We start from the raw sequence: 70,144 nt of genomic DNA, 5'->3' as shown, positions 1-70,144 counted from the left end.
ATTTTGAGCTACTTATTTTGTCATGTGCACGCCTATGTTGAAACTGATGAAAGTACTTGCGATAAGGTGTCATAGGACACAGGGGATATTAAGGTTGGAAATGTACAAGTACCAAGAGAATTTTGTTTCTGTTTTTTGCCACGCATCTCCGTAACTGTGGCAAAAGTGAATTTGCTTTTAGATTTTAGAATCAGTTCTATTGCATGTGTATGTTTAGTAATCTGATTATTGATAAGAGCCTTCTCTTCCTACCTCATGGATTGCAGTCAAAGCGTCTCCCTTATAGAGATTATACAAAGTCAACGTCTTTAAATCTTTCTGGGTTCTCTCATAGCTCTTGGATTGGTGAAATGCAGCAAGCTTCTGACAAATCAATAATCATTGGTGAAATCCTGGATTCTTGGACTGGAAACCTGGTCTCAGTGGCCAGAATCAATGATTGTGTTACCAAATGAACTGGTGAGTATGGCACTGGCAATGTTGGCTGAAGACGAGCAAAAAAATCGTGTTCTAGATAATTCGTTGCTGTGGAGGTACTGTTCATTCCTAGACTTGTTTTTCTTGCTCCTCCTGTCCACCTTTTTTCTCCCTGTTTTATGCCCCTTTCAGATCTCACACAACTAGGCATAAAATTAAATTTTACATGTATACGTTATTGGTTTTTCATTTGCAGGGGAATGAGATGTGTATTAAACCTGCAGAATTCGATCTATTTGACTAGGAAGAGCTTTCTTTTTACAAAACAATAATCAGGGGACGTCAAAGAAACGAAATTGTGATTTGGTATCGCCTTTCAAATGCAGATCATGTGATAATTAACCCTCCAGAGAAGTCAAAACCAAGAAAATGGCCCCTTGATGATGTTTTTGTTGTCATCTGCTTGGGTGAATGACTGTAAACAATTGATGGTTTCTGGTATCATAGCATCTATTAGGTCTTTTCTTTATATTCTATCCAACTCTACAAAAATTCTCTCCCAACCTCCCTTGTACGTACATGGCCAGTTGTAATTGAAAAAAAATATTCTGAAAATATTTTGACCAAAAGAGATGGTTACTTGTAGATCACAAACTTTCAAATTTGACTCTGTGAAGCATGTTTTGTACAATTGTAATATAGTACTGTGAACTGAAAAATGAGTTGATCATGTTCAAATGACAGGCCTTTGGCAGTATTCCTCATTAGTTCCCCAATTGTTAATTTCCCAAATAGAATTATGTTGCCATACTGCATTACAACTCTTCATCAATTCCATAATTTTATGTTTTCTTTTTCTTGTAACTTGTATTCTCAAGTTCATTGTTCACAACACCGCAAAAGGGGATGAAAAAAATAAGAACAAAAAGGGTGGAAGAGATAGTGAGAGAGAAAAAGAGAGATAGAGAGAGATGGAGTAGACACAGATCAAACAAATTTAAGAAGCATACTGTTTCAATGGAACTTGAGAAACTCCTTAACAAACAAAACCAAAAGCTAACCCCACCACTTCAATTTTTCTCACATTATTTCTTTACACAAATGTATACAAAACAATTTTTTCAGAGTACTGAATCAAAACTTGCATTGGTCACCCTTCCAATCCCTTAGATCGAAATGTCCATCATGTCCACCACCAAGTTATCCATCATCAGAGACGCAACACCTACGGAACAAGCCATCTCCCAGCTTCTCTTCCCTGCATTTTCATTCAAAAATGTTATAATCCAGTTTTTGACAGTTTTAATTTAGACAAAATCTAGAATGAATTTAATACATACCATAATATGTTGGTGATGATGTAAGGCTTCCATTGGCTTTAGGTAGCTTGAAAGGGCATGAAGAAAGGGGAAGAACCGGGAGATTTTGACAATTACAGATCTCAACCATGTAGCCATCTGGGTCATGGAAGAAGAGCTGATCAACTGTAATGCCACCTTCTTCCACAACTGCTGTCACATACTCAATGTTCTTCTCCTCTAGTTTTTTAACAACAAGATCCATGTCTGAGCATTGGAAGGAAATGTGGTTATCTTTTGGATTTATTTTACCTTTCTTTGATAGGACTCTATCTGATTCAAGCAAATGGATCCCAACACCATAGTTGAACAACCTGCAAAGCACCCATTTCAGTTGTTAACTTCTAATAGGCCATGAGGAGGACTGATATGAGGAATTGTACATTAGGGTAAATGGGGTTGAAGTTGAGTTGCGTATGCAAAATTCATCAGAGACCGCATGTGACAAAGATCAAGTAGGTGAGGTCTCCTTTTCAAGTGACAACTACATTGCTAACTTTTCCAATGAACCAATCCATAGAGAAGAAAATGATTGAGCTGACATTTTGTCCTATCATGAAAATTCTAATTTTTCAGAATTTTCACAATCACATGTGTCACCATTATGTGAATTACAACACATAAAACACATAAATCCTTATCAATGATAATCCAAATTGTACCATTATAAAAACTGCATTTTCTTGGTGAAACCTCAGGGTAAAAAACTTTTTTCTTTTTTTTTTTTTTTTAAATTCGACTCACTGTAAATTTAATAAACAACAATATATGTTTAGACTCATTTAATAGAGAAATCTCATCATACATATTATGTTTTAAATTCATGATAAATCGACTCTAAATAATAATTTCCTAAATAAAAAAGACTATAACTATGTTGAATTCATATATTTAATAGATAGACTCCACTGTATATCTTGTATCATTCATGATAAACCCGATGCAGCTAAGAAAAATCCCATAAAGCAAGCCACCCAACCAATAATCGTTTCTGGATGGGTGGTGGATGGTCAAACAGGGCAAGAGATAGCATAGTAATTATAAACCCCAGTCGGGTGATGGCATGGTCTGAGAAAAGGAAATAGTGAAATATTGTTCTATTCTGCCTGTGCATTTTTAATCATTAAAATCTTTGTCCATTATCTTATAAAAATGAGCTCTATTATTGTAATAGATAAATACAAATGGTCTTTTTTTTCCCCAAAATGTTAAAGAAATCAATTTAAAAAAAAAAAAAAAAGGAAACATGTTTTTGAAAACTTATAAAATTTTATTTTTTAAAAAATGACAGATTCTCTCAAATATATATTTAAAATTTTAAAAATCTCTCATTATTTTATAAAATTTTTTTCAGAGGTTAAATATTTTTTTCATTTTTATTAAATGCATAAGAAATAAAGATGAATCTCATCTAAAGGCACGCCTTAGCAATAATTGAAATTGTCTATTTTTATTTATCACATTTAGATTTTGCATGGTAATTAAAAAAAAATAATTAAATAATCTTATTTTTTTTATAAAATATATTAATAATTAACTAAATTATTTTTTATCTCACTTACAAATTTATAAAATTTTTTATTGTATTTAATAAAAATAAAGAGTAAAATTAAAAAAATAGTTAATATTTTTTAATTTTCTAAATACGACATATAATTTTAAATAAAAGAAAAATCTAAATGCAATAAACATAAATAAATGGAAAGTTTAGTTTCTTAATTACAATTATGTGAATTTGTGGGGACCAATAAAAAAATCATAACTAATGAGATGGGTCAATAGCATAGCATGCATAATTGCTATAAATTCCTTAACATAAGTTCTAATTTCCAAATTTGCCCTCGAAATGGATTGAGCAAAATATTAAAGAATTTAAATATTCCCTGAAAAATTAATGATGGAGATGGAAAAGAGAGAATCTTAAGTAAACTTCATAATATATATTCAATGTCCTTATATTTTAAATATTTATTTATCTAGTCTAAATTTTACGTTATAACATATTTTAATATTTATAATTTTAATATATAAAATAATTTAATTATTCTCGATGATAAAATTATTATAAATATTAAAATTATGAAAATTAAATTATTCTATTTACTAAAATTAAAGAAACTAAATACTTCATTCCCAAAATTCAAAAGTAAAGTGTAATATAATATAAAACACATATACTAAATAATTAATTTTTTAAAATTTAAAAATTAAAATATAATATAAGATAAAATTTAGGGACTAAATTATAAATTTCACTCTAAAAAAAAAAGAAGATTCAATTGTTATTTTTATGCTACTAGCCTAGAAAATTTTATGAAGACCAACGTTTTGAGATGGTTTGATTATAGCTAAGGACACTGTGAAATAGCATTATAAATCTTGAAATTTGAAAATCTAATCTTGGAGTGAAGCTTTCTTCAGCGTGAAAACATGGATAAATTTCATGATTTTCCCATGTTCATAAATGGGGTTTGAAGGGAAACAAAAAATTCCGAAGGAAAACCCAAAAAGAAACATGATGACAAAACATATTGGATACCCAACTATCCTTAAACCACAACAATGAAAAATAGAGAGAGAGAGAAGAGAGAGAAAGAGAGCAAAAGGAAGAAATGGGCATACCAAGCTCCTTCAAAATTGAAAGAAGAAGGTCTTTTGATGAGAACAAATCCCAAAACATCTTGGTAGAACCTGACAGACTCAGGAACAGACTTGCAAACAAATGAGACGTGGTTTAATGACAGAATAGGCATTGTTCTTTTGGTTGCAGCTGGTGAAACCCACTTCTCTATTTCCTCAATTTCTCCTAAACTTCCCATCTCTCTCTCTCTCTCTCTCTCTAAAAGTCTCCTCCTTTCACCAAATATTGTTGTAAGTATGCACTCAAAGGTGAGGTTTTTATATAGACAAGCTATAGCGTGATGATCTTATCTAGCCACATAGACTACACGACAGGCTGATTCTTATATGTGCACATGATTTTCGTTTTCTTTTTTTTTTTTATTTATATTCTCCCTTTTTTGTTTTATTTACGATCTGAATACATGAATGTGGATCAATAATTATTACGGCTGATTATGTGATTCAAATCAAATTAGTTTGAATTAATGGGTTTGAGTTTTTAGTATTCTTGATTTAGGCTTGATTTTCATTTAATTTGATTCGATTTTATTATAATTTTCTATAAAATCAAATCAAGATAAAATAATCAAAAATTTTAAAAATTAAAACTGAATTGAATCACTTTATAAATTAAATTAATTTAATTAATTTATTCAACTCAAATCAAATAATACTCACCTATTACTAATGAATATCCTTTATATTTTTTTTGTATTTACACTTCCTATTTGGTATTACATTTCAAAGGAAAAAATTTTACTTTTCAAAAAAATATCATTTTAAATATTATTGCAAAAACAGTTTTAAAAAATTTTTAAATTTTTTTTATGTCCTTTAATTACTTAAATATTTTTTTTGAAAAAAATATTTTTCTTAAGAATAGTTTATAGAACAAACCCTAATTAGTATATATTTTTCTGTGCCCTTCAGTCTTTTTCTTTTATGTAAATAAGGTGTTTGGTTTGTAAGAAACTATGGTAAAATTGAAAGGGGAAATTTTTGTTCACTGTTCATGGTGTCCACATCACAAATTTAAATGTTGAATGGTTTTCCATTTGTTTAAACTATTAAGTTAAAGGCTACACCTTCTAAATATAATAAACAATTAGGTTTAACAAGAAAATGGAAAACCCTATTGAAGTTGCCCCAAATATTAAACAACATTACTCTCAAGTAATTAATAAGGTTCATAGAAGAAAGTAGAAAATCATGGATGAAGTCTATTTTGGAATTGGAGATGAGTAAAATATTTGATTTAAAGCAAAATGTGATTAAAAATAATTTAAAATAAATTTTAAATTTTTTATTTTAATTATAAAAGCTCTAGAACAAATTATATAACTTTGCTCATTATATGTGAAGATTGTGATGCTCATTTTATTTAAATAATTTTATTTGATATTTAAATTAAGATATAAATTATATAACTTTCAAGCAAGGAATCGAAGCTATGACTCATTTAAAGATTAAATCCCAACAAATAGTTTACATTTTATTTTATTAATTAGAGTAAACTTCAAAAATAAACTTTTATAAAATAATTAAAAAAACACATAAATTAAATTTAGCACTCGCTCTTAAATTTATTTAAAGAAAAATACTATCTTTATTGACCCGTGAATATTGATTGAAAATATTCTTAAATATAAAATTATTATTATTATTATTATTATTAGCATTTACCATGAGAAAAAAAAATACTTTCAATAATGAAAAATAATATATATATATATATATATATAATTAATATTAAATATGCTTGATTTTATTTATTTATAATCTAAATTTATGAAGTTTGAAGAGTGTTGGGTATATTAAAATTTAATTTATTTTTAATATGAGCTTGTATAAATAATTAATTATTTAATATTATAACTCAATTATTTATATTTTACCCTTTTATTTTATATTTTTTCATGTCTGATAAGTATTTCTCGTTAAATTTAACCATATAGTTATAAGTTGACAATTAGATAGTAAACCAGACTCTGATACTATATATGTTAAATTAAGAAATTATCTGTGCTAACGCACGTAGTTATTACTAATTTTAATTATATATTTTCTTTTAATTTTAATATATAAAAATAATATAATGTTTAAAATTTTTTATTAATATTTTATATTTTATTTTTATTACTTTTTAACCCTCAAACTTTTTAATAAAAATTTCATCATTGAAATAATTAAAATTTATCTATATATAATAAGATGTAAATATATGTAATACGTATAAATATTTTACCCTTCCATTTTATATATTTTTTTATGTGGAACAAGAATTCTCAACAAAATTTCAATCACATATAAATAACTATTTTGTAATTCTTGATTATAATTTTTAAACATTTATTTTAAAATTTGGCATGTTGTGAATTAAATAAATGTAATAATAAAAAATAATAAATAAATAAATAAATTGTGAAACCGTGTAAAAATGATAACTTACACGATTCTAATTTGATCGCACAATGTATATATTTAATAAAAACAATCTATCTCCGACTTGGCTTCAATCTTAGAAATGAAAATGGTAAATTTCATCATGTTAAGGAAACATTTTTATATTATTTTCATGATTTCTTCTTATATACATATGCCATTTTTTAATAATAAATTATTTGAATATTAAGGTTGACTTTGACCCCAACTAATCACAAATTGGCATTAGCAGAAGCAACCCCCTTATTGCATCTTTCATCAAGATTCTATCATTTGTTGCAACCTTCATTCAATGGAATCCAATGCCTTTGTGCTATGATTTTTCAATCCAAATATATTATTTCTAAATTAAATTTTAATTTCATCTAAAAATTATTATATATAACATGCACAACATGCCCAAATAACATTAGGGTATTATTAATTTTTATTTAATATAAAAAATTATTTTTGAATTAATATTAAAAATATATATTTATATTAATTCATATGCATCAATATTAAATACCCTCTCTAATCAATTTTAATAGGACACTTTCTCACATAAATTTGGTTTGACAAATTCTGAATTTTAACCCTTTATTCACTTTTCTTTTAAAATTTACCTTATTTTAGTTTTGGATTAAGGAGGATTTAATGATAATTATTTCCACTCTTTTCTAATTTTACTTTTATTATCATTATTATATGCTTGTAATTTTCTTTCTTCATGGACTCAATTTTTAAATTAATAATATATATATATATATATATATATATATTTTTTTTTTTTTCTCATCTAAATTTCAAATGAGACTTGTTTATCTCTCTCCAACTTGATTAAAAGCAGACTATTTATATTGGCATTAGAAGATTTGTTAACCAATAATAGTTTGAATTTGATATTTGGTGAATAATATTTAAAAATTATAAATCATGGTGTTCGATTTGATATAATCCCCAAAAATCAAGGGGTTAGGTGTAATTATTTTATAGAGTCAATTTCGGTTGTAGTTTTAATGTTAAAAAATTACAAATTGAAACCTAAAAAATTTAAAGATTTTAATCTAAGCCCATGATAGAGTGAAATTAATTAAATTAACACCTACAATACTCAATTCTTTGATGCACATTATGTGTGAAATTAAATTTATTTTATAAGTAATTAAAATTTCATGCCAATTATATAAAAAAAGTAAAAAAAAAATATTGTAAAATTTTAAATCATTAAATTGATTAAATTGAAATAGAATATTTTAAAATCTAAATATGATTTATAGGGCAGGTGAAATGAAATCCTACAGAATATCTGACATAAATTTATAACAAGACTTTTATATCTGTTCAAAACTCAATTATATTCCCATATTTAATAGAAAAGAACAATTTAATTCATTTTATACCTTTTTTTCAATTTAGTTTTAAAATTTCCAATAAGTTAAATTTAATCAAAATTTAAAAAAATAATAATAAATTAAATTTATTAATTTTTAAATTTAAATCTATAAATCAAAAAATTTAATCTTAAAATCAACAGATTAAACTTTTTAATTTTTAATTTAAATTAAAAAAATTAAATTTATAAATTATTTAAAAAAAATAAAAATAAATTAAATTAAATTAAATGGTTGCATTAAAATTTTACTCTCGTATATCGCTATCAACTATAAATTTTAACATAAAGAAATTTTTAATTAACAATTATTATTTGAAAAAAAAAAGGTTCATTTATTGATTAGAAAGAAATGTGTGGTTGAGGATCTAACACGTCATGTCTAGGAAAGAAGATTTTTCATTTTTTTAATATTATTTTTATATTTACTTCTGATTCAAGAAAAAAGCCACTTCATCACATTAATTATGACAAGAAATAAAAAAGGAAGAAGTACGGACAGTTACAGCCTCCACATCATCCATGCTCATTAGACAGCTGGAAAAATCTGTAAGAATTTATTTCACATGGATGGTTCCCACATCAAGTGGATCCCACAGCCACGTGAAACAATGTGACAGGACTTTATCAGGTGTGGAGATTCACACCTACCAAACAAAGATATCGTACATTATTGTTTTGACTTATCAGAAAAGGACATTTGGCATTTTCCTTTTGTTTTGTGATAAGATATCACTTTCGCTTCACATTGGCTTATCAAATTGAAATTCCAACACTGCTAACAATAATAATATACCAGGCTTTAATTTTATTTTTATAATTTTATTTTAATTTTAAATAATTATAATTTTGATATTTTCATTGAATATTGTAATTAACTTTTAATTAATTATTTTATACAAATATATATTTCTTTTTATTATAAACTTTGAAATTTAAATATTCTTAATTTTTTACTATTTTATAGACATTACTATTTATAATTAAGGATTGTGCCCATTCAACTTACTTACAAAAGTAGTTAATCTAATACCTAAGGGTGTATAAATAAATCGATAAATCAATTAATTTGATTAATTTAAATAAATTTAAATCATAATTTTTTATATTTAAATATTAATTACAATTTGAAAATAATTACAAACGAAACTTTTTATTTAGGTTTCGAATTGACACAATAAAATTAAACTCAAATCAAATATATATATAAAATAATTTTATTTTATTTTATTTTTTTATTCTTATTTATTTTTATTAAATAATATCTCTTAAATTAATATTTATTTTTAATTAATATATATATAATATGTATATAAAAAAATTTAATAATAGTTGAATTATAAAAATTAAAAAAATATTAAATAAGTAAAAACTGCCTAAATAACTCACTTAATCGCTTAATGTGAAAATTAAATATATGTGATTTTATAATTTAATTTATTAATTTTAATTTAAATATTATTAAAATTAATTTTTTTTAATTTAATTTGATAAAATATACCGAACGACCCATGTATACCCCTACCGATACTCATGATGTAGCTTTGGAAAATTGGCCCCAAGAAATTTATTTTAAAATCTCACGAAGATCGAACCCTCCAAGCTTCCATAGAGCCAACCACTTAATAAATTGGCAATGCACTTATGGTGAAAACATATATTGCTAAATAGAATAGCCGACACTTTAAATACACTAAAATTATTAATATCATATATTTAATATATATATTTCATCCTTGCTATTATTTTTTTCCTATAATGAGAAATATAAATAAAAAAATTTAATAACTTTCAAATCGAATACGTAAAAAAATTATAAAATCAAATAATAATAAATTTTTTTTTTATCGATAGATACATAGGGAGGAGAATTGAATCGGGAATGTAGTCCCAGGTTCATTTTATCTTTGCTATTAAACTAAAATCAGGCGGACCGAATAATAATAAATTAATATAAAATAAAATATATTTTTTATTAAATAATTAATTTAAATATTCTGTTAAGATCAATTTTTTTAAATTAATATAAATATTATTATATTTTATGTGAGTGATTTATGTTAAATTTTTTTATATACACCGTATTACAAAACCAATGACCGGTAAAGGTCAACCAAATCTATCTGCATTGAATGCGTTGCAATTAATTGCTCTCTGCATAAGTCTCTCCAGCAAATACTTGAATCTGCTAGCAACTGGGGGTTATGATCTATAAACTTGCCTAGGGTCGTACTCCCCCATCTGTCTAGTGTTTATATTATTTTTTATTATACATGTTTATAAAAATTAAAGAATAATTAATTAAATATTTTAGGACCCCAGTATTTTAATAATATTAAAATTATTTTTGAAATCATGAGATCATAACTATACTAAAATTGACGAGCTTTTGGCGAAGGTGGTAACTGGTGTATAAATTCTTTCCAAGACTTGTGCCGACGTTAGACTAGAAACTTAAACCATTCAAGATTAAGAAATAGGGATTAAGTTTTTAATTAATTTAATTATTGAATACAATTAATAGCTAATACTTAATAATTGATAGTTAACTGTAGTTAACTATTGTTCTTAATCTTATTATTATTATTATTATTATTAATATTAGCACGTGGGATTTCCTAAATGAAGGCTCCAACATTGGCATGTTCCCATGTGATGGTTTCAAGTCAAATTGAGGGATGCTTCGGTTAAGGAAGTAGCCATCTCTTTTTAATAACTCTCATTAATTAAAAGCCCACGAATTAAAATGAATTATTTTATTTTATTAAATTTAAATTAAATAAACTAAATCAATGAAATACTCAAATTTGTTTATAAATGAACAACTTAAAATTGAATTTATTTTAAGATAGCGTTTGATATAAATAAATTTTATAAAATTTTATGAAATTCACTTATAAATCTAATATTTAAATAAAAATTTATTTAAAATTTTTAATAATCAATTCCATGAAATTTATTATAATTACATCAAATTCTATCAAAATTGATAGAATTTATATATGAATTTTAAATTTAAAATCATATATAATTATCTTATTATTATATATTATTTTGTTTATTTTAAATATAAAATTTATTTCATTGAAAATAAATTCTATATTTAATATAAAATATACCAAATAAAAAAATTCATTTATAAATAAATTCTATTATAAAATTCATTTATAAATAAAATAAAATTTACCATAAAATTGATCTAAACAAGTTATAACTTACTTTGCTCAAATTTTGAAAGTCTTTCATTTAGAATATCAATATGAAAGTGTCACAAGCTGAACTTGCAAGTAGATTATTAGTTTAAAATTTATATTTCTCATTATTTAAATAAATTTTTCAACGGTTTGAAATAAAATACGAATCATTGATTTTTTTTAATTATAAAATTTTGAATTTTTAAGTACAGGTAATAATATTTTATAAATGAAATTTGATAGTGTAGCTTATTTTTCATTGAAATTTGCTGATTTAATCTCATTTATAGATAACGGAAAAACAAATTTCTGAAAATGAAAAATTTACCCAGAAGATTATTTTGCTTTATTTAGATAAGTACAGAATAATTTCATAAGTATAAAATAAAATAAGTATAAATTTTATACATAAAAAATTATTACCTGTATTTAAAAATTCAAAGTCTATAATTAAAAAAAATCAATGATTCGTATTTTATTTTAAACCGTTGAAAATTTTATTTAAATAATGAGAAATATAAATTTTAAACTAATAAATTTATTTATTTTATGATTTTTATTAAAGAATTATGAAATTTTATTAGAAAAGGAAGAATAAAAAAATAAGGATTACAAAAAATTATTTAAATTTAATGATCTAATAAATATTATAGATTAGTCTGTAATACTTTAGATTTAAAATAATTTTCGTTATAAATGTTATATATTATTTTTTAAATAAATTTCTCATAAAAAAAAATTGCAACTATATTAGAACATTTTTTTATTATTGCAAAACGGATTCAATTGGTGGAACATGTAACTGGGGTTACTATTTTGTGTGTACTAAGATCTAATTTTGTCTGGATATTTTTATGTTCGACCAAGAAAACATGGAAAATAGGCGTTTAATATTCCAAGACACAGAGAATGATGAACTCTAGTGGTGGATCCACAAATATAGACTTACTATATTGTGCTTTAATCAGTATCAATCCAATAATTTAATCACTTATTAATTAATTTACTTTTATTTTATTGGATACAATATCTGATGTTCAACAATCATTCTATAGAATATGATTTTGATCTCTATCTCACATGAATTATAATATGCCTCTTATGAATCCTACATGCTAGACCTCACCACGGCCTATTTCTGAATCGGGTCTGGCCATTTCGAGGTATGGTTAGGATAAATTTGAATCGGATAATTAAATTTTAGTTCTCAACAATTATGATTCTAACTTTAAAAAATGATTTCAGTTTAATAATAGTTGAAATAATTTTTAAAATTTTTCCTTTTAGAGAAATTAACGAATTGAATTAAGATCTATTTAGTGTTGCTGTTTAATTCTGCTATTTTTATTTGAAATTACTGTTCTTAAAAAGTAATTTACATGTTCACTAGTAAAATAAAAATTTATTGTTAATAAATAAAAGTTGTTTATTATGTATTTAGTTAAAATTCCTATTTAAAATATTGTTAAAGAAAAATAATAAAGAGAACTAAACTATAAATATATTATTTTAATTTTATTAATAATTAACCATTAATTTTATTTTTATTAATTTTTTATCATTATATTTAATCTATTTAACTAAATAAATTATTTAGTTATTTAGTACTTATTATTTAACTAAATTATTTAATAAGATTCTAAACTCAAAGAAAATGCCTTATAAATGGAGGATGAGTATTTTAGTACCTATTTTTAAAAATAAGGGAGACATACAGAGTTGCTCAAACTATAGGGGAATTAAATTCATGAGCCATACTATGAAGTTGTGGGAGAGAGTTGTGGAGCATCGACTATGTCATGATACTTCTATCTCTCTCAATCAATTTGGCTTCATGCCCGGTCGTTCAATTATGGAAGCGATCTTTCTCATTAGAAGTTTGATGGAGAAATATAGAGATGTGAAGAAAGATATACACATGGTTTTTATTAATTTGAAGAAGACTTATGATAGTGTTCCAAGAGATGTCTTATGGAGTGTGTTAGAACAAAAGAGGGTATCTATTAAGTACATACAAGTGTTTAAAGATATATATGAAAGAGCAAGTACTATTATGCGCACAGTGGGAGGGGACACAAGAAATTTTTCGATCTCAATTGGATTACACCAAGGATCAGCTATAAGCCCTTACCTTTTTACATTAGTTTAAGATGAATTGACGAAACATATATAAGAGAGTATTCCTTAGTGTATGATGTTTGCGGATGATATTGTTCTGATAGATGAGACGCGAGAAGGAGTCAATAGAAAGCTAGAGCTTTGGAGAAGTACTATAGAGTCAAAGGGCTTTAAGTTAAGTAGAATAAAGACAGAATACATGCATTGCAGGTTCAGTTAAGGCCAAACTGGTGATAGGGAATGAGTTAGTTTGGATGAAGTGGTATTGTCCCAAAGTAATCACTTTAAATATCTCGGCTCAGTCCTTCATGTAGATGTGGGGGATGTGAGGAGGATGTTAGTCATAGGATTAAAGCCGGATGGTTGAAGTAGAGACGTGCCATGAGAGTTTTATATGATCGCAAGATTCCCAATAAGTTGAAAGGAAAATTTTACTGTACAGTCATACGATTGGCTATGTTATATGGTAGTGAGTGTTAGGCACTGAAGAAGTCGTATGCGTCTAAGATAAGAGTTGCAGAGAAGAGAATGTTAAGGTGAATGAGTGGCCATACTAGACTAGATAAGTCCGTAATGAGAGTATTACAGAAAAGGTAGGAGTGGTGTCAATTAAGGATAAGTTGAGAGAAGGGAGATTGAAGAGGTTTGGTTATGTGAAGCGTAGACATATGGAGGCTCCAGTTAGATAAATAGAGCACATTAAGTTAGAGGATAGAAAGAAAAAAAGGGGTAGACCTGTAACACCCCAAAAATTTTAAATTTTATTATTTTATGAGTAATATTGATATTTTAATTTTATTTAAATTTTAAGAATTTATTTGAGATTTTTTGGATTTTAGAAATCGGGTTTGATTTTTTAAAAATATAAACTTTGATGATTTTTAAAATTTTATTTAAAGATCACGTGACAAAACTAAAAATATATTTGAAGTCTACGAATTTTTCTGAATTTTCTGGAATTTTTTTCGAAATTTTTGGACCTCGTTTTCGGTCCCGAGGCAGAGTAAAAAATTCAAAATTTTCTATTCTGAATCGAACCGGCCGAATCGAACCGGACCGGATTGGACCCGTCGAATCGGACCGGTCTTCTTCTTTTTCTTCCTCCTTCCGCGCGCGTCTCCTCCTCCTTCTCTCTTTCTCCCGTTTTCTCTCTCCTTCGGCCCCAGCCTGCTGCTAGCCACCTCCCCGCCACCCCAGCTCACCGGCGCGCCGCCCCACCCCTCCCCCACGGCCGGCGCGCCGCCCCAAACGGCTGGAAAACGCCCGCGAACGCCCCTCCCTTACGCGCGCGACTCTTGGACTTCCCGGCCAAAATCCGGCAGATCCGGCCACCAATCGAACCGGGTCTTGTGTCTAAACTCATCTACTCGTCGAGAGCTTTCCATAGACACCAAGAACACCGAAATCCATCGAGCGGTTTGTCCAATTTTTGCCCGGGAAGTTTTAGCCCATTTTGACTTTTGGGCTAGATTTCTCACAAACCGTAAACCCCACCAGAAAACCGAGAGTACCAAAGTACTCTACTCGTCGAGAGCTTCGCGGCGACATAAATTTCGAATTTTTCCTATACCGTTTTTCGGTGGGTCCCACGGAACTTCGCAGTGTTTTTCTGAGCATTAAATGAGCTTAGAAAATTCTAAAAAATTTATGTGCTAACCCCCGTGTTATGGGCTTCGTGTAGGTATCCTCAATTCGCGGAAATTCGACAGTTGTCCGGTGCAGTGAATTTCCGCCAGATGCACTTCATCGGAAAAGTCTCCGAATTGGATTGAGGTTTTGGCTACCCCCCCATTGTCAGACGTCCCGAGCGCGTCCCCGAAATCGGAATCAGCAAAGGTAAACCCGAACCTTGCTTTTTCATAATTTTCTAGTGCTTAAATAGGATTAAAAATCTATAAAATATTCGTGGTAGCTTAGAAAATTATGATTCTTTTTGAAATAGCCTAGTAATATTGCTAGGGACCGTGGGGCAAATTTTTAAAATTTTTAGAGCTTGTTTGGGCAGTTTTTGCAAAAATGATCAATTATAAGGACTAAATTGAAATTTTACATGTTGTGATGGATGATTGATTTGATGGGCCCAGGAGTGGCTGTGTGATGTGATTGAGTCGTGGATATATGGATTGTGGATATAGAAGTGTGTTTTGAGCCCTTTTGCAGGTTGGGTAGGTCCTAGGTATAGGGGAGACTCTGCCGGATTTTCGGCACAACTTAGGACGTATTTGGTCTTTTCTTGATTTGTATTGAGTCATTTGTATTAAATAATTGTAATGTAATTGTCAGGTGAGCCGGGACAGCCTTATTCCTCCGCCCAGCCGCCACAATGACTGTTGTCAAGTCTGTGAGTAAAATATTAATTTTAATTGTAATTTCGATATTATTATATGTTCAAGCATGCCCATGCATCACTTATATGCATATATTTATGTAGTTAAACTCTAGGCACGATTTATGTTGCATTCATAACTGTTAACGTGCCATGGATGTTGTTGTGGTAATTTAGAGCAGTGTGCGTGCGTTGGCGCGTGATGTGGTGTGGACTATGGACAGGACGGGTAGTCACGGCTTGAGTTCTTCGCTGGGACCCGATCCTTCGGGGGTAGTCACGGCTTGAGTTCTTCGCTGGGACCCGATCCTTCGGGGGTAGTCACGGCTTGAGTTCTTCATTTGGGACCGATTTGGTTTATTAAGCGAAAGTCCGGCTTGAGTTCTTCGCTGGCACCAGGTTGGATTTAAGAGGGCTGTATAGGGGATCAGCTCCCATATATTATGATTGATGTTACAGGGTGCGTGAGTGCTCCAAATTACCTTTTTGATGTTATGATGTGAAAATGTTGTTGATGTTGCATTTCACTCTACAGGGTGCATTAGTTTTAGATAGTTATAGAGATTATGGTTAAAATTGATATTTTACTCTCTGAGTCGAACGCTCACTCCTGTTCAATATTTTTTTCAGGCTACAGGAGGATTTTATTGTGGTTAACCTGCTTTTCTCCCTCGCAGGTTGTTTATCAATATTTGTGTAATTTTATTTACTCCTAGAATTTTCGCATGTGTTAGAAGTATTTAATTAATTTGGGTCTGTAATATAAATTGTTAGTTTGGACCTGTAAAATTATTATCACATGCATATTTGATGGACTGGATGAGGGAGCTGAGCTCCCATTTATTTTTATGATGATATGAGTATGTGGAGGGTGAGCTGAGCTCCCAAATTGATTATTTATTGTGTTTACAGGTCGGGTGAGTCAAAAACTCCCCGTTGAAAGGTCCATTTTATAGTCGGACTCTGTCTGGTTGATTTCTTGAAATTAGGCCCAATGGGCCTTAGAGTTGGGTTAAGGAATAGTTAGGCTTACTACGGGCCTCAGGGGCTTTAGGCTGGCCCAGGTCCTAGTGCCGGTCCGGGCCATAGATTGGGTCGTGACAAATGTGGTATCAGAGCCTGGTTCTAAATTCTTAGGGAATGTTTGTCTAAAGTATTGGGAAGAGTATACTAGGAGTCACATGCGGAAAATAGGGTTCACATTTGTCTTGCATTGTCATCTTTGCTTCTAGTTTCTGCTCCATATATTGTGTATAAATATGAGTCTATAGAGCTGTGTAATGTGCAGTTTTGAATTTTGTGGGCTAATGCTGCTGAATTTCAGGAAAAAGCGTAGAAGGAGGAGAGCTGCCACTGCACCAGAACTAGATGTGCCTGACGAGGTGTCGGCACAGGATGAGGCGCCTGCCCCGAGGAGGCTGGGTAGGAGGCCTAGAGCTGCTCAAGTAGAAGAGCAGCTGCCACCAGTACAGGATCAGTCTTTTATCGCACAGGGTCCCATGGACCCAATGGCAGCTACTCTAGCTGGGTTGCAGAGAACCATCGATATGATGGCGCAGTATATGGTCCACCCTCCACAAAGTGATAGTCCACCGCACCAAGAGGAATCTTACAAGCAGATAATCAATTTTAAGAAGTTGGTGCACAGTACTTATGATGTGTCGACGATGCATATCGGTTTTGGATTCTATGACAGGCGAGAACAGTCTGATTGGTGATAGAAGACTTATAGAGTGTATGCAGCATGTCATGGGGCCTATGCCTAGATAATGGATGAATGACTACATATTACCTCGTGGACTCAGTTTGTGGAACTGTTCATCAATCGGTTTGTGCCAGAAAGCTTCAGAGATCAGAAGCAGTGGGCCTTTGAGGCCTTAAGACAGAATGGTAGGTCTGTAGATGAATATGCTACAGAATTTCTGGAGTTGAGCAGGTATGTCCCTACAGTAGTTGCTACAGAAACTATGAAGGTGAAGAGGTTCCTAAAGGGGCTTGACAGGAGGTATGCAAACCTGGCCATGATGTCTGATCAGTCTTTTTATATAGTGGTTGATCGAGCCAGACAGATTGAGATTAGCTATGCTGTGGATGACAGTGGAAGAGTGAAGAAAAACAGAGCAGAGGGTTCTTCAGGTGTTCCCTACATGGGTGCTTCGGATAGTGGTGGCCAGAGTAATTACAGAGGAAAGAGTATGAACAAGAAGAGTGGTTTTAGACACAAACCTCGATGATTCAGACCAGGGTACAGATCCAGCAGTGGTCACAGTTCAGAATGCTGGCGATTAGTGCAGTTCAGATCTTCCTTGGCACCTTGTGCACAGTGTGGAAGAGGACATTCAGGACCTTGTTTGATGGGTTCAGGAGTATGCTTCAGTGTGGCCAACCAGTCACTTTGCTAGGGAATGCCGTGTTCAACGAGCCACGGATGGGGTCACAAGGTTACATTGCAAATGTTCCTCGGCGATTGTATCCTGGTGCTTCCAGGCATGGCGGCGTCGATTCGATGGCCAGGCCGAGGACAAGGGGACGTGGATTTGGAGGCGGTCGAGGAGGTAGAAGTCGATGTCGTGGTTACGCCACTCAGGGTAGGGGTCAAGCTCGGGTTTTCACCCTGACCCACCAGGATGCTCAGGCTTCAAATGCAGTTGTGGCAGGTATTCTTCTGGTCTGTTCCAATAAGGCTCGTGTTTTAATAGATCCAGGTGCTACGCACTCATTTGTCTCCCCTGTGTTTGCCATGAGATTGGGTAGAAACCCTACAACCTTAGAATGTCCTTTGTCGGTAGCTACCCAGCTTAGTGACAACATAGATGTAGATATGATTTTTCCGGGTAGCCCAGTAGTAGTGGATGGAAAGATCCTCCCAGCAGACTTGGTTCCTCTACCAGTGATAGATTTTGATGTAATCTTGGGGATGGATTGGTTGGCAACTCACTATGCCACTTTAGACTGCAGGAACAAAAAGGTGTATTTCCATATACCTGGTGTGGAAGAGTTTAGCTTTGATGGTGACAGGAGCGTGGCTCCATATAACTTGGTGTCAGCAATTAGTGCCAGAAAAATGTTGAGGCGTGGATGTCAAGGGTATTTGGCATTGGTGAGAGATACATCTGTAGAAGGTGTCAACATAGAAAATGTTCCTGTTGTCAGAGAATTCATGGATATCTTCCCTGAGGAACTTCTAGGGTTGCCACCAGGAAGGGAAATAGAGTTTTGCATTGATGTTGTGCCGGGTACGAACCCCATTTCAATGCCACCTTACAGGATGGCACCGGCAGAATTGAAAGAGCTAAAGGAGCAACTACAGGAGCTTTTGGACAAGGGTTTCATACGTCCGAGTACTTCACCCTGGGGTGCTCCTGTTCTATTTGTGAGAAAGAAAGATGGGTCATTGAGGTTGTGTATTGACTACAGACAGCTGAACAAGGTGACTGTGAAGAACAAGTATCCACTTCCTCGGATCGATGATCTGTTTGATCAGCTCCAAGGGGCTAGATTCTTTTCCAAGATAGACCTGCGATCAGGCTACCATCAGTTGAGGATTAGGAATGAGGATGTGTCCAAAACGGCATTCAGAACAAGATATGGTCATTATGAGTTCTTGGTGATGTCTTTTGGACTCACTAATGCACCAGCAGCCTTCATGGACTTGATGAACAGGGTGTTCAAACCATTTTTGGACCTTTTTGTCATCGTATTTATAGATGACATTTTGGTATACTCTCAGACCGAGGAAGAACATGTGCGGCACTTGAGGATGGTGTTGCAGACTTTGAGGGAGCACCAGCTATATGCCAAATTTTTAAAATGTGAATTTTGGCTAGAAAGCATCTCATTCTTGGGACACGTGGTTTCTAGTGAAGGTATTCAAGTGGATCCCAAGAAAATTGAAGCTGTAACTGATTGGCTTAGGCCTACAACAGTTACTGAGGTGCGAAGTTTTCTGGGTCTAGCTGGCTACTATAGGCGTTTTGTGCAAGATTTCTCCAGGATAGCGGCTCCCCTAACTAAGTTGACTAGGAAGAATGTTCCATTCATTTGGACAGATGATTGTGAGGAGAGTTTCCAGAAGCTTAAGGAGTGTCTAACCACTGCCCCTATGTTGACACTACCTATGAGCGGTGAAGGATACGCCGTGTATTGTGACGCTTCCAGAGTTGGCCTAGGGTGTGTTTTGATGCAGAATGGGAAAGTAGTGGCTTATGCTTCAAGGCAGCTGAAGAGGCATGAGCAGAACTACCCCACCCATGACTTGGAAATGGCGGCTATAATCTTTACACTAAAAATCTGGAGACACTACCTGTATGGTGAAGTGTGCGAGATATACACCGACCATAAGAGTTTGAAGTATATCTTCCAACAGAGGGACTTAAACTTGAGATAGAGGAGATGGATGGAGCTTCTAAAGGACTATGACTGCACCATCCAGTACCACCCTGGGAAGGCCAATGTAGTAGCAGATGCTTTGAGCAGAAAATCTTCTGGTAGCTTGGCGCACATTTCAGCAGAGAAGAGACTATTGATTCAGGAAGTACATGAGTTAATGGATCAAGGTTTAATCCTAGATCTTTCAGATGAGGGGGTATTATTGGCTCATTTTTCAGTGAGGCCTGTAACACCCTCCCGGTAGCAACTCCGTATATTCTACTGTTTCGGTGACCGGTGTCAGTCCGGACAGCAAGAACGTCCGAAAAAATATTTAAACTAAAGCCAGGAACCATAATTAACTCAAATATTAATAAGAAAAATTTAGTAAAAATTTTAGAAATAAAATACAACCAAGTCAAATGAGCCGGTGCCCAAGCGATGGGTAACCCAAAGGGAAGTTGCGGTTCTCGCAACTAGGAGCCCTAGACCCGGGGAAAAATTCATAAAATAATTTTTGGGACTTCAGAGAAGGGTCATTGAGGTTCCTATGGCATTAGAATGCCAAGAAAATATCTAGAAAAATTTTTCAATCGGTACAGACAATTTTGACCCGTTAAGCCAAACGGAGGGCATTTTGGTCATTTCGCCTTCAGAGGCAATTTTTGGCCGACTTGTCCAGTTAAGTAAATAATTATTATGACATAAAATATGAATTAATATTGATGAAAAATTAATTTAAAGTTAGTAGAAAAGAAAAGAAAAGAAAAATAAAGAAAATTAGGGATAATGACATCACATGATGTCATTATCTTACTCCCAACCAATCACCATCCAACAAGCTTTCTTAAATCACTTAAAAGAGTCAAAATAGACCAAAAAATTCTGGTCTTCTTCTTCTTCTTCTTCAGCCAGCCGAAACCCTTCTCCCCTCTCCCTCCATTGATTTTCAATCCAAAGCTCAATTTCCCTCTTCATTTCACCATAAACCTTCCTACTCTATTCACTAAAAACTTGTCTATACCTCTTGGGAAGTGTTTGGCAGCCTAGAAAAGGAAAGAAAGTGAAGTCAAGCTTGGGAAAATTCTACCCTACAAGAGGTTAGTGCCTATTTACACTTATACCTCTTTTATTCCATGTTAAAGACTTAAAATAAATAAGAATTTGTGAAGCAAATGAATGAAATTTATGTGTATATACCCCATGGAATTCGGCTGCCCTAAGGAAGGAATAGGATTGAGTGTTTTTGATGGACTTGGAGTGAACTAGAAATCATGGTTAAAGTATATAAACATAAGGATAATGAATTAGTTAGTTAACTAAGGTAATTTGTGTAAACCTTGAATATGAGCTAGGGTTTGGGAGTGAAATTTGGACTTGGCTTATGAAATTGTTAAAGAACATTCTAATGGTCAATTAGTGACCATTTGAGGTAATTTGACCATAATTTGAAGTGCATTAGAGTGTTACAAACTGTTTTGGTAGGCTGCCTAGTGACAGCAGCAGGGAGGCTGTGAGTCCAGCCTGTTTGGACTGCCATATCTTTGGCTGTGTAGGTCCAATTGGTGTTTGGCCAATTGGACATGAAACTAGACTTATAATGGCACAATTTTGGTGAAGAAACCATGCCCAAAAGACCAAAGCAAGAGGACTAAAAGTTGGCCCCAATCCGGATACCCTGCAAACAGGTTCTGCAGAATGACCAAATGAATAGTAACTGTTCATTTGGCCATAACTCACTGTAGAATGGCTCAATTGACCTGAAATTTTTACAGCAACAAGATAAGATATAGACAAACAACTTTCATGAAGAAATCTACCCCAAATTATGACCAGAACCTATCCAACAAGGCAGTGGCAGTCACTGTTCACTGCACTGTAGATATGGTAAATTCTGCAGTTTTGAAATCCGGCCAGCTGTGGTTTTTGGACCATATCTGGAGCTACAAAACTCCAAATGGAGTGATTCAAAAAAAGAAATTCAACTAGACAAAATAAGGAACAACTTTCATGTTTACCATTTCCTCAAATTTCCACTGTAACAGTCACTAATGAAACAGTAAAATTAGGGCAGAAAAACTGAAAATTCTGCCCCTTAGTGCTAAGCTTAGAAATGGTATTGGTGATTAATTCCAACAAGTTTTGAATGCAAAATGTGGTACATTGAGAGTGTTAAAACCAATGTACCTATTTTCTATCCAAAAGTCAACATTTTTGTTGATCAATGAAGTGAATAGTGACACTAAAACTTGAAATTCAAAAATTGAAGAATTCAAAAGTATCAAATGCCCTAGTATACCTAACAAGATTAGTTTGGATAGTTTGGCATGCCAATAGGGTTCAGTTAGCAGTACTGCACATGGCATTATGCCATTCTGTGATTTTATGGCTTTTAGCCATTTTGACATTGTGTTGAGACTTGGCCTCGTGCCTAATATTATTCTGACTTGTTAGCTGCATTACACACCGGAGATACATATGTGACCGATGGTGTGACGGCCAGAGGTACTTGATACCCAGTGCCAGTTTACCCGTTTATCCAGTCCAGTCGTCCAGTATAGGTTACTTGGGCAACCAAATGAATGAAAGTGGACAAAGTTAACGAAATAAATGGGTATACAAATACAAAACAAATAAGACATATACATTCAATGCATATTTATTTCTGTTATTTCCTTCTATTTTATTATTTGCACCACTAAGCATTATTGCTTAGAGCGTTGCTTTTGCCACACGTAGGTTCTGGAGATACTGATCGAGAGCCCAGTAGACCGCAGACTGGGTGAGACCGTCCTGCAGCTCTGCATAGTGTCCGTGTCACCTCACCATCCACAGTGCATTGGTAGGACACTAGGTTTCATTTTGGTATTTTGTAACTAATGTTTATTTTCTCATATGTAATTGAACTTATGTAATGTATTTTGATGTTCATGTAAATAATGCAAATTGTGATTGTGAATAGAAAAATTTGAATACTTACTTATTGCTTATGTTTGAATACTATGAGAAATGAATGTTTGAGTAATGGAAAGGTTGTTGAAAATCATTTTGAGACTTTGTTGATAAAAATGGAGTTGGGATTGTTTGGAAATGACTTTGGAAGTGTTTTTCACAGGTTCCGAAGAACTGTTTTCTCCATTTTTAGCCGGTACTCTGCCGGATTTTCTATAAAATTTTCGGAACCTCAAATAAATTATAATTTTGATAAATGGCTTAAATAAATAATATTTCACAAGTTATATTCAAAACTTTGATAAAAATTAATTAAGGTAAAATAGAGTGTGCCGGTACACCGTGTGACATAACTTACTCGGATATACTGTACACGGTTAAGGGGTGTCATAAGGCCAGACTTGAGAGACAGAGTTAGAGTTTCCCAGCACAGAGACCAACAATTAAAGAAAGTCATAGAAAAAGTACAGCAAGGTGAAGGTGGTGAGTTTGGATTTGCCAATGATGGCGCCCTAGTGCAAGGTTCTAGGATATGTGTGCCCGATGTAGACAATCTCAGAAATGAAATCATGCGAGAGGCACGCTATACACTGTACAATGTCCACCCAGGCTCCACCAAAATGTACCATGATGTGAAAGATAGCTATTGGTGGAATGGCATGAAGAGAGACATCGCAGACTTTGTGTTCAAGTGCTTGACTTGTCAGAAGGTGAAGTTTGAACACCAGAGACCGTCAGGGAAGCTGCAAGAGCTCCCTATCCTAGAATGGAAGTGGGAAATGATTACTATGGATTTTGTGACTGGGTTGCCTCATACCATGCAAGGATATGATTCCATATGGATAATTGTAGACCGCTTAACTAAATCAGCTCGCTTCTTGCCAGTGAAGATCACATATTCTGTTGCACAGTACGCCCGACTCTACATTCGAGAAATAGTCAGATTGCATGGAGTTCCTGCTTCCATAATATCTGACAGAGGGTCCCAGTTCACTTCTCAGTTTTGGAGAAAGTTGCAGGAGGCACTTGGCACACAGTTGAACTTTAGTACTGCTTTCCACCCTCAGACAGACGGACAGTCCGAAAGGACAATCCAAACACTAGAGGACATGCTTCGCATGAGTGTTTTGGATTTTGGAGGTCAATGGGATGATCAGCTACCTTTGGTGGAGTTTGCCTACAACAACAGTTATCATTCCAGCATAGGGATGGCACCCTATGAGGCACTATATGGAAGAAAGTGTAGGTCTCCTCTGTGTTGGACGAAAATGGGAGAAGCGAAGGTGCATGATGTAGACCTAGTGCAGTACACTTCAGAGATGGTTCCCTTAATCAGGGAACGATTGAAAACAGCTTTCAGTAGGCAGAAGAGTTATGCAGACCCCAGACGGAGGGATGTGGAGTTTACAGTAGGCGACTATGTATTCTTGAAGGTTTCTCCAATGAAGGGAGTCATGAGATTTGGAAAGAAGGGCAAGTTGGCACCTCGGTATATTGGACCTTTTGAGGTTACTGATAGAGTTGGAGCAGTTGCCTACCGGTTGGAGCTACCTCCCAATCTTTCTCACGTTCATCCCGTGTTTCACATCTCCATGCTCAGGAAATACATTCCCGATCCTTCTCATGTACTACAGCCGGATGTAATGGAATTAAAGGAGAACTTGACATTTGAGGAGTAACCTGTCGCCATAGTGGACTACCAAGTGAGACAACTAAGATCAAAACAGATCCCTATGGTGAAGGTTTTGTGGAGGAGCCAGTCAGTGGAAGAGTGCACCTGGGAGTCAGAACGGGACATGCGTAGCAAGTACCCTTATCTGTTCAATATGTAATCATGTACTTTATTCTGCCTTGTGTAAAATTCGAGGACGAATTTTCTGTAAGGGGAGAAGAATGTAACACCCCAAAAATTTTAAATTTTTTTTTTATTTTATGAGTAATATTGATATTTTAATTTTATTTAAATTTTAAGAATTTATTTGAGATTTTTCGGATTTTAGAAATCGGGTTCGATTTTTCGAAAATATAAATTTTGATGATTTTTAAAATTTTATTTAAAGACCACGTGGCAAAACTAAAAATATATTTGGAGTCTACGAATTTTTCTGAATTTTCTGGAATTTTTTTCGAAATTTTTGGACCTTATTTTCGGTCCCGAGGCAGAGTAAAAAATTCAAAATTTTGTATTCTGAATCGAACCGGTCGAATCGAACCGGACCGGATCGGACCGCTCAAATCGGACCGGTCTTCTTCTTTTTCTTCCTCCTCCCGCGCGCGTCTCCTACTCCTTCTCTCTTTCTCCCGTTTTCTCTCTCCTCCGGCCCCAGCCTGCCGACTAGCCACCTCCCCCGCCACCCCAGCTCACCATTGCGCCGTCCCACCCCTCCCCCACGGCCGGTCGCCGCCCCAAACGGCCGGAAAATGCGCGCGAACGCCCCTCCCTTGCACGCGCGACTCTTCGACTTCCCGGCCAAAATCCGGCCGATCCGGCCACCAATCGGACCGGGTCTTGTGTCTAAACTCATCTACTCGTCGAGAGCTTTCCATAGACACCAAGAACACCGAAATCCATCGAGCGGTTTGTCCAATTTTTGCCCGGGAAGTTTTAGCCCATTTTGATTTTTGGGCTAGATTTCTCACAAACCGTAAACCCCACGAGAAAACCGAGAGTACCAGAGCGCTCCACTCGTCGAGAGCTTCGCGGCGACATAAATTTCGAATTTTTCCAACACCGTTTTTCGGTGGGTCCCATGAAACTTCGCAGTGTTTTTCCGAGTATTAAATGAGCTTAGAAAATTCTGAAAAATTTATGTGCTAACCACCATGTTATGGGCTTCGTGTAGGTATCCTCAATTCACGAAAATTCGACAGTTGTCCGGGTCTGTGAATTTCCGGCCAGACAGACCCGTTACCGGAAAAGTCTCCGAATTGGATCGAGGTTTTGGCTACCCCCCCATTGTCAGACGTCCCGAGCGCGTCCCAGAAGTCGGAATCGGCAAAGGTAAACCCGAACCTTGCTTTTTCATAATTTTCTAGTGCTTAAATAGGATTAAAAATCCATAAAACATTCGTGGTAGCTTAGAAAATTATGATTATTTTTGAAATAGCCTAGTAATATTGCTAGGGACCGCGGGACAAATTTTTAGAATTTTTAGAGCTTGTTTGGGCAGTTTTTGCAAAAATGATCAATTATAAGGACTAAATTGAAATTTTACATGTTGTGATGGATGATTGATTTGATGGGCCCAGGAGGGGCTGTGTGATGTGATTGAGTCGTGGATATATGAATTGTGGATATAGAAGTGTGTTTTGAGCCCTTTTGCAGGTTGGGTAGGTCCTAGGTATAGGGGAGACTCTGCCGGATTTTCGGCACGACTTAGGACGTATTTGATCTTTTCTTGATTTGTATTGAGTCATTTGTATTAAATAATTGTAATGTAATTTTCAGGTGAGTCGGGACAGCCTTCTTCCTCCGCCCAGCCGCCACAGTGACCGTTGTCAAGTCTGTGAGTAAAATATTAATTTTAATTGTAATTTCGATATTATTATATGTTCAAGCATGCCCATGCATCACTTATATGCATATATTTATGTAGTTAAACTCTAGGCACGATTTATGTTGCATTCATAACTGTTAACGTGCCATGGATATTGTTGTGGTAATTTGGAGCAGTGTGCGTGCGTTGGCGTGCGTGTGATGTGGTGTGGACTATGGACAGGACGGGTAGTCACGACTTGAGTTCTTCGCTGGGACCCGATCCTTCGGGGGTAGTCACGGCTTGAGTTCTTTGCTGGGACCCCGATTTGGTTTATTAAGCGAAAGTCCGGCTTGAGTTCTTCGCTGGCACTAGGTTGGATTTAAGAGGGCTGTATAAGGGATCAGCTCCCATATATTATGATTGATGTTACAGGGTGCGTGAGTGCTCCAAATTACCTTTTTGATGTTATGATGTGAAAATGTTGTTGATGTTGCATTTCACTTTACAGGGTGCATTAGTTTTAGATAGTTATAGAGATTATGGTTAAAATTGATATTTTACTCTCTGAGTCGAACGCTCACTCTTGTTCAATATTTTTTTCAGGCTACAGGAGGATTTTATTGTGGTTAACCTGCTTTTCTCCCTCGCAGGTTGTTTATCAATATTTGTGTAATTTTATTTATTCCTAGAATTTCCGCATGTGTTAGAAGTATTTAATTAATTTGGGTCTGTAATATAAATTGTTAGTTTGGACCTGTAAAATTATTATCACATGCATATTTGATGGACTGGATGAGGGAGCTGAGCTCCCATTTATTTTTATGATGATATGAGTATGTGGAGGGTGAGTTGAGCTCCCCAATTGATTATTTATTGTGTTTACAGGTCGGGTGAGTCAAAAACTCTCCGTTGAAAGGTCCATTTTATGGCCGGACTCTGTCGGATTGATTTCTTGAAATTGGGCTCAATGGGCCTTAGAGTTGGGTTAAGGAATAGTTAGGCTTACTACGGGCCTCGAGGGCTTTAGGCTGGCCCAGGTCCTAGTGCCGGTCCGGCCCATAGGTTGGGTCGTGACAAGATCTAAATTGACTTGGAGAATAGTAGTACAACATGACCTAAAAATATTACACATTTTTGAGAATTTAACCCAAAATCGTTTAGAGTGGAGAAAACGGATCAATATAGCCGACCCCAGATTTTTAGGATAAAAGTTTAGTTAAGTTGAGTTATTTAATTTATATAATGAAATATACTTTATCTAAAATTTTTATTATTTATTAAATATTAATAAACATCAATAAAATCTTTTATCTATATTTATAAAATAATTATCAAATTAATACTTTATTTACTTAATTATAAAGTATAAATATTTATCACAATAATAATAATAATAATTTAAAATTTTCATAATAAGTGCTAGGGACATCTTTGCATCGATACAATAGTAACTAATAGTAAATAACAACATTTGTTAGGAACATTTTTATTTAACAAAAAAATAAAACTGCTGTTTGTGTTTTTGTTTTACATTCACTTAGAACTTACTCACGTTCACGTGGCATCTACTCTCTTTAAATCATGAAATACCTATATAATTCTGCAGGATCCACTCTCCTTAAATCATGGAACACTTATATATTCTTGTGAATGAGGGAGCATTGCACCTTGTGCATTTGTTTACTTGCACTTCAGAAATATGACTAGAGAAGCTGCCCTCGAGGAAGAGACCAAGCAATGGAGGCAAAGATCAAACAGAGACCCACCAAGGACAATTTTTGACCAAAGAAGTTATGGTACCTGTCATTATGTTGATTGTGTATTCACAAGAATTTCATGCTATAATGCACATCCTTTAAGTTCACATTTAACATCCGAAAGAACATCACCAACTTGTAAAACACAAAAAGGCCTGTAAAACACAGCATTTACTCTTTATGCCAAGCTACAATCATACAGAAAATAAACAAGGCTGTTCAATTCCAAAATGTACAGGTCAAAAAAGGTAAGATGAAGCGTGCAGCTCTGGAGCAAACAATGTGATATTCAAGCTGCATGCCTAAAGCCTAATGCATAATGCATATATTCCTTTTTGAGGTTTTCAAGTTTGTCATCTACGCATGCAAACATGCAAAAGTCATCCCTTGCTCATCTCTCAATCTGAGCTTCACAATAACTTTCCAAACCTCTGGTCACCAATAACAAGGATGAATTTCTTCATGTTCAAAGCAAATCTTCTTTGATTTAAAGACCTATATATCAAAGAAATTAAAATATATGACAATCATTTGATAAGAAATGAAGTTAGAAATTAAGCTGAAAATTAGGGAATCCATTGCATATCATATCAGAAATTCAAAGGTAAAGGAGAAAACTTTTACCTTTCTTTGGCTTTAATGCTCTGTGTCATTAACCTTTAGCAATTTTCATAATTAAACCTGAGCCAATGGAAACTTGGGCCACATATGAGACTGACCTTCATGCTGCTTATGTTATGACAAGAAGAAGAAACCTTCATGTACTACTTTTAACACTCAATCTATGTCACATTAGATAACAGGAATGGAATAAACACCTCCATTATATAAGAAAATCAGAAACGACTAGAGTATTCAACTACAAACTGAGCATGTTGACGCAACATTATGATGCCTATAAACTTGGTTGCAATAATAAATTCATAATGCTTCCTTCAATACCAACAAAAATTCTACCCAGACTGCTAAAAAAGATCATAGATAAAATTTAATTCAAATTCCACCATAATTTTTCAAACAAGTCTGTTTTGCAAATGCCAAGAGGGCATGTCGAGAAATGATGGATCCAGTGAAATGATCCCGTTATCCAAAATCCAAAGTGAAATTCCTCCAAGTCCATTTTACAATAACATATTATATCAGTCATGCTTAACATGTGAACTTTGCACAGCATGATGCTGTCAAATATATCTCGTGCAAGGAAACTACATATGTATTTGTGGTTAAATGAACATCTAAAAAGGATGGCTCAATTGACAGGGTTGCCAAGATTAAAACAAATAAAAAGCAGAGGAAGAAGGTACTTCACCATCAAAGAAGCTTCAAGCAAAGAACCTGATCCCTTCAATGCATATTTCAAATAACAATCTGCCCTTTTCTATTTGATCCCCTGGATCTTCTTCTATCAATCTCTTATTTCTTATGTCCCCAGAATTTTGTCAAAATGATGTATCTTCCAATGGGGCCTTTTCGAACAGAATTCCAATTTTCTGATGTCAACCTTTTCCCTTCTTGTTCATTTGTCACCAATTATCATCATATCAATTCACAAATCCAATTTCACTGCCTCATCATTACCTGCATCCTCACTTCAGACTCTGAATAGTCCAAATCCTCAAATTCAGCATCACAAGAGCCTTTTGACTTATCTTCCTCCCTTTTACAACTTTTATCTCTTACTGTTCTTTCTTTCCCTTGATGGATGAGGCAACCCACCTTTTCGACCAAGAACCTAAAGCTCCACTAGCTGCTTTTCTTGGCCTTTCATTAGCTTTATTCATAAGATGAACATGTATAAACCTCATACCCATCAAAGGATGTTTTATTACCAAGAAATCCTTCCTATATGCCTCCCTAAGCACTACAGTTTGGGTCCTAATCTTATTAGAAACATAAAAGAATTCATCGATGATGCACCAAAGCCTTCTTAAACCTATTTCCAAACCTCAAATAATCTCCCCAAATTAACACATTCTCCTTCTCAGTCCTCTTTGACACTAACAACCATAAAAGCTCATGTAACACAGCCACAACCCACCTCTCAGATTAAAACAAATAAAAAGATGGCTCATATATCAATTACTATAAACATGATGCTATCAAATATATCTCTTCTGCAAGGAAACTACTTATGCATTCATCGTTAAATAAACATCTCAAAAAGATGGCTCAATGGACAGGTTTTCCAGATTAAAACGAATAAAAAGCAGAGGAAGAAGTTAATTCACCATCCAATAAGCTGCAAGCAAAGAACCTGATCCCTTCACTGCATATTTCAATTAACAATCTGCCTTTTTTATTTCTCTAGTTAATCTTCTCTTATCAGTCCCTTAATTTCTTATTTCCCCAGAATTTTGTCAAACTGACTGTGTCTTCCAATAGGGCCTTTTTGAGCAGAATTCCAATGTTCTGTATCAACTTTTGCCTCCTTGTTCACATGTCACCAATTATTACCATATCAATTCACAAATCCAATTTCATTTGCCTCATCATTACTTGCATCCTCAACTTCAGACGCTGAATAGTCCAAATCCTCAAATTCAGAATCAGAAGAGCTACTTGACTTATCTTCCTCTCTTTTCCAACTTTTATCTCTTACAGTTCTTTCTTCCCCTTTATTGATGGATGATGCAGCCCGCCTTTTCGACCAAGAACGTAAAGCTCCACCAGCTGCTTTTCTTGGCTTTTCAATAGCTTTATTCATAAGATGAATATACCTAAACCTCATACCCATCAAAGGATGTTTTATTACCAAGAAATCCTTCCTATATGCCTCCCTAAGCATTACAGTTTGGGTCCTAATCTTATTAGAAACATAAAAGATTCCCGGATGATGCACCAAAGCCTTCTTAAACCTATTTCCAAACCCCAAATAATCTCCCAAAATTAACACATTCTCCTTCTCTGTCTTCTTCGACACTAGCAACCATAACAGCTCATGTAACACAGCCACAACCCACTTCTCAGCTTGATCACCATTGGGGTTTAAATGAAAGGCATTTTCATAAGGGGATATGTATGGCAAACCTTGCCATTCAAAAACCCAATCTTTCACCTTCTTCTTCAGATCAAAACCATTCGGGTAACTTAAAGAAAACCCAATACGCTCCCCTTTCTTGACATTTGTCATATCCCCATGAGCCACTCTTTTCTCCATTTCAGACACAGCTAATTCATCTCTCCAAGACACCAGCTCTAAATGAAGCGTTTCTTTATCACTAAAACAATCTTGAGCCTCACAAACCTGAAAATATTCAGGATAATCTGATAAAAGGGCTGTGATATAATTATGTGGCAATCCCAGATCAAACTTCAGCCTGTCAATAATATGCAAAGGCAATCTGGTTGCCCTAGTGAGCATTAAAAGCTTAGCTAACCTTTTAACTGCATCATCTCTATGATTTGGAGAATTATGGATCTCTTGTTCTTCTTTGTGGATTGAGAGAGCCTGAGGGGTGAGCTTGACGTGGAGAGGGAGCGAAGCAGAGGGCTGGAACTGGGTAAAAAGAGTTGGGTATTTTTGGAAGAACTTAACGGCTGTGGTGGGGAGGTTTAGGAGGGGTTTGAGGACGGAGATGGAGGAAAGAGGAAGAGATTTTGAAGGAGAGGAGAGGATTTGGTTCTTGACAGAAATGGCTTGTTTAAGGTCTTTTTCTTTGGAGACTGCTTTATCTAGATACGGGTCGCGGACCCATTTAACCTTGGCAGCTATGAAGGTACGGTGGTGATGGAGCTGGAGTGGGAATTTGGCCCCGTAGAGACGCATATGTGTCAATTGTTGCCGGCGGCTAAAGCCTTGAATTGAAGGCTTGCTGTGGTTCTCGGCAGCGGAGAAGTGCGGAAGAAGGGTAACTATTAAAGTTAGAACAATATATATTGAGTAGCTTAATTTTTAAAAGTAGCATTTTACTTATTTTAATTTCAAATAAAAAAAATTATTTAAAATTATAATTCAGAACAAAATTTTGTAATATTAAATTTTTTATTAAATAAATTTTATATAAATTTTAAATCAAAATATAACTACTATTTTATTTAATAGCTAAATATCACATGATTAAAAAACATAAAAATTATTATAAAACGAGAAGAATAATTAAAAAATAAAAAATTATCAATTGAATGCCTATTGATAATTCACATTATATGACACTAAATATTTATTTTATTAATTTAAATATAAATATTTAATTTAATAAGTGAAACGGCACCGTTTCTGGAAAACCCAACCAACCAATGAAATTAGTCTTCCTTGTTCCTTCGCCACCACCACAACCACATCTGTCACTATTCTGTGGCCATTCTCTCCTAGAAACTCCCTCCTTCTGCGCCAAATTTCAAATTCGCTTTCTCCAATGGACGATTTCACAGTACCATCGCTAGACTCATCGCCGGTCTCTCCTTATGAGCTTATCTTCAAAGCTCTATCTCTTATTCCCATCTCTCACTTTCTCTTAGGCCTCCTATTGATACTTCTCCTTTTCCTCTACAATTTCCTCGAGATTCATTTCCTTCAAGATCTGGTTACTGGATTTAGAGGCGATCCTGTGTTACTCACTTGCAGTTCCTCCTCTGAGCTCTACCAGTCCGTCGCTTCCAAGTGTCGGATTCTTCACGGAAGGTTAAGCTTTTCATATAGATAATTTGATCATCAGTTAGTTTTCCAGAATTCTTGTTTTGGAATTGTCACTATAGCAATTCAAAGTTTGCTTCTTTTTCATTTTCTGAAGGTTTTCTCCTACACCATGGTTATCTAGTCCTCATCTCCAAACAGCTTTCTTGAGTCTTTTTGGGAATTCTCCTAATTTTTCCTATAGAAGGTTAGTACTATCATTTTACACTTGGCGTGGACCAATATTTACTTCTTCTTCTTTTAATTTTTTTAATTAAGTGGGGTAATGCATCTGTTGGGCTCAGGCATATATTCCATGCTAATGATGGAGGAACAATTGCTTTGGATTGGCTAATGTCCACTGATGGTCAGTATCAGTAGTAACCCTTTTCTCTGAATGCCTTACTTGCAATGAAATTGATAAAAGTATGCCCTTTAGCTATCACTAGTTTTTATCACTGATAATTAACCGCGCCTGACAAATAATTAAGCATGGTATATAGAATACATGGCCTTAGCTTAAGATAAAAATTGAATAAAAGTTTATGCATTTACTGGAACTGTACATTCTCAAATTAGCTCAGTAGTTACTGAAATCAAAATATTATGCTTGCTCCACAATGGTATGCGTCTCAATCATATAATCAAGGACCGAGAAGAACATGCATAACATTAGATGAATAGCACCACATATATAGAAAAACCAAATAATGCTTGGTTAGTAGAGAAGAAGAAATGTTGCTTGGTGCAACATTGAATCCATGGATGTAGATGTGGTTTATTGTTGGCAACTTCAATTTGAAATGGCAGCTCCAGAAATAATGTTCATACTGCCATATTTATGTATATACACGCAGTGGCAGAAAAGGAATATTTTAGTACAAAAGAGCAAAGAAAAATACTCTGCATGGAATAAATCATGGCAAATTGACATCATTCTTTTTGATTGACAACAATCCAGTAGAAAGTAAAAACTAATTTGAAGCCGTATGACCTTCCAGTGACATCCATTAATTAATTATTTGGCTCTGATAGCTGTAATTCTACAGTTGAACAAGGTGTCTGCTGCAATAATGATGCTGTTCTACGGGATGATAAAGCTCCAATTGTAATAGTGATTCCTGGCTTAACTAGTGACTCTGCCTCTGCTGTAAGTTCCTTTCATTTTCTGTAATGTCTGTGATATATTCCAAGATTTATTGTTATTTATGTGTGCACTGCTCAAATGACATTGAATTGTCTTTTTATATCATATGGAGGTTCGTAGTCAGAGCAAATTATTCTGTTTTGTCTGCCCCACTCAAAATAATCTGAATGTGAAGTCTTCTTTTTGAGGACAATGTATTAAATGTTGATATTGACATGGATTGTAAAATTGTAAGGAGTGATTTCAACTATAGCAACATCCAGAGCAATGAATCCCTTATTATCTCCTTGCAACTGCATGTTATCAAGCAAATCCTTAAGAATTGTTAAAATCTCAAAGTTCTATTTATTAATTCTTATTTTGCTGTGTGAAATTTGAGGTTAAACTCAACTTCATGTTAATTTTCCTTATCACTTGACACAAAACATGTTCTTTTATGGTGATACTTACCTTTCATTAGTGGTAATTACACCATCTCTCTCTTCTTTTAGTATCTAATAGAAATGTGCTCTGCAACAGTATATCAAGCATCTTGCTCTCACGATGGCAAGGCAGGGTTGGAATGTTGTTGTATGCAATCATCGGGGATTGGGAGGCATGTCAATAACTGTGAGTATGAAATATTCACAACCAGCCTTTGATTTCTCATAAAGTAACATATTACTTTTCACTCTCCATGGAGCATATGTCTTTATTCTCTCTCTCTCTCTCTCTCTCTCAAATATTTTGCATAAGAATTCACATTAGTAGAAAAAGTCATCATAATAAACATGATAAGTAGTGTTTCATCATTGGATGTTGTTTGAACTTGTTGATTTATAGGCTTGCTCAATGCTTACACCATATATTGCCCTTTCTCTAGCCAGAGGTGATTTTATGCATGAATAAAATTTGTAGGGGATAATGTGCTTCATGAGCATCTTATCATCATTTTGAGCATATTCATTGTTATCTAACTGTGCAATAAACTGTCTAACATTTTAAGTTGCTTGAAAAGATTTTTGTTTGTTTGTTTGTTTGTTAATTTAAAATTCTCTTTCATGGCTATTCATTTATACGTCCAATGATTTTCTGGAGTCTGGATTTTATTGGTGTATTGTCATAATTGTTGACTAACTAGGTGTCTTGTTATAAATAATTATGGTCAGTCTGATTGCTTCTATAATGCTGGGTGGACAGAGGACGTTCGGAGTATCATTGATCATATTCACCGTGAATATCCAGAAGCTCCTCTATATGCGGTTGGCACTAGCATTGGTGCCAATATTCTGGTAAATGAATTGCGCCATCTTTTTCTCTCTTCCTGTTTATTCAAACTTGTTAGTGTAATTTTGAGTATGAAAGTGCAAGTCACAATCATGAATCATCTCAATGAACTAACTTACTCTATGGTGCAAGGGATTTGAGGCATGCACTTGATTTGCATAACTGCTTTTTTCTCTTCATTTTACTATTTATTCCTAATTACAACCATTTACTTGAGTGCGTATGAGGGCCAATTTTCTAATCTATGATATAGCAAATAAGACTTGCAAGAAGGAAGCTTTCTAGCATCTTTTGTTTACAACAAAAATTTTTTAAACATAATTTCTATGGCTTTTAAAGTTAAAAAAAATAAAGGATCTGTTCAAGCCAAAATAGAAAGAGGAAATTGGAATCTGCCTTGTCATTCTTATGGTCTAAGTGATGACATTTCACTATTGCTTTATGTATGAGAGGAAATTTAAAGCACTTAATGTGTATATATTTTTACTTTCTTATTAAGATGGAGTACTTCTTGTAGGTAAAATATCTTGGAGAACAAGGGGTTACTATTCCTCTTACTGGTGCTGCTGCTGTCTGCTCTCCTTGGGACCTTTTGGTTAGTATTTGCATCTGTATGATGTGATTGAATGCCAATCACCTTTATATTGAGCTATGTTATCACAAAATTACTGACGGCTTTTGCATCTATGTACTGTCAGACAGAAATGGTTTGCACAACAGTATTGTTGTTTTGATATGCATCTCTTGATTCTTTTCACTTTTTAAGGGCTGAAATCTTCCATATAAGCATAATAAGATCTTTTCATCTCGTACCCAAACAATAAAGTCATAAATTGCAAGTTGAATATATGAAAGGCTGATTGTGATTTGTGATGTAGTAGGTTCCCATTCCCAATATCCATTTCAATGATTGTTAAAGGGAGTGGAAAAGGCTAGCCTTTCGCGCCAAGAAAAAAAAATATTTATCTGTGTTTCCTTCCCTTGGTCTCCTGCACAAAAATGCATGAGCATGATGAAAAATGTATAAGTTGGTAAGATGATTTGGCTTAGTTGTGGCTGTGAGCTCAAGCGTAGCAATGTCAAAAACAAGATTGAGCTTAAAGCAATGCATCACAAGTGGCATTCTAGGCAACTCCCTAACAATGCCTGAGCCTGATTGGCCTGGAATTATGTGAAGATGATCTGAGCTTTGTTATTTCTTTTTCTTAAATTATCAACTAAACTTATCTTTTTATTTTATTTTTTTATTATAATTTTATGTGAAGAATATGCATAAGATCGTAAAACTTTATTTTGTTCTTATTAGGATTAGGCTTTCCTGTCTTTTTATTCTTTTAGTTCCTATCGGAAGTTTCCCTGATTAGGCTCTAGTTATTACGACACTATCGATTGATTAACAAGAATTAAGTTTTCAGAAAATTGGTTCTGTGTTTTTCTTTATCTTTACTTGGTTCTACATCACTGTTTTTGGGGAGTAACTGCTGTGAAAATGTTTAATCATAAGCAATCTAGATGAGCAAATCAGAAACTCAGCACATTCCTTCCTTATTGAGATAATGGGACCTTTCATTTTTTTTTTTTGAAGAAGGAAATTTGTGTAGGATAAGATATCCTCTGATATTTACAAAGAAAAGGAAAGAACAAAAAAAATGAAAACTAAAGAAGTAGCATTGTCCAATAAAGGTAAATAAAAAAGTCAATAAAGTGTCAGTATCTTTGTTTTCAATTCTTTGGTTATTGGGAGTTTTAAGATTTTTGTCTATCACTAGAGTTGCAATCTCTGTGAGAATGGTATACCAATTTGAAAAATATATTGGTCACTTTACAGATATGTGACAGGTTCATCAACCGCAGGCTTGTGCAGAAGTTCTATAATAAAGTGCTAGCTATTGGCCTACAAGGTTATGCGCAATTGTATGTCTAAATTACTTCTGCTTTGTTTCTTGACATTGAATCTCTCATTATAGCGGTGGTGTATAGCACAGTGATTCTATAGAAAATTCACTTGATTTCTACTTTGTTTAGTTGTGTCAACTCTCTGTAGAGTTAATTTTTACAGTTAATTTGTACTTTCCTGCAGGCATCATTCTATCTTGTCTCGTCTAATAGAATGGGACAGTGTCAAGCTGGTACTTTGCTTCTCTTTATTTCTTGAACTCCACCAATTGTGTGACCACAAGTGAATATTAACCAAGTCTCTGGGTTGTGAAAACAATTAAGACTATTTGTCAATGAGATAACTTATTGGAGGAGGGTGAAGAGATCACTTAGACGAGCTTTTGTACTGATCGAAAATCCTTTTTATTCTCTATAAAACATTAACATTTAATATACACCTCAATTGAAAATTGAGTAGTGTTTCATCCCAGTTTTATTATTATTATTATTATTATTATTATTATTATTATTATTATTATTATTATTATTATTTCTAATCACTGGCATAAATAATTGTGATGGTTAGAGGCTTGATGTTATAAATGTAGGTGTGCAATGTTCTCCGTGCTTAAATATGGTTTTAGGTTATATTGTGTTCTTTCTAGGCTTCTAAATTGCATGTTTCTAAAGCCTCCCATTACCCCGAAATGTTCATGTACTCATGATTTTGTTGCTGGTTGATCAAATAGTGCAAATAGTGCAAAATAAATGTAAGATAGTGGATCATGGACACTATTGCTTTTGAAGTATGCCCATGTTGAAAACAGCATATATGCACAAGTAAACTATGGATCTCCTTTGTCTTTTAACATTTACATGTCATTTAGTTTATGTTGTCAACAAATTCCACAATCAGGTTTTACATCTTAAAACTCATATGTATTTGTTCATATGCATAGATGAAGATAATAAATTAAAGATTTTATAGACCGGTCAAATCTTCTGCTTCTAATCTGTATATTCCTTTAGATAAGATCTTATTTTCCCTTTGACAGTCACGTTCAGTTAGAGACTTCGACAAGCATGCTACCCGAGTTCTTGCGAAGTTTGAGGTAAAAGCTCTTTTTCTAATTCTCCACATAAAAAGTGGTCGATGTTTTCATCCCCTGATTAACAAAAAGGATTCTCCTGTTTTTCAGACTGTGGATACCTACTACAGGCGTTCTAGTTGTGTAAATTTGGTGGGAAATGTGTCACTGCCTCTTCTTTGTGTGAGTGCTCTTGATGATCCAGTTTGTACAAGGGAAGCCATCCCATGGGATGAATGTAGGTAAGGAGTCAGTAGTCAGCATCCTTACTGTTCGCCGCACCTCGTTCGGCTCTATGCGCTATTTTCAATATGTGTGCCATTACTTGAAGAAAACTCGAAGTGCTTTATTCCACTACTTGGAGCTATTAAAAATGTGCCTTAGGCCCTATGCGTATCCAAGGCACAAGCATTAAGCTTTAGCACCAATAGCTTTTTAACTTTTGACTGAAAAATTCACCTGAGGCATACAAGTCACGCTCCCACACCAAAAGTTTTTAGGCACAAAAAGGCATGCCCCAGAAACCTTCTTTCCTAAACTTTAGTTCTAACCTGTGTCACTTGGACTTGGGTGCTAGGATTGGATAGGAACATATTTCTGGGAGCCAGACTTGCCTACTTTTTGAATGTTGATAATTGCTTCAACAAATTTGATGTGCCAAAGTGTCATATGAATGTTTGAGTACCGTTATGGGCTAAAGGGAAGGGTCCAAGTAAGAATGGTTTTAACCTGAAGTAAGTTTCAGCACAAGTAGAGATTTGCTCCACGGTCCAAGTTTTGTCCGCCAACATTATCATGTTACACCTGCTGACCTACACTTCTCGTGAGAAAGATCAATCAGCCTTGAGGGATATTTTTATATCTAAAGTAACATTTGGGTGTACTTGCTATCAAAACTTATGGATGTATCAGTTGATGAGCAACAGATGCCCTAGTACTAGCACTACAGCAGATCTTCGATGCTGATGCTTACTGCAATATTTTGGAGTATGCTGAGGCATGTTTATGCATGTTGAAAAATTTAAAAGTACTCATACAATATCATGCCAAATTTATGTTTATATTTTCATTAATTGGCATAGTTTGTACCTTTTTATGCCAAGTAATATTCCATATTTTGCAAAGCTGATAATATTACTACTTTACTTTCTACTACTTTTCAATTTTATATGAAACTGATTTTGTTTGATTTACTTTAGGGCAAATGAGAACATTATCCTTGCTACCACACGGCATGGAGGACACCTAGCTTATTATGAGGGGATCACTGCAAATAACTTGTGGTAATTTACTGTTTCTCACTCATTCTAGTGTCCAAATTTGCTTCTGCAGCTTAGACATAATTATTGTGTCTTGCTTCTGGCAATCTTCTTTCACTAGCTAGTATTTCGCTAGATTAAGAGAATATTTTTATTTTTCTTTTCTAATTAAACAAGGAAGGGCATTTTGCAAGGGAAAAAAAAAAAAAAAAACACATTAAAAGTAATCTAGGCCAGGAAACTCCAAGCTGATTATCCTTGATTACGGAACCTATAAAACTTTTGTAAATATATGATGGTGTTCCCTTTTCCAGTCCTGCCTTTTATATTCACTTATTCTCTTTGTATGTTAACAATTTCTTCTTTTATCACAAATTAAAAAATAAAGAGATAAATGGAGTCTTCACCCTTAAGAGTGCAATGGTATGCCCATTTCTTTGGCCCCACTAAACGCGTCTTCTTAGGAGTTCCCGTTTAATGTTTTACAAGGATCTCAGTAATTCCTGCCCAAGTCTTCAATTGCTGAAAAGGAAGCTTAGTATTGTTTTATGAGGCTTCATTTATTTTGAGATAGATCAGTGAATTCATCCCAGAAAAAAAGAAGGTTGATAAAATCAGTGGGATGGGTGAAAATCAAGAGGCAATTTCCATGAATTAAGACTTTTTGCACATTGACACATAGGTATATCACGCTTGTGCAGATGTATTTCAATTTCTCAGTTGTTGGCGTGTTATTGAATATTATAGTGAGCCTTACTGGATTGTGAAAAACAATATCCATGGCAGCGGTGGAATGATGTATTAATGTTTCTTCATTCACTTGCAGGTGGGTGAGGGCTGTTGATGAATTCTTTCATGCCCTGCAATCTAGCCCATTGAGAAACAGAAGAAAGAAGGTACAAAATAGTTCACTGAGGGCTTAGAACTAATATACAAGTAAAAATATCATCAGGAATCCATACGTACACATAATGGACAAACAACATGAATATGCAAGCACCATAACTGGAATATGTGGGTTGTCTCATATTGAAGTTTAATTTTATCTTTTTATTTTATGATTTGATGAACCTAAAACGTGGTGCTAGGCCTATCCCGCCTATCTTGAGACAAACTAACTTTCCATTAAGAAGTTAGTCTAACCAAATACTTTTGCAAAATAAACATTCCTGCTGAACGATTGAAAAATTGAAAAATGTTCCTAGAAAAGTCTCTAACGAGTTGATTTGGTTGTTTTGTAAGTGTGTGTATAGTGGCACCAATCTCAGAATTCTGTGGGTCAAATGAAAACATCGCACATAAGAATTGGAAGCTTAATGTTTTAGATTAATGTTCCTTGAAAAGACGTGTAGCAAGATCAAAATTTTAAATTATGAACTAAAATGGGATTTTACCATTCCTACTTGACTGCAAGTTAATAGCTTGAATGTTTGTCTTGCAACAGATGGAAGAATCGAACATGACTTCTGTGCTGGAATCCTCGATTGATCAGGGGCCCTATGTGAATGTTAGGGAAGACGGAATGGTGACTGCAATAGGCAACACCAAAGATAATGTTGCAGAAGATACACCCAACGAACATGGGGATCATGTTAAGAGGGATGAAGAAAACATTTCTGAAAGAGAAAGGAGAGATAACATGACAGAGGAAACACATTCCAAAACTGATCTCAAGCAGCGATTAGATCAAAATCTCAATGATCTGATAGTTCCTATAAGAAGACACATGGGTCAGCTCTCACGAAGGAGTAGGATTTCAATCTGGCTACTCGCATACATTGCAGTTGTAACAACCTGGCCGCTGGTGGGTTCAGCTCTTCTTTTGTTCATCAACAGAAAGTTCAAAAACATCATTCCGGGGTCATTGCTTAGAAGATAGCATACGTCGAACTATAAAAATTATTGTCATTCTTGCTGGGTATCCTGACCATGATGCATTGGTCTAAATAATGATAAGATTTACCGTCTTCATAAGCAGAATAAAGTTGCTAATTATATGTCATCAGAAATTGTAAAACATCTAACCAATGAGTTTTAGTTCAATGGTATTAGAGTCATCTAAAAAGGTTATAAAGCCTCAAGTTCGAGTTTCAATCGAAAATAAATGACTCAAAAAGAATTTGGGAGGAATCTCGTATGTGTTACCCTGCATAAAATCATCACATTTGGGTTCAGTTTCACTTGTTTGCCATAGATAATTCCTGATTAATCTTTGACAAACAGTAATCTTTTGCAAAAGGGCAGTAAAAATAGCAGCGGCAGCAGGCGACTGGAAGATAACAAATTTGAAGGAACTGAATTCAGTAATGAAGCTTTAAACAATAAAAGATTGTGAGACCGTGAAGGGTCATCAAAATTTGATTGCCTGTTCTTGGCAGTAATCTCAAGTGGTAAGATTAGAGAGTGGTCAGGTTATATCTAAATACAATTTTGTTTATTTTTCAATTAAGAGTCCTAAATCCACTAAGTAAATACTTCTAATTTTTTGCCCTTCATGTCAGGGTACTGAGAAAATTCAAACAGAGTCTTTAATTATTTGCTATTGCTAAACATAAGAAGAAAATGAAATATTGTTAAATTTCAATGAATATCAAAGTTTACTGCACCGGTTTCGAATGAAACTCTTTGGAGCTATATTCTGAGAATGAGTATCCAAAATTAATATCTCCATATTGTATAATTAGTATAAATTTCCATTTAAACCCTACAAATTATATGAGCTGATAATATTATCTTATCGTAATTAATAAACGTTCTATAACATGTGTAATAGAAAATGACCAATGTATATATAATGCAGAAAACAGTCTTAACACGTAACATTTTCTTTTATAGTGTTAACCCATAAATAATAATGTAACTTTCTTTATTATATGTAAATTATAAATTATTTAATAGTTACTCTATTAATATTATAATAAATAGCTATTATTATAAGATAACTTATAATATATTAACATATATTAATTACATATCTATATTATATATAAATAGATTTTTATTATTTTTATTATTAAATTTTTATTAAAAATTTTGAGAGATAAAATAAATAAAAATAAAATTTAAAATAATTAATAAAAATTTAATATATATATATATATATATATATAAATTAAAATTATTAATAACCACATGTTAATGCACAAGCAATTCTATAATTTTTTTTTTTTTTTTAATTCTATGCTCTTCGTCTACTAAATTATTTATAAGGAGAATATTTTTTTTCTTTTCAAGTTTGATATGAAAAATTAAGATAATTTTTTAAAAATTTAAAATAAATTTATTTTCATATAAATTTAAAAGGAAATTGCTATTTAGTTTAATAATTGCAAAATTGCTCCAATCCACTCCCAAACCAAGTGAAAAATGTCATCTAAGAAAAATTTCAAGTTTCCAAAGTGTTGCATTTTAGTACATTCTCAGCCCTAAAGTACACTGCGTGAGAGCATGGAATCAAGAAAATCTATGCATGCCACAGCTACCATGTAAAAGCATTGAAGGAAGAAAGTAAAATACGGTGTTTGCCCAGTGACGGGATTTATCTTAAAATCTAGTGAGCACGGTTCATCTTTATTTTTGGCATACCCTTCTTCATCTGACGAGCACGCTCTTTTGCTTCTTTCTTGCGAACAGCCTCTGCACTGAGCTTTGCTTCAGCCTCCTCTTGCATCTTTTTTCTCTCTGCCTTCTTTTTTTGCAATGCTTCTTGCCTTGCGTTTTGAAGTTCTTTGTACACCTCTTGAGCTGCTTTCGACCTGGCTGCCTCTGTTTTAGATCGAGCCTGCAATATTGCAAAGCAATGTTTTAAGACTATCTAAATTTGTAAATTATTCAAATAAGACTGCAAAAAGCAAATATAAGCCAACTCACCTGGGAACTCAACTTGTACCGCCCAATTACATCGATGTAATAAGGAACTAGAGCTATTAATCGAGTCATATCAGCCATGTTGTTAGCATCAGGGAGTGCAAACTTGAACAACAGCATCTTCTTATGTGTTCCAGGGTGTTGATCAGAAAAATGCATCGAGATGAAACCCTTGCCAAATTTCTCAAAAGCCTTTTCACCAAAAACCTGCAGAATTTCAAATGCAATTCATATTGCATAGTTCAAGTAACCTAATAATTTTTACACTTCTACAGCAGAACAAACATGTTCATAACATAAGAAATCACCGTTCATAACTACTTCTGCTTCCACCTAACATAAGAAATCACTGCAAACGAAGGACCAACTGATGATATGTGTGGCTCTTCATGCTCGGTCCCATGAACTACCATCACAGATCCACTAATGAAAGTACCACAAAATGAACAGCCGAAATGATAAAATTCTTCATAAGCCATAATATGGTCACGTTGTCACAATGTCACCCCTCCCAAACTTATGGCACATCTATTCACCCAACTAAACAATGAACAGAAGACCACTTCCCTAGAACCTTTGTTCAATCTTCATAATAAATCGTCAGGACAGTTTGGTATAGCTCATTTACAAATCTTAGCACAACTATTTAAACTACATCATAAAACCCATACATGAAATCCATTTAACTCCCTACTTGAATCCATGCCAAGTCAACCTACCAAATAACTGGAAAATGCAGATAAGGACAGTGTCGCATTATGCTTTTTTTAATAAGAAAACACTCCTTAGCGGAGAGAGAAAAATAGTTCCTAATTATCATTTTAGGATTCCTAGACATTCTAAATAAGATATTGACAGCAAAGAAAATAAAATTTCCACAATTCACAATACATTTACAAGAACTTGTACAAATTTACAAGCTATCCTTAGAACAAAACTTTAAAAGTATAATCTGCAATCTAACTAGAATCATTAAGGAAAATAGCCATTCTTATTACTTACTCCCAAATTACATTGCATTACCCACTACAGGTCCACAGTTTCTGAGAAACACAAGGCACATCTCTTCTACAAGTCAAATCTACACAGGGAAGAGACTGCGGTTCCCTTATGGTGTAATAAGATTCAAGAAAAAACTGCTCTCAAAAACAGGTTCAAGAAGAGCACTATTTTGCACTAACGGATTCAATAGAATATCAACTACTAAATTATTTTGCTCCATCACAAAATTGGCTACGGAAATAGTAATTACTAGACATAATCATTTCAAATAATTCTCATCTCATCAAGATACAACCCATATACACAACGACAACTGCACCACCAATCAAGCCTTAATATCAAACTAGTTGGAATTTCTTTTGCCATTCAGCTCTGTTTGAAAATACACTAAAAAAAATACTAAAGTATGAAGTATCAGAACCTAAAATCTATGGTACTAAAAGATTCCAAAACAAACCCCACCCAATCAGGCATAATGAAACTATAATCCATATATAAGGGAACTCAACAATGTAAGACTACGCTACCTCATAAAACAGAGCATCAAATAAAAAATTAATGCACCAGGCCATAGATAAAAATTCAAAATCACAATACCAATTAAAAAATTCAACTACACAATGCCTTATAATCAATACCCGGCTAATAATCAAATAAAGAGCAAAAGCCAGTAAGAAGGCAAGAAGTAATTTAATAATCTAACCTGCTCAAGCACAGTCTCAGTGATCAAATCCCCAGCAACCTCCTTGGACTCTGAAATAACACCCAATTCCTCAGACACCCATCTCCTGCCACTAGGTGGCTGCGCTACAATTACTGCAAATCTCTGCAAATCCCTCACCTCTTTCTGCATGCCTTTGGCTGCCTTCTTCTTTGCCAGGGCGAAAACCACATGATCCATCGCATCATCATTCATATAAACCTCGAAAGTAATCTCATCCTTGCAAGGCACTATCATATTATAAATCCTCGCAATCAAATCGTGCCTGCTCTTCAATTCCATGGTAGCCAATAACCCTTGACAGTACCTACGACCACTAGCATAAAACTTAAAAACATTCTGCCCTTCTTTCAACAACAGCGGCGAATCATCGCCTTCTCCAACACCCAGAAGGCTAAAATTCTTCTCGAAAATAGAGTCTTTGGTAGCGAATTTTGCCGCCCAAGATAGCGCCAAATTCTCATTTTCGCGTTTCCCAGTGAAGTAATTGATAATGAACATGATCAAGAAAGAGACGCACACAATTTCCACTGTATAGGATTGCTGCTTCTTCAAAAACGTATTTGGTTTTGGATCTGTGCTTTGGTTATCAGCGTGAAAGGTAGACTCCATAGCTTTAGGGGTTTCCGGCGGGGGTTGATGAACAGGGAGACCTTCAAATTCATCTTCGTCCCAGTAATCAAAGCTGGTGGTTGATGGTGGAGAGGATGGTTTCGATTGATCCGATTCGGGTTTCGAGGATTGAGAATCCGAGTTGGAACTCGGGTTTAGCTCAGAATTTTCCGATGTAGGCTCTGGGACTGAGGTAAGTGGTGAATCGGACCGAGTTAAGGGAAGATCGGTGAGTTTAAAGGAGTCATGGTCTATGGTTTCCTCTACGACGTCGTCTTCTTCGGCTTCGAAGCCTTCGAAGTGGGAATCAGCAGCAACATAAGAGGGAGAGAAGATGAGTAGTAGGAGGGAGAGGAGAGAGAGAAATCGGAGAAATGAAGCGGGTCTGGTCATTGCGTTGGATTGGGTAATTTTTCTTGATGGAGAGGAAAGATATTTGAGGTTTTCTAGAGACAGAAATGAGAGGACGGAGACGGCGGTTGCGATGGAGGAGAGAGTCACCGGCAACGGAAGAAACGAAGTGGAAGATGAGACTGGGGCGAGTACACCAAGGCCTATGGAACTGACACTGCCACGCAGTCTAAAGGGCTGGATTTATAAAGGATATTTTTGGAAAACAACAAAATTATAAAAAAATTTATTAAATAAATAATTTTTTTTTAAAGAAAATTCAGTTTACCGCTTACGTGATTAAATTTTCCTCTAAATAAAAAATATTAATTACCGTATAAGTCCTCCCAATATTTAATGTTATATTTAAATGTATATATATTTTTTATTATTGAATGAATTACATTTATATTATATTATTTTAATAATTTTTAATATTAACGATATTTTTTTTAAATGTCACTTAAACTTTCATAATAAAAAAAATTCTAATTAAAAATATTAAATAAAAATTTATTTTTTTTAACCAACCAATTTTTTAATTAAAAAAAATATGTCATTTACAAGTTACTTTTCACAAAATAAATGAAATTTTAAAAAATAAAAATTAACTAGAAAATTTTGTACAAAAATTAATAAATTGTTACAATTAATTTACAATGACAAAATAAAACACTTTTAATTTTTTTAACAAAATTATCTTACAAAAAATAAATGAAATTGCTGTTAGTATAAAATACTATACTTAAAATATATTAAGGGTCTAAAATTAAAAATTGGTTCAATTTATTTTAAATCTAATTTATTTCAAAATATTTGTGAAAGCAAATTCAATTAAAAAATATATATAAAATATTATTTTAACTATTCTAATTTTAAATGTATTTTATCACACTCACATATATCTAATAGATATATGAATTATAAATATAAATACATATGTTTTCATACAATTATTTCTAATAAATTAGAAGATAATGCACAAAAGATATTTTAATAAAAGATTATACTTATTATATACTTTCAATAATATATGCATATATTATATTTAAACTTTAACATATATAATTATTTAAATATAAAATATATTAATTATCTAAATATAAAATATAAAATGTAAGGGAATAATTTATTTGATTTTGAAAATATAAAGATTAAGTTATTTATTTCATCAAAATATCATAAATTTAATTATTTCAATTAAAATTTTAATTAATGAGAAATTAATAATATGCATTATTTTACTGATGGAATAAAGAGTGAAAAATTAATTTATTTAATTTTAAAAATATAAGAATTAAATTATATACTTTACCAAATACTTAAGGAGTAAATTATAAGTTATTCTAAAATATATTTATTTTTGGAAACTACAACTATACCCTAAAGATTTTTGAAATCTCAGGGGCTCCTTGTGTAAGGCGGACAGCCCGTTACCCTGTGAGGATTGGCCAAACCCAACCAAGCCGTAGGCCTATGAAATGATATAAGGGCACGATTGATGAGAATGAGTAGTTTGGCGGACACTTTTATAAATATGGAAAAGTCCAGGGGGGTGTGATGGGTGAGACATACTGATGTCTCCTCCTGCCAGAGGTCACTATGTTCCTAATGCTCTTTAGGGGGGTGTGACTAGTTGGCCACTGGTGAGCACGGTCGGGCCCAGCTAGTTGCCGAAATTGGTGTCAAGCTCTCCACCATCTCCGGGGTCACTGGCGCAAGGGCGTGACTCTAAGTGAGCTCCTTACGTACTCATTGTACTAGGCGGCGGGCATCGGGCTCTCGAGGGATAAGAGCTCGGTGTCTCCATGAAGAAGGAGCTTCATGGACACTACAAGGCCGAGGGGCTTGTAGTGCGCGTCTCTCCTAGGCCCGAGGTTTCTATATAAAGCCGACGATGCTGCTCGGTATATGGGCCAGTGATGCTACTCGGTATATGGGAACAAATATTCTACATTGGCTTTGGATTCAGCCATATGGTTGGATGTTGCTTGTTGCATTGCTTTCGGACGATGCGTGTTGCTAGGCTTTCAGTAGATGCTGGAGGATGTACACGATGAAGGGCGACATCGTGCTACAAGGAATATCAATGCTCGATGATCGGGGTAGATACTTGAAAGACCCTTGATAAGAACATTTGAGATCCTTTATAAGGGGGAAAGACCCTTGAATACGAGTAGGCTGGCCTAGATTGAGTGGAAGTCTAGGCGCCGCACGGGACTACTGTCCGAGCTAGGAAGTGACCCTGTGACAGTAATATGTCACAGAGGTGACTCAATCCCACATCTGCCAAGTATGGGGGAGTGACTGGGCTAATATGAAGGGGGTGGCCTTGCTTGGGTAGACGCGTTTTGGGTTGGGCAGAGGCTCGGCCCAGGAACAAAACCGTGCGGGCCGAGGCCCAAAGCAGACAATATCTACACACATGAGGCCCCTGTGACATTTGGTATCAGAGCCGACCCATCTTGATCGACTCACGCCAAGTGCACAGAGGTGTAGGCAGGGTGGCCGGACTGCAACGAGGTCGTTGCAGGATCGGGTGGGGGAGATGTAACAGAGGTGACTCAATCCCACATCGGCCAAGTATGGGGGAGTGACTGGGCTAATATGAATGGGGTAGCCTTGCTTGGGTAGACGTGTTTTGGGTTGGGCAGAGGCTCGGCCAAGGAACAAAACCGTGCGGGCCGAGGCCCAAAGCGGACAATATCTAACCACGTGAGGCCTCCGTGACACCTTGGACCCAAGCTCAATCCATCCCTGGATACTCATAGGGGTCGGCTTTACAATGATTCAATTGAGTTGTATCACCCTTCAGCTTCTCCATCATCTTCACCATATCACCACCTTCAACATCATCAGTTGCTTCTTTTGATGAACAGCTGCACGCTAACCTGAAAAACTCCATGTTTTTCGTTTGAGGTATCTCCTTGTCTATTCACAAGAAGGGACAGGAGATATATACACATTTTCGATCAAGATGGCTGAGTTGCATTTCCAATCTCCAAACCGGAAAAGTAGTTTGTGCTTGATTCTAATAGGTTCGAAGTCTGTGTCTTTCTAGTTCAGTGTTTCCTCTTGAGTTTTCGTGGACTGTGCATGCAGGAGCCTTGTGATAAGAGGAATATCGTTTGAAGGATACTGACTGCAAAATTTCCTAGTTTATAATTGATTTTTTTTGAATGGGAGAAGTAGGAACTCGAACCTAATCTAGCAGATGAGTGATAGGTAGGCATTGATATTTTTTGAATTGCAGGATGTGGATACTTAAAATTGTGTACAATTTCAAAGAGATAAATATGGCATCGCATGTGTTTGCCATATGGCCTTCAAAGCTACTAGTTTGCATGGAAATCAGGATGATTGTTATAAACAAACTCTTGTAAACCTTGTGAAAGACACTACAGACAATTAGTCCCTGCAGATCCCTTAATAATTTGCAGGTTCTTGCACATGATTGTCCGTTTCAGCTTTTGATATTCTTTCCTCATCTGTAGAAATTTGTTGTTTCAATTATTCCATGACAGAGTTCATAATCTAAAGAAGTTTTAGTACTTACTTGGAAGTGACTGAAAAGCGAAAGTTGGAATCTTCCCCATTGATCAATGCTTATTGTAGAAACTTACCCATTGATCAATGCTTATTCTACAGTTAAAAGTGAAAGAAAAGGAAGAATGACTTGGGGGTCATTGGGTAGATTTAAAAAATCCTTAAATCCATCGAGAAAAAGGAAAAGAAAAAGGAAAAGTGCAGACATATGAAGAAAATTTTCACATCTTCTGCACCACAACCAAGGGGCAAATGGGTTCAATGTCCTTTTGGAAAGCTGAAGTGGCTTTTACAAGGAAGCTTCCGTCAGTAGAAGCGCGTCTAATTTTCTTGTTTATTAATTCCTTCCCTTATGATCCACAAGACACAGCTCTCCAAGCTCTAAGCTCTCTGTATACTTCTTCTTCGGCGAACAGAAACTTCCTCCAGCTGTTCTTGATAGAAAGTAGCTTCTATGTCTTACCTCAATCTAAATGCGGAATCGTTGGAGTCAACTCAAAACTCGGTCCCGAAGGAGGGAGAAAGATTAGGGAACTCCGATTCATCAATCGTCAATCCGTCCAGAGATGGTGATAATGACAATAACAAGGGTGTCGATCACATGGTAGAAGTAGGAGGTGGCAGGGATGAAAGTAAGAATGACAACGACGCAGCGGTGGCGACGGAGCTATTTCTGGGAACCAATGGAAGGGAAGTGGGCAGGGATTCAGGGAATTCTCAGAGACAAGAAGGGCAAGAGAATGTCTTGTCTGCGATTGGCCAGGAGATAAGTGGCGGAGAGGTACAGGGGAACATCAGGCGGAGGAGGGGACCCAGGTCTAGGAGCTCACAGTACAGAGGAGTGACGTTCTACAGAAGGACCGGGAGATGGGAATCTCATATCTGGTACTTTTGAATTTTTTTTTTTTTTTTGGTTTATAAATTTAAGTTTTTGCTCTGGTAGATCGAAGTTTTATAAAATGCAAATTTTAAGTTTCTTCTGTTAAATAACATCTTTTTACTATTTTCCTCTGAAGTAGACATGCTAGTGAAAAGTAAGTATGCCTTGATCTTTTTCTAATTAGCTCAGTGATATATTAGTGTCGTTTCTATAACTATAAGAATTCAATTCACATCTGGATTATGAGTCCAATGAATTTTTGAAGTGGAATGAAATATTATCTGATTGGATTTCCAAATATGGATTGTTTGGATAATTTTTTCGTTTTTATTCTCCATTTTGTGCAGGGATGCGGGGAAACAAGTCTACCTGGGTACAGATGTGATTTTAAATGAAGGATCTTTAGTCATTGTCTATTCCTTGTATACTTGACTGACTTTAATATTGCATTTACTTAGGTGGATTCGATACTGCTCATGCTGCAGCCAGGTGAATACTGTAAAGAAAAGTGAATATTTATGTATTTTTTTAACATGAAACGTAGTTAATTTTTCATTAATTAAGGGAGTAGATTAGACATGATATACTTAAATATAATTAATCAATACAACACTAAGCTAAGTTGACAGATTTAACATCAAGAACAGAAAAAAATACTTTAGCTTAATGCAATATGCGGGGAGCAGTTCAAGATCATTTAAATGCGATAAAGTCTCACAGATCATATTCCTTTATCTTGAAGGGGAGAGAGATTGCATCCACAATCATGGTTGACATCTAACAATTAGAATATTTGTTGATTCTCTCTCTCTCTTGATCTCATATTCTACGTTAAGCTTTGTGTTTAACATAATGTAGTTTCTGTATTTAGAGCCTATGATCGAGCGGCTATCAAATTCAGGGGTGTTGAAGCTGACATCAATTTTAACTTAAGTGATTATGAGGAGGAACTGAAGCAGGTAGGATAACTGGGAAGAAATTGATAGAAGTAAATTCAATTGGGAAGAAGTTAGGATAGTGATACAAGTAAATTCAATGTGTCTCAAATTATGGGAGTAATGGATACTTTTCTTATTTTGATCAATGTGCAGATGAAGAATTTAACCAAGGAAGAATTTGTATACATACTTCGCAGACAAAGCACTGGTTTCTCAAGAGGTAGCTCGAAATATCGGGGGGTGTCACTGCACAAGTGTGGGCGATGGGAAGCTAGAATGGGCCAATTCCTAGGCAAGAAGTGAGGATCCATTAGAAACTAAGATTTTCTGACAATTTTTTATTTTTGTTTCTATTAAGAGTAGACATAACTCTTTTTTAAGTGCCTTTTGGTGTGTCACTGAGATCTATATCCTACTACTTTTTAACTGCGATGTTTTTATCCTTTTTGAGTATGGAAAAACAATTCTGAATAAGCCTATTTCAGAGAAGAAATTATTTCCAGTGGTGCTTTCATCATGGAAACTATGGTGCTTGGTTGCAGGTATATTTATCTTGGGTTGTTCGACAGTGAAGTAGAAGCTGCAAGGTACAAGTAACATCAATTATACTCTCCTGTTTCTCGATATATTGCTCTAAAATCTCCATTCCAATACATTTTTTCCTTCAAATTTTGTGTAATGCAGGGCATATGACAGGGCAGCTATTATATGTGATGGAAGGGATGCAGTGACCAACTTTGATCCTATTACATATGAGGGTGAAATGTTTGAGGCCAGGAATGAAGGTATCTTCCTCATGTTAATCAGCAACTGCAATGGCTGAGGAAATCTTTGTTTAATGGGTTTCTGTTGCAGGTGGTGGAATTGATCTTGGTCTGAAGTTTAGTCATCCACTTGGCAATGGCCACAGGGGAAATGAAGAGCATCTCCAGTCCCACTCAGGCTCTTAAAATGTCCAAAACGGGGGTTCAATGGTATTTGATCTAAAGAAATTGATATTTCTTTTTGAATGTTTTCATTTTCTTATACTAGAAAATTTTTCATTTTGTTTTAATTTCAATGTAAGTTTAATGTTAACCTTTTCTGTTATATCATCTCTATTTTCTAAATAATTGTTGGTGAACCTTCTCTGGATAAGGATCAAACTGAGGACAATGAAATCCAGTCTTGTCTTGCTTCCCCACCAGCTCATTCACCTGAGACTGATCACTTCAGTTGCGTGGATGTTGAACATGGCAATGACATTTGCAGGACAAGCTGCAGAACAGAGAGTTTGAAAAGAAAGGTCAAAGTCGAAATCAAAATATTATATTTAATTTGAAGTTAATTAGGAACTATACTTTCTTGCAAGATTGCTAATTTATCTCTAATCTTTTAACGCACCTCAATTGTTTCTTTTTCTTCTATAAAGGTCCTCGAGTGGATGTTTGCTATTGCCAACTTCATTGTTGAGCTCTTGTCAATAGTTTTCGAGCAGCTTTCCTCCCAGCATTACTCTCTTTTTCTGCCAATATGCGTGGGGATGTCTTTCCTAGCTCTGTTTATTTGCACCTTCGAGCTTGCATATAAGGCTCAGAAAGAACGAGCCACTTGGCGATGGTGTGGCACAATACCTTGGTTTTATTATCCTTCTCAAAGTGGCATTCGTCTTGGTTCTTTCATAGACATTGCTGGATTGGTTTGTGCTTTTGGTCAATGCATTCTTACAACAGTTGGTTATTGTTTGTTCCTTAGGAATGGTAATAACCCAATCAAAATATCCATTTGGGCTAGCGTCTTTGCCTCTTGTCAGTTGTGTTCCAAGTTCTGTGGAGAATCCAAACATGAAGTTCATGGGCAAGATACTTTACCCGTGCTCAATGCAGCAAGCCTGTCTCGCTGATCGCTAGTCCCTCCATGTGCTACGCTGATCTTCCTCATCGTTACCACTTTCAACATCAGCAGTGACTTCTTTTGATGAGCAGCTGCACAAGTTGCATGAGCTTCTTATATTTGTCTTATACGTATTCATTCTGCCTCTAGCTAGATTAGTGCTAATTTCATATTTCCTAATCAAAATTGAATAAATTATGCATAGACAGTAACTACATTATATAATACTTTAAAATTTAAGAAATATATAATTTATTAATTTGATTATTTAAATATTTTTAATACATTTTAATATTTATTTATTTTAAAATTTTAAATGTAATTATTTATTTTTGAATTTAAGTGTATTTAGTATAATATTATTTATTTGTAATTTAAAATAATAAATTAAAATAATTGGCTATAGTATGTAGAAAATATATTTATTTCAATTTATTCTTTCAAATTATAAATAAATAGCATTACATTAAATATTATCAAAATCAATAGTTATAAATTTAAAACTTTTAAAATAAATATTAAAATGTATTAAAAATACTAACATAATCAAATTAATAAATTATATATTTCTTAAATTTATAGGATATTACATAACCTAGCAGTGTGCATATATTGTTAAGCAATTAAAATTTATTAAATTTTGATTAAAAAAATAAAATTAGGAAAAATGTGAACAAAGATAAATATTTTTTTTATTTATGGTATTTTATAAGATTAAAAGATAATATTAAGTTTATTTAAATTGAAATTTAGAGAGTTTGAATTTTAAAAAAAAATTAAAATTAAGTAATAGTCTTGAAAAAATACATTGAGACTCAAGTAATATTATTAATTGCTTTGTTTTCTATACAAGGAAGAGGCAGAGAAAGGGGAAGAGTAAGAATGATGAAGGGCAGGAAACTTCTACAGCTAGCTTATAGCTGGCAGCTGCTTATTGTTGACTTCTGGCTAGCTAAGTCAATGCCCAAGTACTGTTTAGCTTTTAGGAGGAAGCTTCCATCAGTGGAAGAGCGACTAGTGTTCTTGTTTATTAATTCCTTCCCTTAACTCTCCAGGCTCTAAGCTCTCTGACGAGAAATTCTTGAGAGGAAGTAGGTTCTATGTCTGACGTTACTCTGAATGCGGAATCGGTGGAGTCAACTCAGAACTCGGAACAGAAGGAGGGGGAAAGGTTGGGAAACTCTGATTCATCAATCGTCAGTCTGCTCAGAGATGCTGCTAATGACAATAATAAGGTTGTTGATGATATAGTAGAAGTAGGAGGTGGCGGGAATGGAATTGAAAATGAAAACGACGCAGCGGTGACTACTGAACTTTCTCTGGGAAGCAATGGAAGGGAAGTGGGCAAGGATTTTGGGAATTATCAGGGGCAAGCTAGGCAAGAGAATCTCTCGTTTGAAATTGGACAGGAAATTAGTGGGGGAGAGGTACAGGGAAATATCAGGAGGAGGAGGGGACCTAGGTCTAAGAGCTCACAGAACAGAGGAGTTACCTTCTACAGAAGGACTGAGAGATGGGAATCTCATAGCTGGTACTTTGATTTTTTATTTTTTTAAGTTTTTGATCTGGTAGCTCTAAGTTTTTATCAATATTTTCCATTGAGGTAGACATGTTAGTGAAGTTGAATGAAATTTGAAGTGGAATGAAATATTGAATTGAGTGGATTTCCAAATTTGGGATTGTTTGGATAATTTTCTTTTATTCTCTCCATTTTGGTGCAGGGATGAAGGGAAACTAGTCCACCTAGGTATAGATATGATAAATGAATATTCTTTTGCCATTGTCTATTCCTTATACTTGACTGACCTTGATATTGTGCATTTGCTTAGGTGAATTCGATACTGCCCATGCTGCACCAGCCAGGTGAATACTGTAAAATGAAAGTGAATATTTATTTATTTATTTTTTAATTATAAATTTGTTTTTAGGTATGTCAAAGATTATAAGTTAGCTTTGAGAAATGATTTAATAGGATCCTCCTATTGTGAAAAAATTTGATGATTTAATCTTGAGATTTAATTATATTGATATATTAGACCTTACCGTTAAATTAATTGTTAATTTTATTACATTATTTTCAATTTAAAATAATTTAATTAGTGAAGTTTTGCTTTATTAATAAAATATTTCATACATCTAAATTTTTATTTAAATATTTAATTTATAAAAAAATTAAATATTTTTTATAATTATATAGTTAATAACAAAATTATATTTTACTAAATTCTTAATTTTTTTTATATTATAACATATAATTTTGGAAAAAAATGTTTTTTGTATATTAAAGTTCTTTTAACATGATTTTCAAGAAAAAAATTATATAAAAAATTTATTTTTATATGATCTGATATAATTTATTTTGACAATATATAATCATATTCAAATATTTAAAGTTATAATTTATTTATAATTTATAAATATTCTCAAATTTTAAATTAAATTTTCTTTTAAATTAGTTGTTTAAAAAAATTAAATTTTATTTTATTTTAAATGAAAAATTAATTTAAATTTGGTATAATTTTTATAGTATTGATTTAAAATTTGGTTGTATAATATTTAAATACTTTTAAATAATATATATTTAAATGATTATAAGCTTTATTTTACATTTAAATACTTAATAAAATATATAATTATTTAAATATAAAATAAATAATTACTTAAATATAAAATTTAATTGTGGGGACTATTTTGTTAATAAAATAAAATTTAAAAATTAAATTATTTTAAATTGGATTAAATTTTAAGAATTAAATTGTTTCTCATAAAATACACACCTAAGGGTGTAATTCATAATTTACCTTTTTTAACATAACACATTCTTTTCACTAATCAAGGGAGGAGATCACACATAATATACTTAAAAATTTAAATACAAACAATCAATACAACTCTAAGCTAAGACGACAGATTTAACATCAAGAACAGAAAAAACTTGCCTCATTCAAGAGGCAGGGAGCAGCTGAAGATCATTTGTATGTGATTAAGTAGGACAGATTAAACTCATTTATCTTTAAAGAGGAGGGAGCTGCACCTAAAATCAAGAGGCATATGACATCAAACAGAATATTTGTTGGTTCTATTTTTAATTTTTATATTGATCTCACATTCCAAGTTAAGCTTTGTGTTTAACATAATGTATTTCTGTATTTAGAGCCTATGATCGAACATCTATCAAATTCAAGGGTGTTGAAGCTGACATCAATTTTAGCTTAAGTGATTCTGAGACGGATCTGGTGCAGGTAGGATAAGTGGGAAGAAGATAATAGAAGTAAATTCAATTGGAAGAAGTGAGGATATAGTGATAGAAGTAAATTCAATGTGTTTCAAATTTTGGGAGTAATTGGCTACTTTTTTTTTAAGATCAATGTGCAGATGAAGAATTTGACCAAGGAAGAGTACACATTCCGCAGACCAAGAACTCGTTTCTCAAGAGAGAGCCCCTTTGGCAATAGCCACAGGGAAAGTGAAGAGCATATCCATCCCAACTCAGGCTCTTGCGATGTGGACAGCAGGGATTCAAGGGTATTTGATCCAAAAAAAAAAATTGATATTTCTTTTTGAATGGTTTCATTTTCTTATACTACTTCAAAATTTTTCATTTTGTTTTAATTTCATTGTAAGTTTTATGTTAATCTTTTCTTTTATAAAATCTCTATATTCTAAATATTTGTTGGTGGCCCTTCTCTGGACAAGGGTCAAACTGAGGACAATGAAATCCAGTCTTGTCTTGCTTCCCCACCACCTCATTCACCTGAGACTGATCATTTCGGCTGCATGGATGTTGAACATGGCAATGGCATTTGCAGGACATGCTGCAGAACACAGAATTTGAAAATGAAGGTCAAAGTTGAAATCAAAGTATCATATTTAATTTCAAGTTAATTAAGAACTATACTTTCTTGCATGTTTGCTAATTTCTCTCCAATCTTTTAACACTCTTTGATTGTTTCTTTTCCTTCTATAAAGGCTCTCGAGCGGATGTTTGCTATTGCCAACTTCATTGTTGAGCTCTTGTCAATAGTTTTCGAGCAGCTTTCCTCCCAGCATTACTCTCTTTTTCTGCCAATATGCGTGGGGATGTCTTTCCTGGCTCTGTTTATTTGCACCTTCGAGCTTGCGTATAAGGCTCAGAAAGAACGAGCTACTTGGCGGTGGTGTGGCACAATACCTTGGTTTTATTATCCTTCTCAAAGCGGCATTCGTCTTGGTTCTGTCATGGACATTGCTGCATTGGTTTGTGCATTTGGTCAATGCATTCTCACAATAGTTGGTTATTGTTTGTTCCTTAGGAATGGTAATAGCCCAATCAAAATATCCATTTGGGCTAGCGTCTTTGCCTCTTGTCAGTTGTGTTCCAAGTTCTGTGGAGAATTCAAACATGAAGTTCATGGGCAAGACACTTTACCTGTGCTCAATGCACCAAGCCTGTGTCACTGATCTATAGTCCCGCCATGTGCAACGCTTATCATCGCCGCCTTCAACATCAGGAGTGACTTCTTTTGATGAGCAGCTGTACCAGTTGCATCTTAACCTGGAAAACTCGATGTTTTTCATTTGAGGTATCTCGTGTTAGTCAGTGATTATTTGGAATTATGCCTAATGCAGTATTCTGTTTGATGCTGCTAAGACACAGAGTACTCAGTAATAGAAATTACTTGTATTATCCAGTATTCTCTTTGAACCAATAATATAAATTTCATTTTCACTTGTATTTTGATGCTGCTTGGGTTCAGTCCAAAGCTTAGTGGATGATTTCTTTGTGATTTCTGCTGATCCTCATTGCCCTCGGGTTGTTGGTCCACCTTGCACTAGTTCCTGGCAGCCTCCTCATCAATTGGATTGGATCAAAATGAAACTGTGATGCTTGTTTGAATACTCCTGGGCAAATTGGTTTCAGTGTAGTGTATAGAAATGAGGCTGGTGAGGTTCTGGCATGTCCATCTAAATGTGTTGTTGGAGAATGGTTGCCGGAAATTGCTGAAGCTATGTCTATTGCTGCTGTGGCAGAGCCACAACCCAAATAGAAAACAGAGGAAAGGGCAGAGAAAATAGAAGAAAGGGGAGAAAAAAGGAAGAAGATTAGAGAAAGAAGAGAGAGAGAGAGAGAGAGAGAAGAGAAATAGAGAAAGAGAGTGAATTGTTGTATTATTGATAAGATGATCTCTAATCCAAGATTTATATAGTATTTATACTTGGTAATGCATTGAGTTTATTCTCTACATTTAGTTACAGTAACAAATGGTAACTGCAGTAACAAACTAATCAAATAACTCCTGAACTGTTCCCTCTTACTCTTGACTTGAGCTTCTCCTTCTTCCTGAGTCACTGTCACAAAATTGCCTTCTGTCTTCGGTTAGCTGTGGATCTGAGCTTCTCACATCTTGTCGTGGAATTTGATTGTAAGTCCATAATTGATAAGTTACAAGCTGGTACGTTCTCCTTGACGGCTTGGGAGTTGCTTTGCATGACTCTGTTTCTCGAGCTTCTTATCTTGCAGGACGTTCTTGGTCATATGCTCCCAGAGATTGCAATTTAACGTCTCATATTTTGGCCAAATTCTGCGGTCTGTAGGTGAGGAGAGGAAATTTTTATTGACTAATCTTCTGTTTTTGCTCTCATCATGATCATAAAAGGCAAAGAATGCACATTTTTTTAACTGGTTAAGAACACACGCACACATATGAACGGGGAAGGCACACACTTTTGACAAAAGTTAAACCATGATAATTTTGTCAAAAATCACTAATAGTTTAAGTGGGATGATTCCCCACGATTTCAAATCCTTGTAGTTATTCACAATTTTGATTCAATTCTTATAGTTTGTGTAATTTTAATTTGATTATAACTCAATCCAAGCCAGGAAATTTCGTTTTTATGATGCCATTAACCATATTCTCTTTTTTTATACATCATTAACCATATTCTTCGAACTTGATCAAGTAGATTTCCCTTGAAATCCTTAACATCTTCATTGGCAATATATTTTAAAATTTTCTTGTTGTGAAATTTCTCTTTCTGCCTTCCTTATTAAATTAAGGCTAATGAGATTTGTAAGTCCTCCACGGCCGCGTAGAGTTGGTGGCAATTAATTGTTTTATTAAGAGACTAAATGCAAATCCCAAGTCCATTTAAATAATGTAAAGTTTACTTCTAAAGTCTCCAAATATGAAATATCATATTCTGCCAAAACGACTTACTCCAATAATGGGTTATGAATCTTTAATCAAAGCTTGCAAACCACTTAAGGCTCTTTTTATGTAGTTTCTTTGATTAGTAAAAACGAAGGTGAGAATTGATGGTTGAGAACCACTAGGCTAGTGCAAAATCCTTACAAAATAATTCCCTTAGGGCCACGGCCGTGTGGAGATAGTGACGATTAATTGGTTAATTGAGAGGCTAAGTCCTAAGTCCATTTAGATAGTGTAGAGTTGGCATTCTAAAGTCTCCAAATATGAAATATCAAGTAAACAACCTCACTAGCAAAGAATTTCTAGACGCCTGCCAAAAAAGCAACAAATAACTTTCTCTCAACCTTAGGGTTGTTGGTTCATCTCGAATTCGCTGAGCTTCGTTTGCTTTCTCGTTGGCTTCCCTGGTCTTCTGGTAAGTGAAGGTTTCTAGTTTCTGGTTTTATGCTTCTAGCCTAGTTCAAGGGTTTGTCCTCCCCAGCAAGGTTCATCATGTATATGGGTTTAGTTTGTTTGGATTGATCTATTTTTCATGCAGGTTGTCCTTCACTAAGAGGCTTATTTTTTACACTTGCTCCGCTGGTGATGGTAGTTTAGTGTTGGGAAGGATAGGTTTGTTCTCTACAATAAGTGGTTTTCTTTGTTGCAGCTGTATTGCATTTTCGGGATCTGCTTTTACACAATGGCTGGAAAGACCTTTTCGTTTGGCTTATTGTGCCAGAGCTCTGCGCCAGCCCCATTATTGTAGTTGAGCTAAGCTTTAGATATTGGTCGAGAAGAAGGGAGGCATTGCTAGATTGAGTTGCTGTGTGTTTGCTGGGTGATTTGTTGCTCCTTGTGTTGCTAGTGATAGGTTTGACTTCGGTCTTTGACTTTTAAGCTCTGGTGGTAGCAAGCTCAGGCTGATGGACAACTTGATTCTTTGTTTTTTGGTATTTACTATAACCCTAGTGTTAAACTCGGAGAGAGTATTAATTAAATTACAATTTAATTCATTTTTAATTTGGGCTTATATAAGTGATTAGGTTGTTTTATACATCAAAATGACTAGTCAATTTAATATTACAACTCAACCACTTATATATTAGCCTTTTACTTCATATCTTTGTTGTGGCTGTATCGCATTTTCAGGATCTGCTTTTACACAATGGCTGGAAAGACTTTTCGTTTGGCTTATTGTGCCAGAGCTCTGCGGTAGCCCCATTATTGTAGTTGAGCTGAGCTTTAGATAGTGGTCGAGAAGAAGGGAGGCATTGCTAGATTGAGTTGCTGTGTGTTTGCTGGGTGATTTGTTGCTCCTTATGTTGCTAGTGATAGGTTTGACTTCGGTCTCTAACTTCTAAGCTCTGGTGGTTTTTTGGTATTTACTATAACCCTAGTATTAAATTCGAAGAAAATGTCAGTCAAATTATAATTTAATTCATTATTTAATTTATTTTTAATTTGGGTTTATATAAGTGATTAGGTTGCTTTATATATCAAAATGATTAGTTAATTTAATAGTTTAACCCAATATAGACTCAATTATACAGCTTTATGGGTGCGTCAGTCAAATTATAATTTAATTCATTTTTAATTTAGGCTTATATAAATAATTAGGTTGCTTTTATATATCAAAATGATTAGTCAATTTAATATTGCAACTCAATCACTTATATATTACCTTTTTACTTCATATCTTTTCGATGCGGGATTCCCAACACCTAGCTCTCTAGCTTGGGATGAGTGGGTTCTAGGTGAGTTGAGTTGGGCTGGGTTATGGATCGGTTTGCTTGGGTTATGGGTTGATTTGTTGGGTTTTTTTATTTTATTTTATTTTATTTTTTAAGAAAATTGATGGGTTGGGTTGAGTTTGTTGCCTTCCCTTTTGTGGGCTTTTCATTTTTGATCTTTATGATATTTTTTTTTTTAAGTTTGCCCAATAAGCTTTTTTAATGCAATTTAGCATATTAAAAAATGAATATCAAATTGCAGAGAAAAAAAAATTAAGATGAAATATATATAAAAAAAAAAATTGCTTTGGAATAATTGAGAGGAAGCGTTGAACTTGTCGCCAAACTCCTTTATCATTCTAAAACTGTTGACTTCGTTACCCTAGAAGGAGCCTCCCTATGGATTCTTGCAATTCTGACAGTATCTATATATGTGCAATTCTTGTTAATATATATATATATATATATATATATATATATATATATATATATATATATATGTCGCAAATATAAACTCAATTCAACTCAATTTAATTAAACATTTATCTCAAAAATTTATGATAGGCTATATAGATTCTTTTTCTCTACTCTAAATGATTTTGAGTTAAATCCTTAAAAATGTATAATATTTTTAGGTTATGTTGTGCTACTCTCCTCCATATATATATAGCAAATATAAACACAATTTAACTCAACTAAATTTTGATTCAAAAAATTTATGGTCGGCTATATGTATTCTTTTTCTCAATTCTAAATGATTTTGAGTTAAATCCTTAGAAATGTGTAATGTTTTTAGGTTACGTTGTATTACTCTCCTCCAAGTTAGTTTAGGTCTATCACTTATTTTCTTTCTATCCTCCAAACCATATATATATATATATATATATATGGCAAATATAATTTTGCAAAATTATGAAGGCTTATTTATACATAGCTATATTTTTTAAGGATCAATTTATAAAATATATGGATGATTTTGTAATTAAATAAATTTTTTAAGGATCTTAAAGTAATTAATTTATATTTTAATGATTTAAATTTAATTTTTTTAATTTAATGGGAGTCACATTTTAAAAATATAAAGACTAAATTATTAATAAAATAAAACTTTAAGGGCTAAATTGCTAATAAAATTAAATCTAAAGGACTAAATAATTTTTAAATTGAAAATAAATATAAGAATATTTTAGTCATTTTTAATAAAATTAATAGTAAGTTAATGATATTTTAATGATATAAATTAAATTATAGATTTTATCAAATTTCATGGACTAAATTACTTGTAAATATTTTTACCCTTCATTTTAACTACTTCAATGGTGTATTTATTAATAAAAATATTCATTAAATATTCACATATTAGGAAATTAATAGAGTAACTATTTTTTTATAATAATTTAAGATGAATGGAAAAAAGTCTATTTTCATAAGATGGGAAAAATAAAAATTTTAAATTATCAATTATTTTATTTCCATTATTAATTAATTAAATTTTGCAAAACAAAGTTATAATAATAATCCGTAACATCATCTGAGAAATTTCGATTGAAACTTCTAAAATTATCACTTCAATCTGTACAAAATAATAATAATAAAAAAATATAAGTTATGTGATTACCCATTACACCATTTAAAATCATTTATTGTATGGTTTTACAATAATTTGAAATCAATTGTTTTAAATAAAAAATAATAAAAATTCAAAATTTAAATTTCAGAGATAAATTTTAATAAATTTCTATAACTTTAATACATCTAAATACACCATAAAATAGAATAAAAATTTATGACGTTATTAAGCTCAACTTACACTTAATTCACTTATCAAGTTGATAAACTCATTTCATATTTGGGTCATCAATGATATATCCAATAAATCATAATAACTATACATTAATAATAAAATGGTACTGTTGATTAAATTATAATGATCATAAATAACTTTTTTATATAGTTATATATTTTAATTATATTTTTAAATTTAATTATAACTATATTATTTATAATTTAATTATCTTATATGATTAATCATAATTATATATAAATAAATTCAAGCTCGACTTATAAAATAAATAAGTGAAAATGGGAGCAACTCAGCGTAATTAAAGAAGAAAGAAGCTGGAACCAGCATACTGGATGTTTGGTTGCCTTCCACATTAAGCTTTGGTTTATTAATGCCGGCCATTGAAAATGATTTCTTATTTTTTTGCTTTATCTGTACATAAATAATTTTGTTCCACGACTTTGTTCTGCTTTGGATTTACTTTGAATACTAATTAATTGATTTCTTCCTAGGGGTTCCGTCGTGGAAGCCGAGGTATGGTTTTTCTACTCATCTTCTTTCCTTTTTCCCCTTAGTTTCTAAATCTGATGTTCTTAAATTTTCTTGTCTCAGAGTCGTTTACCACAAACTCACAAAATATACATATCTGGGATTTTGCTCTCGTTATTAATTGCCTTGTTCAAACTCAGGTTTGCACAAGAGCCTTCTTTCATCACACTCATCATGGCTTCAACTTCTTCATCAACCCTTCCCTGCAAATATGATGTTTTTATTAGTTTTAGAGGCAAAGATACCCGTTATAATATTCTCTCCCATCTCTCTAAAGCCTTAGAGGACAAACAAATCAATGTCTTTACGGATGAAGAGCTTCGTAAAGGAAAAGAGATCTCACCAGAGCTCTTGAAAATAATCAGAGAATCAAGCATCTCAATAATCATTTTCTCTGAAAATTATGCTGATTCTCCATGGTGCTTGGATGAGCTTGTTGAGATACGTAAATGCAAGGAAGAATCAGGACAAATAGTCCTACCAGTTTTTTACCATGTAGATCCAACTGACGTTCAAGAGCTGACAGGGAATTTTGGAAAGGCATTTGATATTGCTGAGCGTGGAGAACGAGGCAGTTTACAGAAGGTGGGCAAATGGAGGCGTGCTTTGATGGAAATAAGCAACTTATCAGGATGGGATTCGCAGAATATCAAGTAAGTTAATTATCTTTTTAATTACTCTTTAGTGTATTTTTTCTAAGTTCCATTCTAAGGAAAGAGCATCAAAATATAGAAACTTATATAATAGAGTACACTAATCTTAATATAGAGCACTGATCCAAATATAAGCAGCACTAATATGAAAATAGATATTTTTTACCTCATTCTAAGATCAAAACATATTAATTATGTGTTACTATTTACTTAGAAGTGTGAGTCTATCTTTATTTATTAGTGTTTGTTGTTCATATGTGACTAGGTATGAATCCACATTAATTGAGGAAATCGTCAATGATGTTTTGAAGAAAATTATTCATATGTCTTCAAGTGATAATTCTTATGATCGCAGCTTGGTTGGAATCGAATTACGTGTGAAAAAAGTGGAACAATTGTTAAATGATAAAACAATTGTAGGAATTTGGGGGATGGGAGGCATTGGCAAAACAACTATTGCACAAGAAGTATTTCGTCGAAATAGGAGTAAATTCGACGCTCATTGCTTTGTAGAAAATGTTAGGGAAACAATGATAAAGCAATCACCAAATGATGTACGAGACAAAATCATTCGGCAATTATTAAGAGAAAAAAAATTACTTGAAGACACATTGTTTTGGGGTCCTTTTATTAGGAGAATGCTCAAGAGTAAGAAGATATTCATTGTTTTTGATGATGTAGATGATGCAAATCATTTAAAAAATTTAGTAGGAGAGTGTGATTTGTGCGGTGTGGAAAATAGAATCATTGTAACTAGCAGAGATCAGCAAGTACTTAAAAATTTTGGTCCAAAGGAAAGCATATGTGAGGTTGAGAAATTAACTTATCCTGAAGATTTGGAACTCTTTAGCTTGCATGCCTTCAAGCAAAATCATCCAAAGGAAGGATATATAGAGCTATCAAAGAAGGCAATAACATATGCTGGTGGCAATCCATTAGCTCTTAAAGTTTTGGGATCTCATTTATTTGATATGGGGATAGAAGAATGGCAAAGCGAATTGGAAAAATTGAAAGGCCAATCTCTTAAGAAAATTCAAGATGTTTTAAAAATAAGTTATGATGGGTTAGAAAAAAATGAAAAGGAAATATTTCTTCATATTGCATGTTTCTTCAAATGGCACAATAAAGATGAAGTTGAGGGAATATTAGAAGCATGTGGTTTGTTTCCCAAAAGTGCAATAACTCGTCTAATTAACAAATCTCTTATAAATATTTCGTGCAATGTGGTCGATATGCATGACTTGATAGAGAAAATGGGTAAGGATATTGTTAGTGAGGAGTGCAAACAGCTTGGACGACGCAGCAGATTGTGGAATTATAAAGATGTTCATCATGTATTGACAACAAATACGGTAAGACCAAATTAATCAATAAAGCTTCTTTCATTTTTTTATTTGAAATTTATAAGAATTGTAGCTCTCAAGACGAAATCATTAATAATCATTTTGCTGTTATTTTATTAGGGAACTGAAAATGTTGAAAGCATATTACTTGACATGCGTGGGACGGATAGTTTGGAGCTAAGTTCCACCGCGTTGATGATGAAGATGTGCAATCTTAGATTCTTCAAAGTCATCTCTAATTACAATGGACGAGTGCTCCTTCCTCACTACTTTGAATTTCCTTCACAAGAGCTAAGATGTCTTTACTGGCATTATTATCCTTTGACTTCTTTGCCATCAAATTTTTGCCCGAAGAATCTTGTAGTACTTGACTTGCAAAGAAGTAACTTAATAGAACTTTGGAATGGAGATCAGGTACAGCTTGTTGTGTTCCATCCTAATTATAAATTTAAGCTATATATTTTGTAAAGTGAATTTGTATCTTCTAATTTATTGATATTTTCTATTTCATTACAGCCACTTGGAAATTTGAAAATAATACGGCTCAGCGACTCTAAGGACCTGATCAGGATTCCAGACTTGTCTAGTACTGCCCCAAATCTTGAGCTTTTGGATTTGAGTGAATGTGAAAGTTTGGTTGAGATTCCCTCATCTTTCCAAAATCTGAGCAAGTTAACTGAACTAAATCTATTTAGGTGCTATAATGTCAGATATTGTCCAGAGATTCCTTGTAATATAGGGACTGTATTGTTAAGTGAAAGTGGAATAGAACATCTGCCCTCATCAATTGAGCATTTGACTCAACTTTTCAGATTGTCCTTGCATCAGTGTACAAGACTCGTGAGTATTCCAAACAGCATTGGCGAGTTGAAATGTCTTAAAGAATTTGCTCTCAATGGATGCTCAAATTTAACAAGTCTTCCAGAAAGCATGAAACAACTATCGAAGTTGAAATGGCTTGATTTAAGAGGTTGCAAGAGACTTAAATGTTTACCAGAGCTTCCATCATGCTTAGAAGTCTTAGATGCATCAGAATGCACCTCTTTGGAATCTGCATCAACTTCTTTCCTTTTCATAGAACATGAGGATGAAAATGAAGAAGCAGATGAAAGTGAAGATGAAGATCATTTTAAAGATTGCAAACGTCTTTTCTTTGGTAAATGCGTCAATTTGGATAAGAAAGTGATGGAGGATGTTTTTGAAGCGCATATGTTGCATCAGGAAGTGAGTTTATATATGGCAGGAGGTGAAGTGCCAGAAAGGATGAGATATAAGAATAGAAGGGGATCCTGGCTTTCATTCAGACTTGACCTTCGTCACTTAATTGCCTTCTCTTTCTGCGCCGTTATTTCCACAAGTAATTATTTTGATCTTTGGACGCCCATGAAATGTAGAGTGGATTTCATAGACGAATCTGGACATACGCGGAGCCAAAATTTCATTTTCTATAAATCTAAGGATCAGCAGTACATGTTTAAGTATCCATCAGAACACGTGTTGCTTTGGTTCAGTTATCACAGTTTCATCTATGTTAATAAAGAGTGTTTCGTTGAGGCCTCACTTCACTTCTCTACTGACGATGACGAGGGGATAATTAAGTGTGGGGTGCATCCTATATATATGTGCGATAGTCTTAGAAGAAATAAAAAGAGAAGGAGAAATGAAGAGCATCCCCAGCAGCATCAGGATGACGAGGAACACCAACCACCTCTTCAAAGAAAGAAGAGGAGGCTTCTTCACTCACCTTCACTACAGGTGTAACTAATTTTTTATTTGCTGGTACGTTTTAGCATTCTTAGTTGCTTTACTCTTACAAATACTTGCAATCTTTTGCGGCTTTATCATCACCTTATTATTTGTTTCTTAACTACTCCAAGCTTAGACATTAAACAACCTGCTACTCCACATTTTATTTATTAAACCTCTCAATCTTCCAATCACTATGTTCACATGTAACATGGAGCAGGGTTGAACCTGAGAATTGATAAGCCATTGGTCTAATACCAACATGTAATATGGAGTAAAGGTGTTTAAATGTCCAGAATTAGGAAGAAATTTCTGATTATATCATAATAATTTGGAACCATATTATGCAAGTGAAGATAGCTAGCTAGCATCTTGTTCAATTCCAAACACTTTAGGATAATGGCTGAACTCATCAACAGAATACACCATCTGATACAGATACAAGGTACTGATTATCATTTCTAATTGCAGGAGAAGTGGAAAAGTGTAACTTCCCGCTCTTCATTTTCAGGAGCAGGAATGTTCCGGATCGTGTCCAAAGAGCTAAAATCATTGGCTTGGAATGGCTTCGGTTTGTGAGTAAAAGTGTCTCAAGGCGGGTGACAAAATCATTTGACAAGCTGATTAGAGCTGAGACAATAATAATGGGAGTTGGAATGGATCTCTGTTGCATGACAATGATGGCCCTCTCTGTAAGTTCAAAAGACGGTGTTAATTTTTACAACTTTTGGTTTGCAGAATACATTTATTCATCGCAAGCATTTCAGCAAATTCAGTTGGTTATATTTTTTGTCAAATTAAACTGGTTTTATTCACCATATAATGTCATCTCTATTTTCTAGATATTTGTTGATGGTTTTTCACTAGATAAAGATCAAACTGGGGAGGACAGCAAAACCCGGTCTTCTCTTGCTTCCCCAGCACCACTTTCATCTGATGCTGATCATTTCAGCAACTTGGATATTTGCTACTGCCAACTTCATTGTTGAGCTCTCCGCAATAGTTTTTGGGCAGCTTTTCTCAGAGCATTGCTTTGTTTTGTGATTTGGTTTAAGGTTCAGAAGGAACGAGCTATTTGGCGGTGTAATGGCACAATAATGTCTTGGTTTATTATCCTACTCAAAGCGGCACTCTTCTTAGCTCTTTCATAGACATTTGTTGGATTGGTTTGTGCACTTTGTCAATGCACTCTACAAATGATTATTGTTTGTTCCTTAGGAATGGTAATAATCCAATCAAAATATCCATTTGGGCTGGCATCTTTGCATCTTTGTTTGTTGTGTTATAAGTTGTGTGGAGAATTCAAACATGATGTTAATGAGCAAGATACTTCTTAATTAGATCCAAACAAGAATGCATACACAATAAGAACTTGTCAAGTCTTCTGCTTTGACCATTTCTTGATTATGATATGAAGTATGCTATATTGAAGTTGATGACCGCTCAATTCAGACTTTTATTTATACATATACAAGCAAACGGGTCGGCAGTATGCATATATATATATATATACATTATGCAAACCTTAACAATTTCGAAATATTGAGGAATTTTATATATAAACAAAATGCCATGTATAATTATAATTGTAGTTAATAATGTTAATACGAATGAAGTAAAAAAATCCTATTAAATTAACATATAAAAGCTAAAAAGAAGAATAAAACTTGATTAAATGAGAGTGACAAATTTTATTAAATTTTGGATCAATTATATTTTGTAGCTCAAATTAAGGAATATCTAATCAACCTCTGATTCTATTTTTAGGAACTTATAATTCTTTGTTTGTCACTACACATAAAATTGATTAAAAATAAGAAATATAAATCTTTGAGCGATATAAATATTGTTAAAATAAACTTATTTTATGTGAAAAATTTATTAAATACTTATTTTTTTAGAATTTGTTTTGACTTATAATGATTATCTTTAAAATACAAGTTCCTTTAAAAATCTGTTATTGTTTTGATAAACTCATTCATGATTTATTCTGTATCATAAAAAAGTGAGAGGTTAATTCAATAAAAATTAATACTCTTTTATCATATTTCCTTCTACGCGATGGTGTGAAGTTGTCTCCTTTCTTCTTGAGCAATTGTTGCACTCATTTCATACAGGCATTTCAGGGTGATTTTGCATCCATTTTGCTCTTATATTTTAGTATATTTTATATTTTTAGCTTTATTTAGTTAAATTGTTAATTTTAGTTAATTTATATTTGATTTTTATAATTTTGTTATTTTTAGTAGGTTTTGTGGTAAATTGTAGGTCAATGAATGTATTAGGAGTTGATTTGAAGAAATTTAGAGCTCTTAAGCATAGAGAAAAGTTGAAGAAATCAAACCTTAAAAAATTAAGTTGGTCGAAATTTGCTTGAGATTTTATTTATGATGTTGCTTAGTGTATGTCATACTGTTTAACCTAAAGCTTGGAGCAAGTTGCAGGTCAAACATATCTTAATTCCAGCATATTCAGAGTTTCCTGCGAGATTTGCTTGGGGTCCTCCTTATGATCTTGTTTAGGGTAGATCGAAGTTTTATAAAATGCAAATTTTAAGTTTCTTCTGTTAAATAACATCTTTTTACTATGTTACCTTTTTTAACATAACACATTCTTTTCACTAATCAAGGGAGGAGATCACACATAATATACTTAAAAATTAAAATACAAACAATCAATACAAC

General features: G+C 33.7%; 7 protein-coding genes, 1 long non-coding RNA gene and 1 pseudogene across 16 annotated transcripts in view; 6 read left to right on the top strand and 3 right to left on the bottom strand.

The window, feature by feature from the left end:
• Positions 1–1,184, top strand: part of LOC131169095 (uncharacterized) — a 3,440-nt gene extending 2,256 nt beyond the window's left edge. For both annotated transcript variants that reach the window (XR_009143084.1, XR_009143083.1), the window contains 2 exons: positions 267–533; positions 674–1,184. This is a non-coding gene — a long non-coding RNA (uncharacterized LOC131169095). The remainder of the gene's footprint in view (positions 1–266; positions 534–673) is intronic.
• Positions 1,185–1,394: 210 nt separating this feature from the next.
• LOC131169222 (glyoxylase I 4-like) lies at positions 1,395–4,657 on the bottom strand. Its single transcript, XM_058133622.1, has 3 exons — positions 4,398–4,657; positions 1,758–2,089; positions 1,395–1,675 (listed from the first exon to the last, which is right to left on the bottom strand). The coding sequence occupies exons 1-3, from the start codon at positions 4,592–4,594 to the stop codon at positions 1,584–1,586; spliced, it is 621 nt and encodes a 206-aa protein (XP_057989605.1). The 5' UTR covers positions 4,595–4,657; the 3' UTR covers positions 1,395–1,583.
• Positions 4,658–28,463: 23,806 nt separating this feature from the next.
• On the bottom strand, positions 28,464–32,268 carry LOC110673360 (protein WHAT'S THIS FACTOR 9, mitochondrial). Of its 3 annotated transcripts, XM_021836479.2 has the most exons (3): positions 29,715–32,268; positions 29,030–29,131; positions 28,464–28,900 (listed from the first exon to the last, which is right to left on the bottom strand). In XM_021836479.2, exon 1 carries the CDS (start codon positions 32,169–32,171, stop codon positions 30,864–30,866), a length of 1,308 nt encoding a protein of 435 aa, XP_021692171.2. In that variant the 5' UTR covers positions 32,172–32,268; the 3' UTR covers positions 28,464–28,900; positions 29,030–29,131; positions 29,715–30,863. The 3 variants fall into 3 exon arrangements, with proteins under 3 accessions (XP_021692171.2, XP_021692169.2, XP_021692173.2); XM_021836477.2 differs by having other exon boundaries at positions 29,030–32,268; XM_021836481.2 differs by lacking the exon at positions 29,030–29,131.
• Positions 32,269–32,672: 404 nt separating this feature from the next.
• Positions 32,673–41,664, top strand: LOC110673358 (embryogenesis-associated protein EMB8). Of its 2 annotated transcripts, XM_021836475.2 has the most exons (14): positions 32,674–33,026; positions 33,136–33,225; positions 33,323–33,384; positions 34,067–34,167; positions 34,684–34,773; positions 35,313–35,435; positions 35,948–36,025; positions 37,259–37,344; positions 37,511–37,559; positions 38,364–38,420; positions 38,508–38,638; positions 39,596–39,679; positions 40,482–40,551; positions 41,100–41,664. In XM_021836475.2, the coding sequence occupies exons 1-14, from the start codon at positions 32,761–32,763 to the stop codon at positions 41,532–41,534; spliced, it is 1,722 nt and encodes a 573-aa protein (XP_021692167.2). In that variant the 5' UTR covers positions 32,674–32,760; the 3' UTR covers positions 41,535–41,664. The 2 variants fall into 2 exon arrangements, with proteins under 2 accessions (XP_021692168.2, XP_021692167.2); XM_021836476.2 differs by lacking the exons at positions 37,259–37,344; positions 37,511–37,559 and having other exon boundaries at positions 32,673–33,026.
• Positions 41,665–43,001: 1,337 nt separating this feature from the next.
• On the bottom strand, positions 43,002–46,434 carry LOC110673381 (uncharacterized protein At5g49945). Its single transcript, XM_021836504.2, has 3 exons — positions 45,228–46,434; positions 43,526–43,729; positions 43,002–43,436 (listed from the first exon to the last, which is right to left on the bottom strand). Exons 1-3 carry the CDS (start codon positions 46,248–46,250, stop codon positions 43,206–43,208), a joined length of 1,458 nt encoding a protein of 485 aa, XP_021692196.2. The 5' UTR covers positions 46,251–46,434; the 3' UTR covers positions 43,002–43,205.
• A 3,524-nt stretch (positions 46,435–49,958) lies between these two features.
• Positions 49,959–53,693, top strand: LOC110673357 (APETALA2-like protein 5; annotated as a pseudogene).
• Positions 53,694–54,336: 643 nt separating this feature from the next.
• Positions 54,337–58,197, top strand: LOC110673353 (uncharacterized). 3 transcript variants are annotated; one of them, XM_021836463.2, is made up of 7 exons: positions 54,337–55,014; positions 55,205–55,230; positions 55,313–55,346; positions 56,638–56,725; positions 56,847–57,008; positions 57,180–57,344; positions 57,453–58,197. In XM_021836463.2, exons 1-7 carry the CDS (start codon positions 54,584–54,586, stop codon positions 57,921–57,923), a joined length of 1,377 nt encoding a protein of 458 aa, XP_021692155.2. In that variant the 5' UTR covers positions 54,337–54,583; the 3' UTR covers positions 57,924–58,197. The 3 variants fall into 3 exon arrangements, with proteins under 3 accessions (XP_021692155.2, XP_021692156.2, XP_057989242.1); XM_021836464.2 differs by having other exon boundaries at positions 54,339–55,014; positions 57,180–57,326; XM_058133259.1 differs by lacking the exon at positions 55,205–55,230 and having other exon boundaries at positions 54,660–55,014.
• A 5,332-nt stretch (positions 58,198–63,529) lies between these two features.
• LOC110649210 (disease resistance protein RPV1) lies at positions 63,530–68,839 on the top strand. 2 transcript variants are annotated; one of them, XR_009142946.1, is made up of 6 exons: positions 63,530–64,371; positions 64,637–65,723; positions 65,835–66,128; positions 66,231–67,493; positions 67,932–68,152; positions 68,303–68,839. XR_009142946.1 is itself a non-coding variant. In XM_058133258.1 (5 exons), the coding sequence occupies exons 1-4, from the start codon at positions 63,893–63,895 to the stop codon at positions 67,473–67,475; spliced, it is 3,105 nt and encodes a 1,034-aa protein (XP_057989241.1). In that variant the 5' UTR covers positions 63,530–63,892; the 3' UTR covers positions 67,476–67,493; positions 67,932–68,839. The 2 variants fall into 2 exon arrangements, 1 of the variants encoding a protein (XP_057989241.1); XM_058133258.1 differs by having other exon boundaries at positions 67,932–68,839.
• A 1,218-nt stretch (positions 68,840–70,057) lies between these two features.
• The window catches only part of LOC110673382 (uncharacterized), a 1,910-nt gene continuing 1,823 nt past the window's right edge, over positions 70,058–70,144 (top strand). The window contains exon 1 of one of the 2 annotated variants that reach the window (XM_021836506.2): positions 70,058–70,144. This exon is cut by the window's right edge and continues 351 nt beyond it. The gene's annotated coding sequence lies outside the window, so the exon portion shown is untranslated. The other variant, XM_021836507.2, reaches the window with a different exon arrangement.

This window comes from Hevea brasiliensis, chromosome 14, assembly GCF_030052815.1.
Source record: "Hevea brasiliensis isolate MT/VB/25A 57/8 chromosome 14, ASM3005281v1, whole genome shotgun sequence".
Lineage (NCBI taxonomy): Eukaryota > Viridiplantae > Streptophyta > Magnoliopsida > Malpighiales > Euphorbiaceae > Hevea > Hevea brasiliensis.
This window is presented reverse-complemented; position numbering and strand designations above follow the sequence as displayed.

Coding starts and splice junctions, on each gene's coding strand:
- LOC131169222 (XM_058133622.1), bottom strand. CDS start 4,594: ATGGGAAGTTTAGGAGAAATTGAGGAAATAGAGAAGTGGGTTTCACCA. Junction 2,090..4,397: donor TTCAATTTTGAAGGAGCTTG/GTATGCCCATTT, acceptor GGTGCTTTGCAG/GTTGTTCAACTATGGTGTTG. Junction 1,676..1,757: donor ATCATCACCAACATATTATG/GTATGTATTAAA, acceptor ATGAAAATGCAG/GGAAGAGAAGCTGGGAGATG.
- LOC110673353 (XM_021836463.2), top strand. CDS start 54,584: ATGTCTGACGTTACTCTGAATGCGGAATCGGTGGAGTCAACTCAGAAC. Junction 57,009..57,179: donor TGGACAGCAGGGATTCAAGG/GTATTTGATCCA, acceptor TCTCTGGACAAG/GGTCAAACTGAGGACAATGA. Junction 57,345..57,452: donor AGGTCAAAGTTGAAATCAAA/GTATCATATTTA, acceptor CCTTCTATAAAG/GCTCTCGAGCGGATGTTTGC.
- LOC110673360 (XM_021836477.2), bottom strand. CDS start 32,171: ATGCGTCTCTACGGGGCCAAATTCCCACTCCAGCTCCATCACCACCGT.
- LOC110673358 (XM_021836475.2), top strand. CDS start 32,761: ATGGACGATTTCACAGTACCATCGCTAGACTCATCGCCGGTCTCTCCT. Junction 33,385..34,066: donor TTGGCTAATGTCCACTGATG/GTCAGTATCAGT, acceptor GTAATTCTACAG/TTGAACAAGGTGTCTGCTGC. Junction 39,680..40,481: donor ATCACTGCAAATAACTTGTG/GTAATTTACTGT, acceptor ATTCACTTGCAG/GTGGGTGAGGGCTGTTGATG.
- LOC110649210 (XM_058133258.1), top strand. CDS start 63,893: ATGGCTTCAACTTCTTCATCAACCCTTCCCTGCAAATATGATGTTTTT. Junction 64,372..64,636: donor TGGGATTCGCAGAATATCAA/GTAAGTTAATTA, acceptor ATATGTGACTAG/GTATGAATCCACATTAATTG. Junction 66,129..66,230: donor AACTTTGGAATGGAGATCAG/GTACAGCTTGTT, acceptor ATTTCATTACAG/CCACTTGGAAATTTGAAAAT.
- LOC110673381 (XM_021836504.2), bottom strand. CDS start 46,250: ATGACCAGACCCGCTTCATTTCTCCGATTTCTCTCTCTCCTCTCCCTC. Junction 43,730..45,227: donor CTGAGACTGTGCTTGAGCAG/GTTAGATTATTA, acceptor GAAATTCTGCAG/GTTTTTGGTGAAAAGGCTTT. Junction 43,437..43,525: donor GGTACAAGTTGAGTTCCCAG/GTGAGTTGGCTT, acceptor GCAATATTGCAG/GCTCGATCTAAAACAGAGGC.